At 36.0% G+C, this 71,106-nt stretch overlaps 8 protein-coding genes, 1 long non-coding RNA gene and 1 pseudogene across 11 annotated transcripts; 6 read left to right on the top strand and 4 right to left on the bottom strand.

Moving 5' to 3' along the window:
- Positions 1-67: 67 nt before the first annotated feature.
- LOC107938053 (protein MAIN-LIKE 1-like) lies at positions 68-1,543 on the bottom strand. Its single transcript, XM_016871088.1, has 4 exons — positions 1,490-1,543; positions 661-1,265; positions 488-569; positions 68-286 (listed from the first exon to the last, which is right to left on the bottom strand). Exons 1-4 carry the CDS (start codon positions 1,541-1,543, stop codon positions 68-70), a joined length of 960 nt encoding a protein of 319 aa, XP_016726577.1.
- Positions 1,544-21,722: 20,179 nt separating this feature from the next.
- LOC107938048 (universal stress protein PHOS32) lies at positions 21,723-23,140 on the top strand. 2 transcript variants are annotated; one of them, XM_016871081.2, is made up of 2 exons: positions 21,723-22,590; positions 22,697-23,140. In XM_016871081.2, exons 1-2 carry the CDS (start codon positions 21,855-21,857, stop codon positions 22,705-22,707), a joined length of 747 nt encoding a protein of 248 aa, XP_016726570.1. In that variant the 5' UTR covers positions 21,723-21,854; the 3' UTR covers positions 22,708-23,140. The 2 variants fall into 2 exon arrangements, with proteins under 2 accessions (XP_016726570.1, XP_016726571.1); XM_016871082.2 differs by having other exon boundaries at positions 21,734-22,590; positions 22,700-23,140.
- Positions 23,141-25,820: 2,680 nt separating this feature from the next.
- On the bottom strand, positions 25,821-27,112 carry LOC107938058 (B-box domain protein 30). The gene has a single exon (XM_016871090.2). It carries the CDS (start codon positions 26,920-26,922, stop codon positions 26,536-26,538), a length of 387 nt encoding a protein of 128 aa, XP_016726579.1. The 5' UTR covers positions 26,923-27,112; the 3' UTR covers positions 25,821-26,535.
- Positions 27,113-29,409: 2,297 nt separating this feature from the next.
- On the top strand, positions 29,410-30,270 carry LOC121210938 (uncharacterized). The gene is made up of 2 exons (XR_005906225.1): positions 29,410-29,642; positions 29,730-30,270. It is a non-coding gene; the product is annotated as an uncharacterized lncRNA (long non-coding RNA).
- Positions 30,271-33,355: 3,085 nt separating this feature from the next.
- On the top strand, positions 33,356-34,187 carry LOC107938060 (calcium-binding protein KRP1). Its single transcript, XM_016871093.2, has one exon. The coding sequence runs from the start codon at positions 33,665-33,667 to the stop codon at positions 34,028-34,030; it is 366 nt and encodes a 121-aa protein (XP_016726582.2). The 5' UTR covers positions 33,356-33,664; the 3' UTR covers positions 34,031-34,187.
- A 308-nt stretch (positions 34,188-34,495) lies between these two features.
- Positions 34,496-39,892, top strand: LOC107938059 (uncharacterized). The gene is made up of 2 exons (XM_016871091.2): positions 34,496-36,617; positions 37,225-39,892. Exon 1 carries the CDS (start codon positions 35,618-35,620, stop codon positions 36,419-36,421), a length of 804 nt encoding a protein of 267 aa, XP_016726580.1. The 5' UTR covers positions 34,496-35,617; the 3' UTR covers positions 36,422-36,617; positions 37,225-39,892.
- Positions 39,893-42,471: 2,579 nt separating this feature from the next.
- LOC107938045 (17.3 kDa class I heat shock protein) lies at positions 42,472-43,787 on the top strand. Its single transcript, XM_016871080.2, has one exon. The coding sequence runs from the start codon at positions 43,161-43,163 to the stop codon at positions 43,632-43,634; it is 474 nt and encodes a 157-aa protein (XP_016726569.1). The 5' UTR covers positions 42,472-43,160; the 3' UTR covers positions 43,635-43,787.
- Positions 43,788-43,951: 164 nt separating this feature from the next.
- On the bottom strand, positions 43,952-45,899 carry LOC121203236 (BTB/POZ domain-containing protein At3g22104). 2 transcript variants are annotated; one of them, XM_041082973.1, is made up of 3 exons: positions 45,745-45,899; positions 44,697-45,343; positions 43,952-44,572 (listed from the first exon to the last, which is right to left on the bottom strand). In XM_041082973.1, the coding sequence occupies exons 2-3, from the start codon at positions 45,003-45,005 to the stop codon at positions 44,234-44,236; spliced, it is 648 nt and encodes a 215-aa protein (XP_040938907.1). In that variant the 5' UTR covers positions 45,006-45,343; positions 45,745-45,899; the 3' UTR covers positions 43,952-44,233. The 2 variants fall into 2 exon arrangements, with proteins under 2 accessions (XP_040938907.1, XP_040938906.1); XM_041082972.1 differs by lacking the exon at positions 45,745-45,899 and having other exon boundaries at positions 44,697-45,687.
- Positions 45,900-58,592: 12,693 nt separating this feature from the next.
- Positions 58,593-60,798, bottom strand: LOC107938046 (BTB/POZ domain-containing protein At3g22104). Its single transcript, XM_041082970.1, has 2 exons — positions 60,139-60,798; positions 58,593-59,405 (listed from the first exon to the last, which is right to left on the bottom strand). Exons 1-2 carry the CDS (start codon positions 60,199-60,201, stop codon positions 58,596-58,598), a joined length of 873 nt encoding a protein of 290 aa, XP_040938904.1. The 5' UTR covers positions 60,202-60,798; the 3' UTR covers positions 58,593-58,595.
- A 4,354-nt stretch (positions 60,799-65,152) lies between these two features.
- Positions 65,153-66,169, top strand: LOC107938057 (uncharacterized; annotated as a pseudogene).
- The last annotated feature ends 4,937 nt before the right edge of the window (positions 66,170-71,106 follow it).

Raw genomic sequence — 71,106 nt, 5'->3', positions numbered from 1 at the left:
GGGACTACAGTCGACAGCCCACCAAGTAAATATGGCTTTCCCATACTAGAATATCATTGTATGTACTCTAACGATGGTTGCAAATCGGAAGACATATCCATCTGAGGTCTTCGAGCCATCTGATTATCCCACACCGTAATATATTTTCTGTGCACAACCCCTTAATGGCTTCCATGTTTTCCTCTCTTGTTGATGCCGTGAACCTTTCCCACATGCATCGGCGGATCCGGTATATACTGGATGCAACCAAACTGTCGTAGTACTCAATCCCCGTGGTACCACTCGACTACATTGAAATTGATAATTGGTGCGTTAGTGTACCACAATTGAGAATTAACGTAGGTAGACAAGGGTATAATAGCTACAATTTCTGGTCTACGATATGGCATCCATATAAACTGCATGATTAATACCATGGTTAAAATTTAACACAGTTCGAGTAAGATATACAAAGTAATTACATGTCACGAATATTGGAATAGCTTACCCCTTCCCCAGCATGTTGTTCAGTCATCAGACGATATATCAGGATAGTGTACAACCTCCAGATACCTGGATAAATACTCCATCTATGAAAACAATTTTCAAGTAAATATAGTATCGTTAGAATAGTATCATTATAAAGAAATTGTCAATTAATAACAAGTTAAATTTTATCACCTGTTAACTAGTGGAAATACGTATGGTTGGTGACTAACCGATGCCAAGAATGGCATCCGATAAAGAGCCCATGACTGCAACAATACAAGGCATCTGCCTATGTCTACGACATCAGGCTTTGTCGTCCGACAAAGCTCACGATACAATATAGCCAGAACTGCGGAACCCCAACTATACAAGTGAACATTACACAAATCAGCTAATAAAGGTAAATACTGGAGATGAACCCTGTTGTTGTTCGCATTGGGCATCAGTACACCCCCTATAATATGCATAATGTACGCTCGAGCTGCACACATCAACTCTTCTTCGGTGGCATTAACTGATAAATGCTCAAAATTGGCTTTCAGCCATGTAAATTTCAAATCCGAAAAATTGGACTCATTATTGTCGGGTGAGGCTCCTAGTAGGCTATAACAAAGTGCAGCTGGCTCAACTATCGCACTTACGCCCGTTACGGCACTCCCGTCGATTGGGAGCCCAAAGTGCAATGCAACATCCTCTAGAGTGATCGTGCACTCCCCACATGGCAAATGAAAAGTGTGGGTCTCCGGGTGCCAACGCTCGACCAATGCGGATATTAAATCGTACCGCAAATCGAACGTCTAGGTCAATGCTGTTGACCCAAATCCAACTAGCTCCAAGTAGGGCATCAGTCGTGTATCCGGGGAATATCCTAAACCATTCACCTGGCCCCTTAATGCGCAGTACGGGCCCTGCCCTGACAGCGTTAAATTACGGAAAATAGTTATAATAACATAATTTATTTCCTTCAATTACGTAGATCTTTTTTTAATGGACCCGTGATTAACAAATAACAATATATTACCATATTATTAACTGTGTCAGATATGTGAGGATCTTTCCTAATCAATGAAGCCATTGCAATGCCTGCAATTTCAAAATTAATTTCAATTATTAATTTTAATGTTTGATGGATTTTAAATATTTATCAAAATAACTAAATTTTATATATTACTTTTAATTACAAAAAAATACCAAACAGTTTTTTCGACAACATATTTTTTGCTATCATACATTAAAAAATAAATATATCAAACTCAAATACAAATATTATTATTATTTTAAAATGATAATAAGTAAAATATTTTGTTTTAAAATATAATATATATACCTGGCATGTAGTTCAATATATTTTAAATTAATTTTTATTTAATAATAATGTAAGTGATGCAATAATAATTAAAAAACATGATAAGTAACATTGCTCAATATTATTTTAAAATATATTATAATATGTAATTAAATTCCTTGAGAAATAAAAAAGATGGGAAAATAAGTAGGGGTTATGTTGCAATATTCTTTTTTTTAGGTGATTTTGACCCTTTGTTGATATTTTTTTTTATTTTCGAATTTTATTTTTTAAAATATACTATTTTCGTATTTTATTTTTATATTATTTTAGTCCATAATGTTTTAAATGTATTATTTAAGTATTTTTTATATTAATTTAATAAATATCCCTGATTTTGGCCCTTTATTGGTATTTTTTTATTTTCAGATTTTATTTTTTAAAATATACTATTTTTGTATTTTATTTTTATATTATTTTAGTACATAATGTTCCAAATGCATTATTTAAGTGTTTTTTTATATTAATTTAATAAATAACCCTAATTTTGGCACTTTGTTGGTATTTTTTATTTTATTTTTTAAAATATACTATTTTTGTATTTTATTTTTTATATTAATTTAGTAAATAACCCTGATTTTGGTCTTTTGTTTGTATTTTTTAAATTTTCAGATTTTATTTTTTAAAATATATTATTTTCGTATTTTATTTTTATATTATTTTAGTAAAAAATCCGCCAGCACCACTCTCCTCCAAAAAGTTATTTTTTCGTATTTAATTTGTTTTCATATTTTATTCTTTCATTAAGATATTTTTTTAGCATTTTATTTTTTATACTATTTTTGTAAAAGGTTTAAAACCCCATCATATAAAAAATAAAAAAATTAAAATAATCAGAATATAAATGCCAAATAAATTTTATAAAAAATATATCTAATCAACCTAAAACACACTTAATAAATAAATTACATAAAATAATAATAAAACATTCTTTGCACATAACATACATAGGCTTTTTTACTTCAATAAAAATTAAAAATAAATTAGGAATGAATGAAAATATAAAATAAATACAATATACCTTAATATCTCTTTTTAACCAAATTATTTACTTAAATTACCCTTAAATACTCAATTTATAAAATAACCTTTTTTTTTTTACTTCTTTTTCTTTCTTTTTCCTTTCCTCCCTCTTCTTCTCCTTTTCTTTTTCTTTTTCGTTTTTCTTCCCTCACCAATGTCGCATCCTTCTTCTTCTCTTCTTCTCTTCTTTTCTTCTTCTCTTCTTCTCTTCTTTTCTTCTTCTCCTTCTTTCTTCCCGAAATGAACTTTGGGGACCATATATTATGGTCCCCAAACAAAGAAAAAACAAAACCCCTGCATGAGGAGTCTAATCACCCGGTGTCACCTCTGCCACCGACACCATAGGTGCCGCCTGTGGCAGGCCCACCACCTGTGCCGCCTATCAACTTTTTCTGTTTTGTGTTTCTATTTTGTGTTACAATTTTTTTCAGCTTTTATATTTTTTTACTGTTTCTGTTTTTTTTACTGTTGGTGGCAGAAAAACCAGGGTGGTCACGCCACTGCCAAAGGCGGCACCACCCTAAATGTACCATTTTGGTACATAATTTTTGTTGGGTACCATTTAGGTTGTTGACACCATTTTTTGATTGAAAAACGGGGTCGACTTGGGTTTTGAAAAGTGAAACGGGAGTCGCCACCAATCCTTTTTTATGAGGTGTGATTGGATCACCTTGAAAAGTGGTTGTTTTTTTTTATAAACGGTTTGATTTTCTTAAAACAACAGGTTTGGTCCACGCAATTCAGAAAAACGGGTTCGGGAGTCGGTTACGCACGAGGAAGGATTAGCACCCTCGATACGCCCAAAATTGGTACCTTAGTTGATTACTTAATGTCTTAATGTCGAAAATTGAGAATTTAAAAGAATTTTAAAAATACGATCCTTTTATTAAAATGTTAAAAATTTTCAAGAAAAGGAGGATATTTCACGTTATTCGAGAAAAAGAATCATATTCAGTAAGTTAGAATACAATATCTCAAATTCTCGATACGCGAATGAAAAAGTTTATTTAAGAAATTTTAGCCGTCTTGAATTTAAAAATGAGATCATAACCAGTAAGTTAGGATGCGATCCCTTTTTTAAATTTCGAGATCATTTAAAACTTGATTTTGAAAAGATTCGTGTATTTTAGATTCATCGAGAAAATCGAAACCCAGTAAGTTAGGGCACGATTTTCTCGAATCCAAACACAAAATGCCATTTTAAAAAATTGTTACATCAAGTGAGATAAAACACAAAATCATGGTGAAAGCAAATTACATTTTTATGCATGGTAAATAATAAAAAGTCAACAAAGTAAAAAATAAACAAACAAGAATAAAGACATTTAAGCAAATAATAACGAACATGTAGATAAATAAATAAATCAACATGAAATGATAATTATAATAATGAATAAAATGGTGATATATATATGTATGTATGTTAGAAACAAATTATACGGGGTAAAAACATAAAGTTAAATACAAAAAGAAGTATATATAATTATAAAATACATGTATATACATAAATAAGGAAATAGAAATGCTCATAAAATAAAAATAAAATATTCGTATGCACGTGTATTATATTGTATATGCGTAGGTATAATATTATGTAGTATATGTATATAAATATAGATATTAAATAAATAAAAAGCAGGATAGATATAAAAAATATTGAATATATATAATATAATATTATTATTAGATAAATATTAAAGTTTATAAATATAGATTCGTAATAATTTTAGACATATATATTATAGTATATAAGCACATATATATAAATAATAATAATATAATAATAAAAATAAATAAATGAGCAAAAAGAAAAAAAACATGATTAAAAGGGACTTAAATCGAAATAAGACAAAGTTTCTGGGCCGATTTAAAAATAAAAATAAAAAAGGCGGAGGGACCTAATTGCAAGCGCGCGTAAAAAAGGGGGACCGAAAGGGTAATTAAACCCTCAATGTCAAAACGACGCCGTTCCAGGGAGGAGGGCGCAGATGGTCGAAGGACCAAATCGAAAAACAAACTAAAATAGTGGGCCAATTTGCAAAAATTAAAAAAGATTAAATTAAAAATAATTAAAACTACGGAGGGGCTAAACGAGCAATTAGCCCCTTCGCAAAGAAAACACGCGGATCCTCCTGGTAATGGGTCGGGTCGATCCGATCCAAAGCAAAACGACGCCGTTTTGGGCGTTATGGAGCTGGGCCAAAACGGCGTCGTTTCACACGCCTATATATTCAAAAATTTTCCCAAAAAATTTCATTTCTTCTTTCTTTTTTCAAAAAAAAACCCCAAAACCTCTCAATCCTCCCCTTTTCTCTCTGAGCGCCGGCCAAGGGTCCGGCCGAGGGCCACCGCACCGGCCGCCGCCCTCCGGCGCCGGCGCCACCGTGTACGGCGGCGGGGAGACCAAAAGTCTCCCTTTTTCTCTCCGATGATTCTCCTCGGCCTCCTGAGCGCTCCGGTGACGTAAAGAAAAGGGTAATAAGCTTCTTTTTTAATCTTTTCTTTATATTTTTGTGTAAAAAATGAAAGAAATAAAATTGTAAAAAAAAATGGCAACAGTAGAGAGGAAAAAAAGGAAAACCGGTCAAAGATTAGTGTTCAACCTTTTTATTTCTCTTCTTTTTGGAAAAACAAGGGCCGAACCCCTTTTACAGTCAATAAACTTGGCTTTTTATATCCAACATTACATGCTTTTCTTTTCATTTTATGGTTGCTGTTCTTTGCGTGTTTTGCAGGTGCTTTGGTGGGAGTGGTTAGTGGTGGTTACTAGAGGAGTGGCGGTAGGTCTGGGCAGGTGGCCGATGGGACAAAGCGATGGCAGAGGGATAGGCACGCGCTAGGCTTGGCTAGGGTTTCCGCCCTAGTCTGACTGGGTTTGGGGCCGGTTGGGCTTATTGGGCGTTTGGGCTCTGCCAATTGGGCTGATTGGGTTAGGCTAGTTGGGCCTGGGTAGTTTTTAGGTTAAAATTTGTTATTGGGCCCTGGGTCAAAAATTGGGCTTGTACAGCTGCCCCTCTTTGCTCGTTGTCGTGTAACGATAACAGAGCAAAGACTAAGAAAGACCAATTTTGTCCAGTCTTTGCCGAGTATTGACTTCTCTTGACGCTTCTTTTCAAGTAACTTTATTCTAGTCCACTGTGTCTTGTTGCGTCGACTCACTCCACTGTAACTTCCAAAAGACAAAACTTGTAGCTTCAATCCACTCTATTGTAGCTTCAGGGAGTAAGGTCCATCATTTTGACCCGCTCCACTGCAACTTCAGGGGGATAAGATTCGTGACTTCAACCTGCTTTACTGCAACTTCAGAGAGACAAGGTTTGTGACTTCGCTTCCATCTATTCTACTACAACTTTAGGGGAATAAGATTAGACATGATAAGAATCACTATCTTCTGTCCGCTCCGCTACAACTTTAGGGAGACACGCCTTATTGTTTTCAGTCTGTTCCACTGCATCTTCAGGGAAATAAGACTTGATGTGATCTACTCTGCTGTAACCTCAGAGAGATAAGATCCTTTAATCCGCTCCACTGTAACTTCGGGGAGATAGGATAGTGTCTTCGATCTGCTCCGCTGTAATCTCAGGGAGATAAGATCTCTTATTTTAATCCGCTCCACTGTAACTTCAGGGAGATAGGATAGTGTCTTCGATCTGCTCCGCTGTAATCTCAGGGAGATAAGATCTCTTGCTTCAATCTGCTCCACTGTAACCTCAAGGAGATAAGATCTGAAATTCTTTGGTCTGTTCCACTGTAATCTCAGGGAGATAAGATCTCTGGCTTCAATCTGCTCCACTGTAACCTCAGGGAGATAAGATCTGAAATTCTTTGGTCTGTTCCACTGTAATCTCAAGGAGATAAGACCTGATGCGATCTTCTCTACTGTAACTTCAGAGAGATAAGATCCTTAATCCGCTCCATTGTAATCTCAAGGAGATAGGATTACTATCCTTGATCTGCTCCGCTGTAATCTTAGGGAGATAAGATCTGAAATTCTTTGGTCTGTTCCACTGTAATCTCAGGGAGATAAGACCTGTATAATAAACCTAATTATGCCTGATGATTAGGATGACATGATCAAAATGAAACAAATGCTCCTAACTTGACATATGTGAATGGTGTTTGCATGAATGCAGAATTTTATTTTTCCGAGAATGATCTCGCTTAGGTTATCACTACTCGAAGTTTATCAAGGTTTTGTGACTGATGTGCTACAACGCCTTCTCGCTTGACTGATTTTCTGAAGAAATATTTAGCCAGACTGTCCCCATTGTAAACCTCAAAGTTATATCCACTGGGACGCCAAAATTTGTACCATCATTCTCTCACAGTAATCTAAGGGTAGAAATGTGTAGCTTTTCCTCTGTCCTCTTTTATCACAATTCGGGGATATAGGATCTGAACCGTTCTGGTTTCCTACACCATTCTCAAGGTGTCGTACCCAAGTCTTATGCGCAAGTGAAGGCTCTCTTCTCCGAGGTAACCTCTTCCTATTGCCTGATGAACATTGCTTGCTTGTTCATTTAAGCTTTGTAATTAACACGACAGCTTGTCATTTTGTTCAATCAATGTTTAGACAACAAAATCTGAAAGAATAGTCTTTAACTTAGACTCTTCCTTCTTAGATTTCCAACCTTTAAAACTTGGTATTTCTAAACAATAGTCATGTTTCAGGTCCCTATATTATTTAGAAATTTTCAGAGTAATATGCAAAACTTCTTTCCTGAAAGTTTATTAGTTCGTTAATCATTATTCCTATGCAACATGTTTGCAAAAAGACCATAACAATGGATAAGAATAAGGCTCGTTCTGATCATACTCAAATAAAACATCGAAGATAGCGAAAGAAAGGTAACAAAGAAGTGGCTTGAGAATGTGCGTTTTCACAAAAGGAAAGGAAGAAAGAAAGAAAATAAAGAAATGTATTTTCAAGAATACACATAAGAACTAGGTGCCCCAGTTATCGCCGCTTGAGTTTCTCTGTACAAACTTTCCGAAGACCCTTCTAAGTTTGACATGTGTTCAGGAGATCTGCAATACTCTGTCAATGTTCCAAGATGTTGCATATCCTTTCTTATTGGTTCAAGTAAAGGAAGATCATCATATCCCCCCGATCAAAATTTGATCCGCTCAAGTCCTGATGTTCCAATCCTGCCCAATACTTGAGTCGCCCTTTTCGGGTTTTCGACTCAAGCCCTCTTTGGTCTCAAAGTGCCCTTTACGGGTTTTCACCTTAGCCTCTCCAAAGTCTCCTTTTTTTTTTTTTAAAGGAAGCAAAGCGCCCTTACGGGTTTTCACTTTGTTCCCTTTCTTTCAAGTGAATATTTCTTGACGGAGTCTGCGTTTACAGGATTTGGTAAACTTTTGCCATCCATCTCGCATAGGATCAAAGCTCCACCGGAAAAGGCCTTCTTTACAACATAAGGGCCTTCCCAATTTGGCATCCATTTTCCTCTAAAATCTTTTTGCATAGGAAGGATCTTTTTTAGTACCAAGTCCCCTTCACGAAATTCTCGGGGGCGAACCTTTTTATTGTAGGCTCGCATCATTCGTTTCTGGTACATTTGCCCATGGTGAATAGCTCTTAGCCTCTTTTTTCTATTAGGTTCAACTGATCGTACCGAGATTGGATCCAATCGGCTTCATCCAACTGTAGCTCAGATAACACCCGTAGAGAAGGGATTTCAATTTCAATGGGTAATACTGCCTCCATTCCATAAACCAGAGAAAAAGGCGTTGCCCCAGTAGAAGTTCTAACAGATGTTGATAGGCAAGGAGAGCAAATGATAACTTCTCATGCCAATCCTTGTAGGTTTCAGTCATTTTCCCCACAATCCTTTTAATGTTTTTATTGGCCGCCTCCACTGCACCATTCATTTTGGGACTATACGGCGATGAGTTATGATGCTTAATTTTAAATTTGCTACAAACTTCAGCTATTGTGCTATTATTCAAGTTCATCGCATTGTCGGATATGATCCTCTCAGGCATCCATATCGACAAATGATCTCCTTCTTCAAGAATTTGCTGACTACTGCTTTTGTGACATTTGCATATGAAGCAGCCTCCACCCACTTGGTAAAGTAATCAATTACTACGAAGATGAAGCGATGCCCATTAGAAGCCTTTGGTGATATTGGCCCAATAACGTCCATACCCCACATGGAAAACGGCCAAGGAGAGGTCATGACGTGAAGAGGTGAAGGAGGCGCGTGTATTTTGTCTCCGTAAATTTGGCATTTGTGGCACTTCCTGGCATGATCAATACAATCTCCTTCCATGGTGGGCCAATAGTACCCAAATCTCATGATCTGTCTGGCCATCGTGAAACCATTGGCGTGCGTCCCACAAATACCCTCATGGACTTCTTCCAAAATTTTCTTGGCTTCCACAGCATCCACACATCTTAACAGTACTTGATCCTTCCTTCTTTTATATAACACTTCTCCATATAAGACATATTCAATGGCTATCTTTCTCAGAGTTCTTTTGTCATTCTCTGTCGCTTGATCAGGGTATTCCTGATTCTTCACATATTGTAAGATACTCCGATACCAAGGACAATCATCTTTTCCCTCCTCCTCAATATTGCAGCAATTGGCCGGGGTCTCAGAGATACTCATCTGAACAGGCCTCATTGCCTCAAGTCTATTCACCTGAATCATCGAAGCTAGAGTAGCTAATGCATCGGCCATTTGGTTTTCCTCCCGTGGGAGGTAATAGAAGGTGATATCGTCAAACTCCTCAGCCAATTCAAGAACTAGTTTTCTATAACCGATTAGCTTAGGATCTCTAGTCTCCCACTCCCCTTTGAGTTGGTATATCACCAACGCTGAATCCCCGTATACTCTCAGTACTTTGATGTTCCGTTCAATGGCTGCACGAATGCCCATAATACATGCTTCATATTCTGCCATGTTATTTGTACAATCGAAGTCCAACTTGCTAGCAACAGGATAATGATCTCCACTTGGGGATACCAAGACTGCCCCAACTCCATTACCCGTAGCATTTGAAGCTCCATCAAAATTTAACTTCCATACGTGATCCATTTGAGGATTTTCTTCAGTATTCGCCACATACATCAAGTCCTCGTTTGTAAAATCGAAATTCAAAGATTCATAGTCCTCCAAGGCTCTACTAGCTAGGAAATCGGCTATTGCACTTCCCTTTATGACCTTTGACTGACATATACTATATCAAATTCTGAGAGCAAGATCTGCCATCTAGCCATTCTCCCGTTCAAAGCAGTCGATTCCATCATATATTTTAAATGATCTAACTTTGAAATCAACCAAGTCGTGTGATACAACATATACTGCCTCAGTCTTCGGGTTGCCCAGATTAGAGCACAACACAACTTCTCAATTGATGAGTACCTCATTTCGCAATCGGTAAATTTCTTACTGAGATAGTATATTGCCCTTTCTTTCTTTCCCGTCTCGTCATGTTGGCCCAATACGCATCCCATGGAATTCTCCAACACTGTCAGATACAATATCAATGGCCTATCTAGACTTGGAGGTGATAAGACTGGAGTATTAGCCAAGTACTGCTTTATCTTATCGAAAGCCCTCTAACACTCTTCATCCCATTCGCCCGGATTATGTTTCTTTAAGAGCCGGAATACTGGATCACATTTCTCTGTCAGTTGTGAGATGAACCGAGCAATGTAATTCAGCCTCCCTAGGAAACCTCGAACCTCCTTCTGAGTGCGTGGGGGAGGTAAATCTCGTATTGCCTTTACTTTGTCTGGGTCAACCTCGATCCCCTTTTTGCTAACTATGAAGCCTAATAACTTCCCTGATCTGGCTCCAAACGTGCATTTGGCTGGGTTAAGCTTGAGCTGAAATTTCTTTAACCTCAAAAATAACCTTTTCAAGACCTGAACATGCTCTTCTTCCGTTCTAGACTTCGCGATCATATCGTCAACATAGACTTCGATCTCCTTGTGCATCATATCGTGAAATAAAGTCACCATAGCTCTTTGATACGTTGCTCCCGCATTCTTCAATCCGAAGGGCATTACCTTGTAACAGAATGTTCCCCATAAGGTAATGAATGTGGTTTTCCTCATGTCTCCAGGTGCATCTTTATTTGATTGTATCCAGAGAAACCGTCCATGAAAGAAAACAATGAATAGCCCGCCGTGTTATCTACCAAAGTATCAATGTGAGGCAGTGGAAAGTTGTCCTTTGGACTAGCCTTGTTTAAATCCCTATAATCCACACACATTCGTACCTTTCCATCTTTTTTGGGAACAGGGACGATGTTGGCTACCCAATCCGAATACTTGACCTCTTGTAAGAACCAGCGTCGAATTGTCTTTTGACTTCTTCTCTTATTTTCAACACAATGTCAGGTCTCATTCTCCTAAGCTTCTGTTGAACGGGTTTACAATCCTCTTTATGGGCAGACGATGCACCACAATGTTAGTACTTAGCCCAGGCATATCTTGGTACGCCACGCGAAAACATCCTTGAACTCTCGAAGCAAATCAATGAGGTCTTGCCTTGTCTTGCGGTGATTTCAGTTCCAATTTTCACCTCCTTTCCATCCTCTAGGCTCACTATTTCTAACGATTCCCTATGAGGTAGGATATGCTTATCCTCTTATTCCATCATTCTTAACAAGTCTGGAGATGCATCATAATCTTCGTCATTTTCAAAGTCGTGGGATCCTCTGAACACCTCTTGCTCAAAAATAGGCTCCGTGTTTGAGGCAGCGTCACTCATGTCATTGATATCTGAAGACCTATGAAGGCATATCAAAGAATATACCAAGAATATAAATTTATGAATATGTTTGTGCAAAAGAATTACAAATGAAAGAATTATTTGTAAGACAATCAACCAAATGAAAAATATAAAAAGAAAAAAATGACTGATCAAGATGAACGTTGACACGTATTTCATTAAAATAATGATATTTAGGCCCAATGCCTATTTCACAAAAAATTTCATATTGTTTCTAGGCCAACAAACAACAGGAATGTTTTGAGCATTACTCTGAATAAGCCCTAAAGACTACAGGGATTTCTTCAGCAGTCCAATTGTTTAGCTCGCTTCCAGGCTCATAAGGGCAGATCTCCAACAAAGCCCTCCTTTCCGTTGCTTCTATGGCGTTGGTATAAACATTTTCCAACATTCCTCCATGCCGCTACCGGACACTCCACATTCAGAATGAATAAATCCTCCCGACACAAAAGATGTAGATATGTGGCGAAAGTTAAAGGCTCACACTTAGCTTCATGTCCATTCAAACGCGCCCTTCTTCTCTCTTGTCTCTTCTCTACTTCTTTCTTCTTCTGCTTCATGTCTGGCTTGTACCCTAAACCAAATTATCAAACTTTTCCTTCGGTATTGGTGCCTCATCCTTCCCTAAGATATTTTCCCAATCCTTTCCCGGGTAAGGCTCCTCTTCCTACCATCAATCGCAATCCCATCTCAGTGGTCCTGGATATTTTCGGTACTGGAATTCTATTTCCCTCGCAATAAACATCGCGTTCACAAATTCTAATGACCGAAAAGAACATTCTAGTGCCTCATCGTTGATGTCCACATAAGGTGCATCGCTAGTCATCATTGCGATAATATCCTCCTCTGCATCTATTGTTACCAATCGATCCTCCGATACCAACTTCACCTTCTGATGTAATGATGAAGGTACTGCCCCTGCTGAGTGTATCCACGGTCTCCCCAATAGACAGTTGTAGGAGGGTTTAATATCCATTACCAAGAAATCCACCTCATAAGTGACTGAGCCAATCCTTAATGGTACCTCAATTCTCCCCATAACCTCTTTTTTGTTCCATCAAATGCCCTTACTATGCTCTGGCATGCTTTCATGTGCGAACTGTCTATTGGTAATCGACTAAGAGTGGACAAAGGCAATACATTTAGTGCAGATCCATTATCAACCAAGGCCCCCGGGAGTGTGTACCTTTGCATCAGACAGTAACATGCAGGGCTTTAGTAGAACCTCTTCCTCCGGATGGTATTTCATCATCACTGAAGAAGATAAAATTGTCAGCACCAATATTGTTGATCAGTCGATCCAGCTTGTTTACCGAAATATCGTCAGCCACATATGTTTCGTTTAGCACCCTTAATAGTGCATTCCGATGTACTCTGAGTTTAAGAGTAAAGCTAATACAGAAATGCGGGCTGGCTGTTTGTGCAGTTGCTCCACAACACTGTATTCACTGTGTTTCAAAAACTTCAAAAACTCCTTTGCCTCCTCTTCTTTTATTGGTTCATTTACCAATGGTTCAACTTCTACTGCTTTCCCTTTCCTCTGTTCTTTCTTCCAATTCTCTTCCCTGGACGACTCTGCTTGAGCGTCATATCTTTTTCCATTGCGCGTGTAAGAACCTATTTCCTGATTTCTTTCTGCTTCTTTTCCCAAAATGGTCACATTACACCCGTAATTCCACGGCACCATTTTGTTATCCCTATAAGAGAAATTTGATGGTTTCTGGATTACAATTTTCGGTGTTACCTGAGCCCTAACCTCATTACCCTTAGGGCGTGAGATAATGACCACAGGATGATTTGGAGCCTTTGTTCCCAACTCTGTCGCGCATATGCTCCTCATTTCTTTCGCATCTTCGTAAAACCTCATCTCCTTGTTATCCATCATGCTTTGAACCAAAGCCTTAAATCTTCACATTCTTGGATTTCGTGCCCTGTTTTATGGTGAAATTCACAATAATTTCCCATCTCATGCCCTTCCTCAGAATCTGAAATAACCAAACCTCTTTTCGCCATTTCTTTCCAGACCCGTTTCAATGGAGTTTTTACTTCAGCAATGTCAGTCTTGACTTCTTCTCCCGTACCTTCGCTAACCATATTCACCCCTTTATCTGCGTGATTAGGTAACGGATTCTTTGCGTTAGGTGAGTCGTCAAGTTTGACAACACCTAAATTGATAAGTCCTTCTACTACCTTCTTGAAGGCAGTACAATTTTCTATCGAGTGCCCAGAAATTCCCGCATGATAATCACATTGCGCGTTCGTATCATACCATTTTGGATACGGGGGTTGTAGAGGACTCAAGTAACGAGGAGCAACAACATGTGCATCGAATAAAGTTGATACAACTCCTTGTATGACATCGGGATTGGCGTGAATTGGGGCTTTTCAGTAGTTTGCCTAGCTCCTGACTCTTGTCTTGATGATCTCTGTTGATTAGCAACCACTTTCTTTGGTTGATTCACGGTAATTGACCTACCATAAGCATTCACATTATTCACTTCATTTTCTCTTTTCCTCGGGGGTGCCCTCCTATTATTTTCTCCTCCATCTATTTTTCCACTTTTAATGGCATGCTCAATCATTTCACCGTTCATGATTATATCCGAGAAATTTTTTGAAGCGCTTCCCAACATGTGAGTGATGAACGGGGCTTTCAAAGTATTAATAAAAAGCGTCGTCATCTCTTTTTCCAAAAGCGGTGGTTGCACCTAAACCGCCACCTCTGCGCATATTGTCTGAAGCTTTCGTTCGATTTCTTCTCTAAATTTTGCAGAGTTATCCTGTCAGGCATCATTTCTGAGACATGATTGTATTGTCTCAGGAAAGCCTGTGCTAAATCCCTCCAAGTAGCAATTTTAGCTCGGCTCAGCTGATTGTACCACTTTGACGCCGCTCCCGTAAGACTTTCCTGAAAGCAATGTATTAATAATTGATCATTATTAATATGCCCCGTCATTCTTCTACAAAACATAGTAATATGGGATCCTAGGCAACTAGTCCCGTTGTATTTCTCAAATTCCGGCATCTTAAATTTGTAAGGGAGCACCAAGTCCGGAACCAAGCTCAGATCCTTTGCATCTATTCCATAGCTTTCGATGCTTTCTATTGCCCTAAACTTCTCTTCTATCCATTTCCATTTCTCCTCAAATTGTTTTGGAAATTCCTCCTTCGCCTTGTCCTTTTCAACCATCTCGTCAAGATCTGGGACAGCAATATTATTCGGGCTATGACCGGGATTAAGGCCCGCTCCGGGTTGAAAATTCATTGGGATTGAAGCATCGCCTTGGAACTGCTGGGGCCTAACCGACACAGAGGGTCTCCGCGGATGCAGCTCAGTCTGTACTTGCGCATGCGGAGGCGTGAAACCTGGAGGATAAAGTGGTTCACCATTGTTTTCTTCTTCACTAACAATCACAGGACCTTTACCCTTATCTACTCCCTTCAATAATTGCGTCATCTTAGCCACCAGATCATTTTGGGACTCCTCCATCTTTTGCACCATGTCACGCTGAATCTTTTCTATTTGCTCTTTATTTGCGCCTGCAACTGGTCTTGCATTTCTCTTTGAAGTCGCTCTAGCTTCTCCAACCTTTGGTCCATAATTTTTGTCTTAGCTCGGGTGCCGTAACTTTGTTGGTTTTCCAGGTTAACTGAAATGATTTTATTCGATTAGGTTTTTAATGGTCATTAATGCATGTGATGTGATGCAATGCATGAAAAGAATGCAAAGAAAAAGAGGCACTGATTCTAATTCAACTTCATTAGAAAACTTTACTAGATAAAGAGTTTCTTTACATAAAATAGACTACATATATGGCTTTGCCCTTACACTCAAAGCCTTAACCTTTCTAAGAAGCCAAGCTAACTCTCGGCCCCTGTCCGACTCTAACTCATACTTCAAACTTAATAGATCAGCCTGAACCGCTAGAGTTTGCAGATGATCAGCTACTTCGCGCACTTGAGTCACCGCCTCTCCCATAATATAATCTCTTTCTCCAATCTGCTCTTGAGACCGACGGAATTGTCTTTGCCACTGCTCATTACTTTCTTCCAGAAGCTCTATCCGGATTTCACTATTTTGCAATGCATTCTCTAGCCCTCTATTTGTCCTTTTAATTCTTCAATTTTGTCTAAGCTCGCCCTTAATTCCACCGTAGCATTACGATTACAGTACTGGTGAAGCGATCTTTCTAGTTCAGCTATCCGGACCTTCAACTCCGTCTTCTCGTCTTGGCAAACTAGTAGACTCTTTCCCAAGGCGACTTCTCGAGCCCGAGTATCCTGAAATTTCTTTTCCCATTGATTAGCTTTCGTCTTTTCCTCCTGAATTTCTTGTCGCCATTGTTCTGGCGTTTTACCCAAGCCAGCAGCTCTTACCGACCTACGCAACTTCTTGTAATCTGTCTTCAGGCTGTCCAAATCTTCTTCTGCTTTGTTCTTTCCTTTTCTCAATTTGTTGGCCTCTAATCTTTGAATGTCCACATCCAGTCCTAACTGCATTTTTTCTTCCTCTAGTTGTTCTATCTTCTTCCCCAATTCTAAACTCCTTTTTTCAATTCTTGTTTGATGATTTCTATCTCAGAAGGCAAAACTTGTAAGTGTTCCTCTAAAGATCGAGCAGTTTCTGAATTTGACGCCGGGATGTTGTCGTTGATCCTTTGATCACGCCACTGACCATACTCGGGGGTAATTGTCGGCCCACGGCTAAGATCTTCATTCGACGAGTCTGGTTCCAGGCACTAGATATTTCTCGAACCTTCTTCTTGTAATTGTCCTCCCTATAGGAAAAATCACTATAAGCCAACCCCTAGGTTGCTGGTATGAATTGTCGTGATCTATACTGTCTTGATACGAGTAGAGGAGCATATCCGATAGCTCCCCATATCCCGAGTAGCGGAACCCAGTCAAAATCTCCACATCGGTACAATATCTCATCAGGAATTAACCAAGGAGCCCTCCATTCAATATCTTCCTCCTGGAGATTCTGGAGTATCTCTATCCATTTTTCTTCTGAAATATCATCCCGTCTTGGCGTGGCCACCAATTCTCCTAGAGGGGAGTAGCTATCGGAGAATACCCGATAAGAGACCTTTTCGACTTTCCAGAAGTGGCTATGGAACCATGCCAATAAGAGCTGCGCGCATCCAATAAACCTTCCCTCCCTGCTTTTCGACACGCATTTAAGGATCTAAAAGTTTCAGCGAGTATTGCCGGAACCGGTGTAACCCCTTTACTAAGCCGATCAAACAAATCAGATACAGCCTCGTCTATGTGTCCTAAAGCTTTGGGGAAAACCACTAGTCCATAGATACCTAAAGCGAAGACATCGACCCTTTTCTTTAAGTCAGGATGTACAAGCACCAAATCTCGCAAACTTTTCCAAGGAACACATTTACTGTCACCCTTCTGTTGGATCCGGGCAGCGACCCACTGCTCGCTCATCCCAGTGATGTTCATTAATTTCTTTAACAACGGAGGGACACAAGCAGCTCTGGAATAAGCCTTGTCGACTTGAATCTTTGGGCACCGAAGCAAGGTCGTATACTCCTCCACAGTAGGCGTCAAATCTACCTTCCCAAAAGTGAAACAACTGTAGGCAGGATTCCAAAACTGAGCAAGGGCTCGGAATAAATACTTGTCCACTTTGACACTAAACAGATAAGGTAGGTCACCGTAGTTACAATAGAACAGCTGCTTGGCCTCGACATCCCATTGATCCCAGACTTCTTTCATTTCTCGAAGGTCATTCTGGATTACACTGATACGGGTAAAATCCCACAATTCTGACACGTACCCTTCGGTAAGACTATCGCCTTTCTCCCGTTGTGTCGTTTCAGCCCATATTCGCACAGCCGCATTATCCTCTACTTTATCAACAAACCCCTTTTCCATGATAAGCTTTCTACCAAGAAACTGAACGCAAATCGACACCTCTTTTAGAATGAAGATGCCATGCAATCACAAACAAAGTAAATTAGCATTAAACACAGAATAAGATTTAAAATAAGCGACAATAAATACAACATTCATTTAGGTAAGCACTAAAATTTGGAGTAGCTCTACTTAGGTCAGTTCCTATGGCTCATTACATGTGGTTTGGCTCTAAAGTAGGGTACCTGAACCAGCAGATTCCTCGATCCTCACCCATTATAGGCTCATACGGACCAAGTTCGATTCAGGGGGATACATTTCCCTATGGCCATGCGGAGATGAAAATCTCACGAAGACATAGGTACGGATGTATCCCGGAAGCGATTCACTATCCCATGCGGAGGTGAAAACCTCACGAAGGCGTAGTTTCTCACTCCCACTTAAAAAGGTGTGACCAACGGTCATGCAATGCAATGCAGAAAGATATAAAAATTTAAAATACAAAACCTGATGAAAACTATAACTCAAAACAAATGAAATGCAATGAGAGGATCGTAAATTTAAACCAAAATTTTAACTTTCGACAAAAAGACAAAAAAATAATCAACTCGTGGCTTGACTCTCTTATTTTAAGTCCCCAGTGGAGTCGCCAAGCTGTTGACACCATTTTTTGATTGAAAAACGGGGTCGACTTGGGTTTTGAAAAGTGAAACGGGAGTCGCCACCAATCCTTTTTTATGAGGTGTGATTGGATCACCTTGAAAAGTGGTTGTTTTTTTTATAAACGGTTTGATTTTCTTAAAACAACAGGTTTGGTCCACGCAATTCAGAAAAACGGGTTCGGGAGTCGGTTACGCACGAGGAAGGATTAGCACCCTCGATACGCCCAAAATTGGTACCTTAGTTGATTACTTAATGTCTTAATGTCGAAAATTGAGAATTTAAAAGAATTTTAAAAATACGATCCTTTTATTAAAATGTTAAAAATTTTCAAGAAAAGGAGGATATTTCACGTTATTCGAGAAAAAGAATCATATTCAGTAAGTTAGAATACAATATCTCAAATTCTCGATACGCGAATGAAAAAGTTTATTTAAGAAATTTTAGCCGTCTTGAATTTAAAAATGAGATCATAACCAGTAAGTTAGGATGCGATCCCTTTTTTAAATTTCGAGATCATTTAAAACTTGATTTTGAAAAGATTCGTGTATTTTAGATTCATCGAGAAAATCGAAACCCAGTAAGTTAGGGCACGATTTTCTCGAATCCAAACACAAAATGCCATTTTAAAAAATTGTTACATCAAGTGAGATAAAACACAAAATCATGGTGAAAGCAAATTACATTTTTATGCATGGTAAATAATAAAAAGTCAACAAAGTAAAAAATAAACAAACAAGAATAAAGACATTTAAGCAAATAATAACGAACATGTAGATAAATAAATAAATCAACATGAAATGATAATTATAATAATGAATAAAATGGTGATATATATATGTATGTATGTTAGAAACAAATTATACGGGGTAAAAACATAAAGTTAAATACAAAAAAGAAGTATATATAATTATAAAATACATGTATATACATAAATAAGGAAATAGAAATGCTCATAAAATAAAAATAAAATATTCGTATGCACGTGTATTATATTGTATATGCGTAGGTATAATATTATGTAGTATATGTATATAAATATAGATATTAAATAAATAAAAAGCAGGATAGATATAAAAAATATTGAATATATATAATATAATATTATTATTAGATAAATATTAAAGTTTATAAATATAGATTCGTAATAATTTTAGACATATATATTATAGTATATAAGCACATATATATATAAATAATAATAATATAATAATAATAAATAAATAAATGAGCAAAAAGAAAAAAAAACATGATTAAAAGGGACTTAAATCGAAATAAGACAAAGTTTCTGGGCCGATTTAAAAATAAAAATAAAAAAAGGCGGAGGGACCTAATTGCAAGCGCGCGTAAAAAAGGGGACCGAAAGGGTAATTAAACCCTCAATGTCAAAACGACGCCGTTCCAGGGAGGAGGGCGCAGATGGTCGAAGGACCAAATCGAAAAACAAACTAAAATAGTGGGCCAATTTGCAAAAATTAAAAAAAGATTAAATTAAAAATAATTAAAACTACGGAGGGGCTAAACGAGCAATTAGCCCCTTCGCAAAGAAAACACGCGGATCCTCCTGGTAATGGGTCGGGTCGATCCGATCCAAAGCAAAACGACGCCGTTTTGGGCGTTATGGAGCTGGGCCAAAACGGCGTCGTTTCACACGCCTATATATTCAAAAATTTTCCCAAAAAATTTCATTTCTTCTTTCTTTTTCAAAAAAAAACCCCAAAACCTCTCAATCCTCCCCTTTTCTCTCTGAGCGCCGGCCAAGGGTCCGGCCGAGGGCCACCGCACCGGCCGCCGCCCTCCGGCGCCGGCGCCACCGTGTACGGCGGCGGGGAGACCAAAAGTCTCCCTTTTTCTCTCCGATGATTCTCCTCGGCCTCCTGAGCGCTCCGGTGACGTAAAGAAAAGGGTAATAAGCTTCTTTTTTAATCTTTTCTTTATATTTTTGTGTAAAAAATGAAAGAAATAAAATTGTAAAAAAAAATGGCAACAGTAGAGAGGAAAAAAAGGAAAACCGGTCAAAGATTAGTGTTCAACCTTTTTATTTCTCTTCTTTTTTGGAAAAACAAGGGCCGAACCCCTTTTACAGTCAATAAACTTGGCTTTTTATATCCAACATTACATGCTTTTCTTTTCATTTTATGGTTGCTGTTCTTTGCGTGTTTTGCAGGTGCTTTGGTGGGAGTGGTTAGTGGTGGTTACCAGAGGAGTGGCGGTAGGTCTGGGGCAGGTGGCCGATGGGACAAAGCGATGGCAGAGGGATGGGCACGGCGCTAGGCTTGGCTAGGGTTTCCGCCCTAGTCTGACTGGGTTTGGGGCCGGTTGGGCTTATTGGGCCGTTTGGGCTCTGCCAATTGGGCTGATTGGGTTAGGCTAGTTGGGCCTGGGTAGTTTTTAGGTTAAAATTTGTTATTGGGCCCTGGGTCAAAAATTGGGCTTGTACATAGGTGTTTTTTTATATATATATATTATATCAGTAAAAAATCCAAGAATGGTGCAATGACATGCCATGATAAATAAGATACAAAGAAATAGAATTAAGGGTGTGAAAGCTTATAAATTAAGATATGAATAAGAATGGTAATTGAAAATGTGTGATATATTACAAAATAGTATTATATAGTGATCTTAGGGAACTTTGTCATAAGTTTAAAATGAGTGATTATAAGCTGTCATGGTATTTGGGGTTATGGTTGGATTTATAATGTTAAATCAAGATTAATAAGGTAAAAGAAAAGTGTATGAGATAATTACAGGTATTTTTAGATATTAAATGTGACAAAGTTAATTATAAATACTCTTTTATATCCAAAAGTTATTAGGTTTAGATAAGGGAAGAAAAATCACCTTTGAATCAAGAATTAACTGTCTTTTTGAATTAGATCTGGTTAACACAATTTGTTTCGGCTAGGAAAATAGATATTTTTCTCTTTAAATTTTTCGTTCCACCGTAAATCTTGAATGATCTTTATCTATTCTAGCACATATCTTCTTAATAAGAGTAAGTTTGACCACCCTTGGATAGCAACTTTGAATGTGACAATATTTTTTTGATTTTTTCCGCAACAATCTAAAAGAAATTTAGATGTGGATTGCAAGTGATTAATTTTGAATCCAAAATACTTTCCAGGTTGATATGGAAATCTTCTGAAACATCTTCTTGAACTTCATCAGACTAGAGATATTGTAATTAGTTTAAGGATTGCCAAATAACAGAAGCTTCCAACACTTAATTGAAAACATGAGGAGAAGCACAAACAAGATATTAAAAAGGAAAGAGTAGTAGTATTTGGGTACTACAAATTGATTGTAGAAGTAAGAGTAGAAGTAGAAAGATGTGATTGCTAAGTCGTGGGATTCATGACCATACCGTTTGCGTCCAAAGTTGATATTCGTCGTGTCCCAAACCCAACCATCGTATTTATTGTATTTATAAATGTAATATAAGTTATTGTATTCAATTTGAATATTGTTGGTTTAAAATTATATATTAATATTACGATATGAATCATCAAAGTTATTTCTATCCTAATAAAAATTTTAGTCTTTAAAATACAGACAAATAGCTGCTTTTGCTAAAGAATGGGAAAGCAACGGTTGATAATAATTAAGAAATGCTAAGGAAAAAAAATCTGCTACGAAAGAATGCTAACAACGGGTCCTTATCCAACATTTAATTGTAACGTATCCTCGTTTAAATCCATGCTCAAAGGAGACCCTGTCTGAGCAGCTTTTGTATGGGCAAGGCAATAGCTGATTCGCCAAACTCCTCTCCTCTCATGAATCCCTCCGTTCTTCCGCCTCCACCCTTGCCTTCTCTCCCAATCCAACCTACTTTCCCCGCCGCTGCCCACCGTCGCCTCGCCATAGCCATCGACTTAAGCGACGAGAGCGCTTACGCCGTTAGATGGGCTGTTCAGAACTACCTTCGTGCTGGGGACGCCGTCGTACTCCTCCACGTTCGTCCAACCTCCGTCCTTTATGGAGCTGACTGGGGCTCTATCACCCCTAACTCCAAAAATAAGTGCGAAAACGACTCCAACAACGGGTCGCAGCAGGAAATCGACAAGGAGTTGAGCATTTTGACGACAAGGAAAGCAAACACGCTGGCTCAGCCACTAGTGGATGCAAAGATTCCGTTCAAAATCCACGTAGTGAAAGATCGTGACATGAAAGAGAGGTTGTGTTTGGAAGTGGAGAGGTTAGGGCTGAGTGCAGTGATCATGGGGAGCAGAGGGTTTGGAGGCACAAGGGGAAGGCTAGGCCTAGGATTAGGAAGCGTTAGTTATTATTGCGTCAACCACTGCATTTGTCCAGTAGTAGTGGTCCGCTACCCGGACGAGGATGAGAGCGGAATAGGCAGAGCCGAGAGGGTTACCAAAAAGAAGATCGTTGATGAAGATATTCAGCTCCTGCTGCCAGTACCAGAAGAAGAAGTTGAGTATCAGGATGCAGAGGAGGAGGAGCACAATGGTTAGGATTTTCGAATTTATTTATATTTTCATTTAGTAAAAATTAATTGAAATTAGGTTCATAAAGCATTAACATTAAAAATGTTGCGGTTCATATTTCTTGTTAGCAGATGCATAATATGGGGTGAACGCAAAGCAATGAGAGGTATAGGAGTTAGAGCTTGTGGAAACGTCCCTCGCCGCGGCTACATCTACATCCCAAGACAATAGCAAATAATAGATTCAAAGCGTGACAAGGATTGTGTGTAGTGTTGCTCAGCTGTTCTTATAATATCAGCATCGTGTTTGTAGTTTTCTTTGATAACGTGGATGTCATTTGTTTGGCAGTATGTCGCCAAACAGAGTTCCCTTAGCAAACTCTAACTAGTACCACAACAGAACAAAAAACAAAGCCAAGGAAAATACGTAATATAATATGTTAGACTGGATGACGGCATCTTGGCTCAACACACCAACAATTGGACACAATAGTTGCACTCTATATAAGTTATCTGTCCCTCCCTCTGGGGTCCAACTCTTATCAAATTTCAACCAATATCACGTTTTATCTACCCATGTCATATGTAGTAGAATTGTTTTAATTTAGCGGGTCATTCAATTTTGTCACGGGCTCAAGCTATCACCACAGTCAAGTTTGTGGATGCTAATGGCCTAAATGGTAAGGTTAAACTTTTTTTTAAATGGTAATATGTTGATCAATTTTTTACGAAACTGTTTAAGTAAATGTTAAAATTTTAAAATAGTCAAATCAGTTTGAAATTGCTCAAATAAAGCTTTTCAAGTATCATATATCAAGTTTCAAATCATGTTTTTTTTTTTCTGTTTTGAGCTACATTTTACTGAAATACTATATGTTTAATTCTAAGCATGTCAACATTCATTAAATTTTTACAACAAAAGTGAGCTCAAATGTGTGAAAAACCTTACTTAGGCATTTTTGTGAAGATTTAATCATTTTAAAAAATTTAACTCCTAAATAAGTAACCCGTAAAAAATAGACCGTAATTATGTTAATGCCTAACTCAAGTAATTAGTATCCATACACAACTTCTAACATATTTTATTATTTTTAAAATAGCATAAGAAAATATTAATTTTGAACCTAAGATTGAGTTTACTAGCAATTGATCTAGTTTGAAATCAAGAATGAACTTAATAATGGTCTGTACTGATTTATATCTATCAATATAGACAAATAACCAATATTAGTTGATATATAATTTTGATTATTTGATTGTTTTTTATCATCAGGTGAAAAAATTTAATAGGGTTTGAGCCCATTTCATTTCGATGTTAGATGAGACTTTTAACAATTGCTTCAAGTAAATTTTAATTATTTAATGTTTAAAAATTCTAAAACTTGAATATTTATAACTTTAAATTTTATTTTTCCTTGTAAAGATATAAAGATGTACTGTCTAACCCTTTCTATAAAATTAACCTCTATTATAACAGCCAAGTTCTTAGTAAAATCGATTTTTTTGTTTTATTTTAACTCTTTATAATAACTTTCCACTTCTAAAGTACATTTTTTATCAATTTAGTTTTCTGTAACATCATGTTGTCTAAAATTTTAAGTAAAATTATAGCTATTTCATATAAGCAAGCCCATTAATTATAATTTATTAAATTAAAATGATCATACTTAAAATATTATTTCAATAAAATATTTAAATTTCACATGAAAAATCTATCAATCATAATAATCTTCAACGAGCAGAATTAAATATATCAATTAACAAACTATTAGGTTTTCTGATTAGATATTCTACTATTAATTTGGAATATCATAAACTTATAAATTAATTACTTGAATTTGACAATTCATGATAAATTAATTAATCTAATTTGATAACTCATTCTGATTTAATTGAATTTGTTAGATTTCTATACTTCATAATTAATCATATAAAACAAAACATGCATAAAAGTAATAAATTTTGAAAAATATAAAAGGAGTGTTTTATTTCAAATCAAAGCATTGCAAGATTTGGAAAATTGATTGCCCAAACACCATTGTTTTCATTTATATGAATCATTTTGGCTAACATGTGTTGCTTTGTTACTTTGCTGTTCTGAATGCGGCATGCTATAGGTGGAGAAATCATGTATGTTATATATATATATATATATACCTTAGTTAATCTCAATTAAATTATATCAATTTAAGAAGCTTTAATACAATCAATTAAGACTTAGTTTGATTGACATGTACATTGTTGCTAATGTAGAAAACATGGGCTCAAATGCACATATCATTCTCCTATTTATGGGTTGGAAATGGACTATGAATAATTTTAAGCCATTGTCTTAAAAGAAAAATAGATATCATCAAAACCTGTAATGAGATCATTCAAAAAAGACCAAGAAGGCTTAATTCATTTAGTCTTTGAAGTATACTATTTTTCTCACTTTGTAAATCATATTTAGAAACATGATATTATTATCTCTTAGATTCTACAATAATTATTTTATAATTCAATCAATTGAAATTTATAATTAGTATACTTTTTAGATGATAAATTTAAATAAATACGGAGTTGTTATGCTTCATTAGTTTCTTAGTTCCCTTGTTCAGAATGACAGTGCAACCGCTAAAAAGCAAGGGAGGACTCACTATTTAGTAGGTAGCAAGATGGAGGACAAGACATGTAGCTGATCAATTGACTTCCAACAGGTTGGTGTAAGTCGGAAGACCACTTGTGGGTGTTTCTCATGTTATTTTATGTGATGCCACGTGTCCAAATCGGGTTGGGTATAACACATCTTAGTCAACAATTTGATTGAAAAACAGGCCTAAGTTAACAGAATCTTTTAAGGAGACCATTTTACTCTTATTTGAAATGTAGAAAGATCAGTTAGTTCATTTTTGCAGTAAAAGATCAAATGCAATCAGAGCTATATATACTATAGAATGTTATGTATGTTACTTTTACCAAAAACTCCAACTGCTAGACTAGAAAATACTACTCTTCTTGTTGCAGCCACCATCCTATTTATGCATAAATTAAAATGACCCCACGTAGCCCAAGTTGCAAAGAAAAGCACTCTTAAAGATAAAAACGTGTGGGGCTTATTTATGGTCAGATAGAAAGTCTCCAAGTAAATGACTCCAAGTAAAAGTGTTTTTGCTTTGCTTTGGTTGCTTGTTCTGGGGAGATGTGTAATTGAATATTATTGAGTATATAGACTTATTTATGGTCAGATAGAAAGTCTTGACACGCAGAATGCAGGTAGCTCAATTTCAATTCCAGTGTGGATGGGCAGTCAGAGTAACCAATCACATACTCTTACACGGCCATCCCACTATACGTGCTTGACACTGAGATTGTATTTGTCCATGGCATTTCCCTCACATTAGAGGTGGGTGGGTAGCCTTCTCTACCGCCTTTCCTTCAAAGGTACACATGTACTTTCTTTGCTTTTATAGATTAGCGCTCTTCCTCCAAAATACAAAACTATTGACACAAATCAAAGTACAAGTAAACTAAAAAGCTATAGATTGGTACAAATTACAGGCCAGCTATTAACATTACAACATTCCTGTCAAATCTTATACTATTGGTAGAACAGGTTAGATCATGAACCTACTCAAAACGAACTGCTAAGGCCATTACAATTTCTAGCTGATTTAGGATTTCACTTTTATTGGATTTTATCTGCCTTTGTTTGTTCTGACTCCGTCTTCACCGCGCTTCTCTAATTCGACTGAAGCCGGTTTGGTCTTCAGATAGCATTGTAGAATCAACAGAAGCCGCCAAATGACTACCTCACCTTACCTCTTTTTACTTGATAAACCCTCCACTTCGCCTTGCTGCTAACATATCCGCAAGAAATCTTAGCCCTCAATTTCAAGAAAATAGATAATACAATCTAAAGAACAAAGAATTATGAAACAAAAAACCTACGTGAATTCGAAAATCTGAAACATTTGCTCTCAACCTTTTCAATGGAAACAAGGTTTTCGATTTAGAATTTTAGACACCTCTCGCTCACCACCAGAAGAAGTGGAAACCGGCGAAAGTGTATTGGATATTGAGCACCATGGCACCACCTGATTATGGGCATCATCATCATTAGAATCTGCATCTTCTTCGTCTTTGTGGTCGTCATTTTGGGCTCGATCACCGCCATTGACGCACATGTCGCAAACGAAGACGTTGTAACCAACCTTGGAACCAGAAGTTGTCCATGGAGTGGGAGACTGGCAGGCGTGACAGAGAAGACACCTCACGTGTCTCGCCATGAGGAAGTTGGCTCTGTGAACTTTAGCGTCGCAATCCCAGCACAAACTGGCTTTGTCCGATTCACAATACGTTGTTGCCGCCAACATGCAGAGGTGTTAGAAAGTTAGGCAACAATGCAGCGACAAGCAAATATCCAATGTGTAATTTGGTTGTTAAAACTTTTTGTAACATGTGACTTATGTTTAGTTTGATTGTAATTTTTATTTTGCTAAGGTTAATCATGTACTTAGCTGATTTAGTAGACTCTTAAGTTATCATTAAGCTGATTTTACAGCTTGGATACTAGCAGAAGCAATGTTTTGTTTTCTTCCAATGTAATAAAGCTACTTATGTATATTGTAATGTTGCTTATTGTAGTAATGAGAAGTCTTTCAATTTTTCCTCTCAACATATTTGTTTTGCTTCTGTTTTTCATCTTTCAAACACAAATTTTTATTGTTTTTTATTTTTGGATGTTGATATAACTCAACAAGAGGTCACAACTAGGGGTAAGCGTTCGACTAAATCGAATCAAATCGAATAAAAAAATTTTGAGTTGACGAATCATATTTTATCATCCTAATTTGACTTGAAATTTTCTCGAATCGAGTCGAGTGAGATGGAATTTGAATCAAATCGAATTGAATATATTTGTTCGAGTTAAATTTTAAAAAATAATTTTGGGTCCTTGTAACCACTGTCGCCTATCATAATAAAATTTGTCCACCTTAATCAAAATTTTTATTAACTTTCATCACCTCATAATTTATTTATTAATCTTTTATATACGGGTTAACTTCTTTGCTTGATTAGTTATTTCAATTATCTTCAAATTCTTGTCACTATGTATTTTAAAATTAAAAAATATATTAAATGTAAAAATGTGATTTTTTAATAAAAGTTATTTTAAAGATAAAATGTGAAATTGAAACCAATATAAATTTTAGCACGAATATTTTATAGCATAATTAATAATTCAATTTTAATATAAATATTCAATATGACTAAACAATTCAATAATATAAATAATATAAAATGTGAAATTTAATTTAATAATATAAATAGTATTTATAAATAAAATTATTACTATTTATGTTTAGTAATTTTTTATTTGAGAGTAAATGGTGAGAAGTAAAAGTTTAGGAGAAAAATAAAAAGTTTTAGGGAATAAAAGTTTGAGGGAAAATAAATGGGAGAGTAAAATTTTGGAGGGAAAATATTAAAAAAAATTTTGGGGGGATGGGTTTGGGGTAAATAGGAGGTGAGATGGGAAGGAAGTAAAAGTTTTAGGGGGAAAGTGGGAGGGAGTAAAAATTTTGAGGAAAAATAAAAAGTTTTGAGAGTTTTGGGAGTAAAATTTTGAGAAAAAATAAATGGGAGAGTAAAATTTTGGTGAGAAATGAATTTTGGGTAGATTGGGGGTTAGGATGGGAGGGGAGTAAAAGTTTTGGGAGGAAAGTGGGAAAGAGTAAAAGTTTTGAGAGAAAAGTAAAAAGGTTTAGGAATTTAGGATAAAAATATAAAATATTATAGTTTGATATTCGAATTATTCGAATTCGAAAACTCAACTCGAACTCGAAATTCGAAAAAAATCGAATTGACTCGAATAACTTAATTAACTCAATTCATTTAACTTAAAATTTGAATTTTTTTAATTTTTTCGAGTTGAATCGAATTTTACTTACCCTAATCACGACTCGTCATCTCCTTCCTCTTTCAACCAAAACAGAGAGTGATGTTTGGGTTTCTGCTATTTTGTGTGAGATGGAAGAGAAATGAAAAGAGCAACTTGTCGTGGCTTAATTAAACAACCTTCGTTTTGCTTTCACTGTAATTAGTATTGGGTTTTTGTCCTATTCTCCAACGTCCATCCATTGTCAGCGGCTAGTATTTAAAGACTGCGTCACTTAGAAAGTATGGACAATTTCCACAGTTTTTATAAAAAAATATAAATTTTAATCATTTTCACGACTCTTGTTTCTATTCTTTTTCCTTTCTAAAAGTGTAAACTATAAGAACAGCTTAATTATTTAATTTATTTATTTTAATCACTCAAATATTAATTTTTTTCCTACATATTCTATTGCAAATGCCAAATATTATTATTGAACGAATGCAGTCAATGTCGATTATCCAACTAGTATAATGGACCATAATAATTTGTTTGAAGATAGAATGAATAGGAGAAGCAGCTTGCGGTTAAGAGTTATTGGAAAAACTCGAGTTTTGTGTCGGGCTGAGGTTAGCTATTGGGATTGCAGTGCCCTTAGAGCTTGGGAGCAGGCTGCCTTTCCCAGGTTCTCGGCCGAAAACAACAAATATCAACACTAGTGCTAAAATGTTTACATTGAGCCACTAGAAACAAAATTTCATGATATAAGGATTGTGCATCATGCATGCTCAACTGCAATCTGTACTTTACTTACATGAGGGAACGGAGCTAATGAAAAGGTCGACTTGCCCAGGCTTCTATGTCCTTGACACACTGGTATCATGCTTTTCTTGTTGCTGCTTAATTAATTAATATCTTGCCTACAAAAGCATTACATGGAATTCGTCCTTTTGAAATCTTTTGTGGAAACCTTTTTAGATCATCCACCTACTGTTCATTCTCTTACTCATTCTTGTGCATCCCCATCTTCTGTTGCATCACACGCTTTAGATCTATCTTTGTCTCACACTAATTTAGCTCATGCTCAACATGATGACAACATATTTTCTATAGCAGGAAGTCCAGATCCAGTTTCAGATGATCATATTACTTCTTCTCCTCAGTTACTTGTCCATATTACATATGCACATTCCATGATTACAAGAGGCAAAATAGGTACAGTAAAGCCAAAAATTCATCTCTATCATGTGACTAACATTTTGTACATTCTACATTTATTACTAACACTCTTCTTAAATAAAGATGTTGAAGAGGTGTATATGAAGCAACCACTAGACTTTGAACAAATTGGTGATAATGGTGAACTTTTAGTTGTTTCACACAACACCAAAAAAGAAGACAGCAGATCATGAAAGAAATTGTTGAAGTTGGCCTCCATGCAGATAAAGCAACCAAGGAGCAGACTTATGCGGATGAAGTATGAAGAAGCAGATCAAGCCGTACTTACAGCACATGAAGTATGCATGCAGCTGCTGAAGCACATTACTGCTATTGTATTTTATTTTTTGTTTTGTTACCTTAAATATTGTTTTGTAATTTAGTCAGATTTGAACTAAGTAGGTGACATATTTTGATGTAATTAGATACTGATGGTTTGATAAATCAGTATACCTATGTGTGCAAGCAATGTTTTCATAAGTTCCAATGTTACTTAGTGGTAGTAGGTAGTTGTTTAGCTGAAATTTGATTATGTTAACCAGCAGTAACACTAGTAAATGTAATGGCATTATGCCAAAGTTCATACTGAATGAAAATCTATAAGATTTAATCCATTTTTACTCCACCATTTTCTTTGCTTTCAATTCTATTCTTTTTTTCAAGTTCAAAATCTCTTGACTTGAATTTCAAGTTTTCTTTTCATTCTTTATCTGAATTTATTATATTGTTGCTTAAGTTTCAGACTAAGCTTCATACTTCCTCCGGATAAATTGTTCAAAAACCTAACAGAAATCTTTAACATGTCATTAGATTAGGCCTACAAATTCATTTTTACTAGGATACTTTCAACAAATAAGACCAACTTTATTTGCACCTCCATTTGATTGTTATATCTCTCACTAAAAATAATATATAACCATTTTCAGAAAAATTTCAATCGCTTTTGTGTGCTTCCAATTTCGGCATCATTGGAGATATTTTTTCTTTGCTTTATTATTTTATGCTTCAATAGTGCCAACTGCCAAGCAAGAATGACGTATTCAATTAAATTATAGCCTTTTGGGTTCGGATCATGGACCGACAACTTGGCCTTCAGCCCAACAATCAAGTGGATATCCTAGCCTGCTGGTCCAACTCCGCTCGACTGCAGCCTGCTGTTAATCAGCTCCCATTGGTTTTCAAAGATAAAAGACAAAATTGTATCACGCTAGTATCTATTTTTTTAATTGGCCTACAAAATGTAGAAGATTAGTTACTGAGTTTGTTTTAGTAGATATTTGGAGAAATCAAAAAAATTATATTACTCATTCTTTTTGGCATTTTTAAAATTAAATTTAACTGATTTTTAACGTAAATGCTAACTAAAACATTATTTTTTTAATTGTATTAGTGTTGCAACTCACGTGACAATCTTTTTAAAAGATTTGCGATTAAATTTGACTTCATTTAAAAAATTAAGTACTAAATTTAGTATGATTAAAAAATAAAATAATATTTATTGATATACAAAAGACTTCAAAAGAAAAAGGGGCTAGTCAAATTTGTGCAGCTTACGCCCTAAGACCCACAACCCCCCTACATGTATAAGTTGTAAATGAGAAGTTTCTTGTTAATTTGTAGTTAGTTTTGAAAAGATCATCGAAATTACAAATGAAAGTGTAAGGTATATCTATAATTAGAAACTTGTTTATTTAACTAAGGTCGTCTATATTAATTTTGGGTTTGAAATGTTAGGCTAACCAGCTGGTATTAATTATGGTCATCATGTAATGTTGATTAAAATTGTCAAAATACCGACTACGAAGAGCAGAGCAGGGCAGCATCATATGTGTCGCCATTCGTGCGTTCACTTTGTTTATTAGGAAAACAAGGTGTTGAAAATTGAGCCATGGTGAGGGTGGTAGCATTAATTTAATTTTAGCTGCCTCCACCCAGAATATCAACATCAGTTTTAGTTATATTTTTATTTTATACGCGTCGTATACACGTATAAGTTCGTGGGGGAATTTCATACCACTTTCCTAGCTTTTCAAGTCATTTTTTCCTTCTCATTCACCTTCCCTCTAAGGAAATCAATCACAAATACCATTTTTTTAATTTGTTGACTAAGTTTGAAGATTAATTATTCACACATCACCACATTAATTACGTCTTGTTATCGAGAAAAAAAATAGCAGGACCTGTAAATGGTGTATTTTTATAATAATAAAAGTATAATTTCATCATTTTAATAGTTATAGTTTTATAATTCTTAAATAAAATTCTTATCATTTTTAAATATTAAAATAAAATTTTATCATTATTAATTTAAAATTTTATAAATTATAAAAATTTTAAACTGAAAATGTACCATTTTAGAAAGGGCCATGGCTCCCCTGAATCTCTTAATGGTTTCGTTACTGATTTTGGAGTTTATGAATAAACTTGAAAATGATTATAGGGGCGCCGGAGTTAATACTCCAGGACACCAGTGAGAAAAGTTTGTAGCAAGATGTAAAATGAAATTGAAAATAGTGTGAAGAGTTGAATGAATACTGTGACTTTTGATATTTAGAGAGCAGTTGAGGGGTTGGCCTCATTTCACTAAGCTGGAGACGCTGGGTAGAAACTTTCCATTGTATAGAGGGAAGCTAGAATGATTAGGGTTGAGCTGCTCTTGATATGTTAAACTTTGAAAGTGTAAATTCATCGTAGCCACCTATGCACCGGTAACTCTGATAATATTGAAAAGAAACAATGGAAGGAAAATAGTAATATGTGTGGGATTTTGACAATTGTAAACAGCGTTTACAGTTTATGAATCATAAGAAAGGTTTGGAGTTTAATTTGTTTAATAATTTGCGTGTTATGAGAAATTGATGTTTTGATGTAAGTTGGTATGAAAATTCCATAACCGACCAAATCAGGAAATTAAGATACTTTGCTTTGGAAGAGCCAATGGAGTGGAGTTTTCTTCTCAAAACGAAGGTTCCTCCAACCCAAAGTTGTGTCTCTGTGCATTACCCCCAAGCAAGCTTTTCATTTTATATTTCACCTCCATTATTGTTTTTGTTAAATGTAGTTATTGGAAACTCCAATGGATATTAGAAATGGTCAGTATTTTGTGTAATGACAACTTGAATTGGTAGGTTTATGATCTCTGAATCCCTTCTAATCCAAAATACGTTTATTTTTTCCCTTTTAATTGTATTAGTAGATTCCTTCTGTATCCGCCTAAACTTATCAACGAAGCCTCTGCCCACAACTCATCAAAGTCAAACCAAAGTGCTATGAGAGTTTCCTGAAAGAAGTATCCATATCAATACAACCTTTGACCTAAATTACAATAATTTCCCCTTCATACAAATTAATTGGTTCAAATTTGCACTAAGTCCCTCTACTCTTCTTACATTTCTAATTTAGTCTACTTACTTTTTATTTCAAGAAATTTAGTCCTCTACTTTTTGAATTTAAAAATGAAATCTAATTGTTATTTTTTGTTGTATTTCAAAATATCGCACTAATAAATATAACAAAAAAAATTTTACAAGGTTAACAAAACTTGAATTCTGACTTTGAAAAATAGAAGGACTAAAATCTTGAAAATAAAAGTATAAGACTAAATTACAAATTTATAAAAAAGTTTAGGGACTTTAGCATATTTTATCCAAATTAATTCCCCTGTTGGATTCTATCTCAATTCTCAGGTCAAAAGCAGACCCAAAAGCATTAAAAAAATCCAAAAATCATAAGACAACTTCTCCGAAACAGAGGCTGTTTCAGCTCTGCTTGTGCGAGAATCAAAGCCGACCGCAATAAAGTCGTGTCCCTTTGCTGTCATACATTGGTAAAACATATCCCATCCTCTTTCCGGGAAAAACCTTCTCCTCCTTTTTCTATTTTTCAGATTCGTAATCGTGTGTGTATATATATATATTGCTTTCTTAAAACAACCCAATGCGACTCAAAATAAGAGAGTTATCTTTCACGAAATCATAGTGTGAATAACCAGAAAGATAGAAAATCCATCCAAGGATCTAATGGCAGGGATTGGTAAAACAGCTCCTGAATTCGAGGATTTATTGCCGGTGATGGCGGAGAAGCTGGGCGGAGAAGGGCTGATGAGGGAGCTGAGTAATGGGTTCAAGATGTTAATGGACAAGGACAAAGGGGTGATCACGGTGGAGAGCTTGAAGAGGAATGCCGCAATGCTGGGGTTGCAAGATTTGAGACATGACGAGCTTGTGAGCATGGTGAAAGAGGGTGATACCGACGGTGATGGAGCTCTGAATGAGATGGAATTTTGCGTATTGATGTTCAGATTAAGCCCTGGTTTGATGGAAGAGTCCCAGTTATTGCTGGAGGAAATTCTTCAAGACGACCTCAATTCTTCCGCTTTCTATTAGCATTTTTTTTTTTTTTTGCTTCTTCTCCTAGATGACCCATGGACTTGTTTACTATTCCCATTCATTGTCAAATAATACATTGCCTTGCCATATACATAATAGTACCACCTATTTATTTTCTCGTTCGGATTATTTAATCAGACAGTAGCTTATTTCATACAATCCCAATCAAACAGAGAGCAAATCATTTGGAACCAACTGTTATCATATCTGTTTCCAGGGCCAGGGCGTGATGATCTTATCTTGTTTTAGTTTCTTAAGAAACAAATGTTTTCCTACCCAATTTTAATATACAGCTCTCACTTTGTTTCAAATGCCAACACAAATGAGTCAATGTACAACTACAATTCAACCCTCAAGACCATGGGATGGCAAAACATCTATATTTGATTTTCTTGAGAAATACTTAAGAGCTTTCTGGAACTTTAAACCTATAAATATATATTTCGTATATGTATTTGTTGTATATTAAAAATGATATATTATGGTGTTGATGAACAAATTATAGAATCCTTATTATAATACTAAATTAAAATAAAATTAGATGATTTGGAGTGTAACACTATGAATCTTTTACGAATATAAAAACTCGGTAGGAGTTGAAATTTAAAAAAAAAAATGGGGGCGGATCGGCATCCCTTTCCGTTATCGTCGGTAGCAGGGACATTTCAGATTATTTATAACTCCAACCTTATTATGTTATCTTGGTCTCAGTTCTTAGATTGGTTGAGTTGAGGTGGCGTTACAGTATGTAAATAATACACACGTTTCAATAATTAGTAAGGTGGTTAGGCAGTTGATAAAATTAGCTTTATTGTTAAGGGTTGTTAACAGTAATTAGGTCTCTCTCTTTTGTGTATATAAACTGTGACTATGTACTGGATAAAGCAGTTAAGAAATACAGAATATTACCTTCAGATATTTCTCTTTTTAGAATTTTTTTAGTTTCTATCATGATATCAGTCGCTCGGTGATCCTTGGGCATGGCTATCACGCATTCTCCTGATTCTGACTCTGTTGAGCCAAGTGGCTCGGTGTTCACCGGTGGTCGGATCATCACCTCCTTTCCTCGACATGATGTTGTCAAGCTTGACGAGGTTACGTTTATTTAGTGGCAACAGCAGGTACGCTTTATCCTTGCTAGCTATGTTGGCTGCTCCAGCGAGGTTTGTTCAAGCCTCCGATGGCACTCTTGTTGCCAATCCGACTGCATCGATCTTCACTCAACAAGATAATCTTCTCACCTCGTGGTTGTTGTCTACGATTAGTTCGTCGTTTTTATCCTCCTTTACGGACGTCCGATTTGCATGTGATGTATGAATGATGGCAAGTAGTTTGTTTGCGGCCGACACTAGCGCAAAGCAGTCTCAACTTCACCATGAACTCCATTCTCTCAAGAAAGGTAGTCTCTCCATCCGTGCTTATGTTGATAAAATCAAAGGCCTGTATGCTCTTCTTGCAGCATCTGGTTCTCAAATCTCGGAAGACGAGAGGACGGCGGTTTTGCTTGTGGGCTTGTCGTCTGAGTTTGATGCCATCGTGTCTTCTGCCTCTCTCTCCTCCTGTCTGAGTTCCAACGCCTAGTGGATGCGCTTCTTGAATGTGAGGCTCGTCAGATGCGATCTATTTCAGACGTGCTGGTTGCTGCGAATTTTGTGGACGGATCTCAGTCGCAAGCGGTGGACGGTTGTTCTCGTAGTGGTCGACCTCCTGTTCGTGGTCGTGGCCGTGGCTTTCACACTCAGATCCAGTGTCAAATCTGTGGTCGATATAGTCACATTGCCCAACGTTGCTACTACCGGTACCATCGTGACGAGCAGTAACCAAGTGTCGCTCTGGTGGCGCATCAAGGAGGGTTTACTTTTGGGACGAATGAAGAGGTATGGCCTGGTGTGCTTGGGGACGAATGGGGGCATAGTCAAAATTGGATACCCAATGGTCAAAATTGGATGGGGGCCTCCAAAAGAAGTTGCTGTGCATCAGTATACTCGGCCAAATGTGGGGGCTGTTCCAACACGTGGGCTGTATGCTGCTAATATGCCAGCTAGGCTAAATCCGTTTGTATCACCTGGTAGTCGGTCTACCAATCATGGGCTAAATTCGGCTTATGGGCGTGCAGTTGGAAATAATATTGGGCAGTATTCTAATCACTCTGTGGGCCAGTATTTGGGTAACGATGAATTGGGAAATTCATATGGTGCTAAGACGCGTGGCCCATTAGGTGACGATCAGTCTTGTAGGCGTAGTGGACCTGTCCGGCCTCGTCTTAGTGATGGACCAAATTTTTCTAGACCAAATGCTAATTGTGTTCATATTTCTGATGTTCCATGGCGCACAAAATCACGAGCCCGTGTTTTTTATGTTGACTCGTCCCAGTATGACTCGTATTAATTTGTTGGAATACCTACGCTTCCTAAGTTTCATGCCTCTGATTTTTCTGATGCCATGGCATATGACTCCAATTTTAATAGTACCGATTCCTATGTTCCGTTGCCGATAGGGAGCACATCCTAGTGCCCAGATTCAGGGGCTACTCATCATGTGTGTCAGAATGCTTCTGATATACATGCCTCATCTCCTTATACAGGTGATTCCTCTCTCTTAATTGGTAATGGGGTTTCTACTAAGATTTTATCTATTGAGAATACTATTTTACCTATACAGAGGAAATTACTACATCTGCCCAATGTCTTGTGTGTACTAAGCATCCAGAAAAATCTACTATTTGTGTCTAAATTTGCTACTGACAACAATGTATTTTTTGAATTTCACCATTCTTATTGTGTGATTAAGGACATTCAGACACATGAAATCTTAATGCGGGGCCAAGTTCGTGATGGGCTCTATTATTTTTCTGTTAACTCGGTCTGCTCACAACATTGACATCCAATATCGGTCTACGGGAGATGATATTTTTACTTTCTGGCATAAAAGGCTTGGTCATCCTTCTTCTGCTATTGTCAAAACTGTTCTTGAAAATTGTCAGATTGTTGCAAATAAAAGATCTCTTGATAATGTTTGCATAGCTTGTCAGAAAAAAAAAATCACATAAATTGCCATTTTCTCTATCTAATACTGAATATGTTGAATTTTTTGAGTTAGTTGTGTTTGATTTGTGAGGACCGACTTCTGTTACCTGTGAAGGGAATTTGTATTATGTCTCGTTCATTGACATGTGTAGTCGATTTACCTAGGTGTATTTGATCAAACGCAAGTCTCAAGCAGTGGACTAGTTTCTACAGTTTCAGCAGTTGGTTCATACACAGTTTGGGAAGCGTATTAAGAAATTCCAGAGTGATTGAGGTGGAGAGTTTCGTGTCTTTGATTCAGTTTTAGCTAGTCATGGGATTCTTCATCGTATTTCTTGGCCTCACACTTCTGAACAAAATGATGTTGTTGAGCGTAAACATAGACATATTGTGGAGACCGGTCTCACTCTCTTGGCTCAAGCGAATCTACCTATGGCTTATTGGGGTTATGCCTTTTGTAGTGTGGTACATCTTATTAATGGCCTACCCACTTCAGTGTTGAAAGGTAAGACACTGTATCAAAGTTTATTTGGTCATGTACTGACATATAATCACCTCTGGGTTTTTGGGTGCTGTTGTTTTCTGTATTTACGTCCGTTTGTTAAACATAAGCTTGAGTTTCGATCTCAACCTTCTACATTTCTAGGATATAGCTCGCAAGATAAGGGTTATAACTGTTTAACACCAAGTGGCAAGATAATTGTCTCTCGGCATGTTGTTTTTGATGAAAAATAATTTTTGTTTCCTATGTATGCTACTACTACTGTTCAGTTACCGACATGTACTCCTTCGTATGTTCCTGTTGTTCGGTCCATTTCCACTGCAGGACCTAGACAGATCTTTGATCCTGTATCTTTGCCTGCTAATACTTGTGAATCGACTCACCTTGATTCATCAGCTACATGTAGTCCATTACAACTTGTTTCTGTTGACTCAATGATTGAATTGGGGACTGGTATACGAGAGACGCTTCCTTCTACTACTAATCATACTACTACTCCTACTATTGTTACTGTTCCTACTGCATATACTACTAATACTCATGCTATGGTCACCCGATCTAAGGCTGGAGTTTTTAAACCCAAAGCCTTGTCTGTGAATACGGTTGATTTTGAGCCAACATCTGTTGAGGAGGCTCTTGCTCATCCAGACTAGCGACTTACTATTCAAGCTGAATACGATGCCTTAATTGCTAATTCTACATGGGAACTTAGACTTCTTCCTCTTGGCCGAAAGGTGATTGGGTGCAAATGGCTTTTCAAGGTGAAGAAAAATCCTGATGGGGCAATTGAATGACGAAATGCACGATTGGTCGCCAAGGGCTGTTCACAGGTGCCCGGTTGTGACTTCAAAGAGACCTTCAGTCCAGTGGTCAAACCTACCACTATTCGAACCATTATGTTTGTTGCTGTGTCACGTAGGTGGCATCTCCGGCAAGTTGATGTCAATAATGTCTTTTTAAATGGAGATTTGACTGATGAAGTCTTTATGCAGCAACTTCCTGGCTATGTTCAAACTGGTCCAAATGGTGAAAAGCTGGTGTGTCGTCTGACAAAAGCATTATATGGTTTACAGCAAGTTCCTCGTGCCTGGTTTGACAAATTAAAGTAATTTCTAGTGTCTACTGATTTTGTTCTGTCTAAATCAGATGCATCGTTGTTTGTCAAAGTTTTCACTGAATTTACTCTCTACATTCTTGTCTATGTGAATGACATTGTTATTACTGGCAGTTCAGCTAATGAGATTAATTGTTTTGTTCAGCAGTTACACGACAAGTTTACTTTAAAGGATATGGGTAATCTTCATTATTTTTTGGGTATTGAAGTCAATCGATCTCCCTCTGGCAGTCTTCATTTATTTCAACAAAAATACATTCAAGAGCTTATTGATCGGAGTTCTAAGACTAATGATAAAAGTGTGCATATGCCAATGCTCAGTTCGTCTATGTTGTCTAAAGATGAGGGTGAATGACTTACTAACCCGAATGAAAATCGCAGTCTTGTTGGAGCACCTCAGTATGTTGTTTTAACGCGACCAGATATTGTTTATGCTGTTAATTGGGTGTGTCAGTTTATGCATGCTCCCACTACAATTCATATGGTGGCATTGAAATTTATTTTGCGATATCTACGTGGCACACTCTCTCATGGATTGGTGTTTCACCGTTCTAATCTTCTATCGTTGGTAGGGTCTGTTGATGCAAATTGGGGTCGTGATTTTGATGACCGCCGGTTAACAACGGGATACTGTGTGTACTTTAGTCATACACCCATATCATGGTGTTCTAAGAAACAACAAGTTGTTTCTCGGTCTACAGCAAAAGCTGAATACCGAAGTTTAGCTGCAGCCATAAATGATATTGCCTGGCTTGTATCTCTGTTGACAGAACTCAAAATCTATTCTGTTGATCCTCTGACAGTATGGTGTGATAATTCTAGTGCAGTAGCTAGTGCGGCTAATCCGGTATTGCACTCCAAGTACAAACATGTTGAACTTGATTTATTTTTTGTTAGTGAAAAGGTGGCTAACGGAGACTTGATTGTTGGTGAAGTACCAGCCTGTGATCAAGTGACGGATATTCTCACTAAACCATTGTCCGTTTCTATCTTTACTCGGTTTCGCCATCTTCTTCGGGTCGTGTCACTCGAGGAAGCTGGGTGAATGTTACAGTATGTAAATAATACACATGTTTCAATAATTAGTAAGATGGTTGGCAGTTGACAAATTAGCTTTATTGTTAAGGGTTGTTAACAACAGTTAGGTCTCTTTCTTTTGTGTATATAACTGTGGCTATGTACTGGATAAAGCAACTAAGAAATACAGAATATTACCTTCAGATATTTCTTCTTTAGAATTTTTTTAGTTTCTATTACCTTTATTTTAAAAATACAAAAAATCTAGTATATATATAATTTTATTAAATTTAAACAGATATTGTTATTTTTTTAAGACCATATGGATAGGAAATCAAATCACCCTATTCAGGCAATAGTATGTCAAAGTATGCTATAGGTTGTTGTATATATATGAAATTTTTAGTTTTTATATTTTTATATTTAGTTATTTAGTTTATCTGCTTTCAAATTTTAAAATTTAGTTTCAATTATTAACATTATTTTTTTGTTAAATTTGTTGGTGTGACATTTTAAAATTATTATATCATTCCACCATAAAAACACGTGTCAATCCCAAGAGGTATTGTTGATCCCACATTGACTTCCTAAGCATGACCATGTCCTACTTCAAATGAATCCTACCATTTGGGCTTAAAGGAAAATGATATGCTAATATGAACACACTTTCAAGACAACAAGGAGTCTATTTTGGCTTGGCTATCTCATATTTATAGAATCCCACGGTACATTCCTATAATTATCCATTATGCATTTAACGAGATCGAATGCTTAGTTAGTCATGTTATACCAATGGATAAAGGGATCCCTCTTATAAATTTCTTAAAAAATTATGAATAGGGGGTCGACCTTTTAACACCCTAAAGTTATTTTGCATTTGACCCCAATCAGCCACTCCTATTATCCTTGTTCCAACTCTCAACTTCTATTGGTGAACCAACCTCCATTACCACAACCTAATCTCCTCCTTAACTTCCTCCCTTATTATACTCGGTATCAACAATTTGTGCAGTGAGTATCAAGAAATAATGTTTCAAAATCAGAATGAGCTACTTAGAACCCTGTCAACAAAAACAATCCCGCCAATTCCTCAATTCTATGAATGGCAATGACACCACCAACACTGAACTTCTACCAACCCAAACTAAAATGTCAACTCGCCTAGTCATGACCCCCAATGGAAGCTCTTACTCAACTCTTGAATGTCCTTAACACTCCCTCAGTTAACTTTGCCACTGTAGCATTGCCTTCAGCTCCCAACACACCATCTTCCCCTGCTACTCGACAACACATCATCTTTTCTTAAGCCTCCCCCATGCGTCTAGGAGCAAGGCTAAAAAATGCGCACGTACGCGCGCGCGCACGCTACAAGTCAAAGAAAAAGAGAGAAAAGTGGGAGAGCAAAATAACATTTATTACACAAACCAACTTTTGTATTTTCTTTGATCGGAGGTCAATTCAATGTTCGATGGAGCTGATATTTTTAAGATAGCTAGTAGACCTGAAGACCTTTAAAGTGTACAATCCAATTTTCATTTCGGGTACTGTAGCTTCAGGTTTTCGACTTTCAAAATCATTCTATTATTGGTAGGTTTTCGACTTTCAAAGTCATCCTATTATTGGTGATATTTTCAACTTTTCTCTTAAAGTATGTTTGGGATTATTTTTTGGTAGCATTGTTTGAGTTATATACTCTTTATTGCTGCTTGGTTGTGATTTTATAGAAAGACTTTGATTATAGTGAAAATTTTGGTGGACTTAAAATGTCCCATGGTTTTTACCCTTTTGCTTTAAAAGGGTTTTCCACATTAAAATTGTGTCTCGATTTATTATTTTTCTTTGTGATATTGTGGTTGATTTACATTTATTGTTGATATATTGTGTTATTGGGTTTGCCATAATTACCAATTTGATTTATTGGGAGTGAAAGAACGCCAATTGTGCTTCCGCGTTGTTTTGTCGAGTTTGGTTTCATCCCAACAATTAGCACTTTGATGAATCCACTAAAAGGAAAGATGTTGAAAGTGCGACAAAAGCCAACAACAATCATTAAATGACAGACAAATCTCATAACTAAGCGATGCATGTGTTATTATTAATTAGTTTCAAACCATATGTTTCATTAATTGTTGTATATTATTTTAAAACACATTTCTGTATTTTAAATATGTAATGTCTATGCGATAGAATTTCTAGAAATTCTAGTCTTTAATTTAAACTTTTCTATACCATATGAGATTGAATATTGCAAATTATATTTTTGTATAATCAACATTAGTCATTAGAAATGGAAAAGAAAATAGAGAATCAGTAGGTGGTTGTTGGGTTTTGGGGGTTAAGATATAAGAGCAAAAATCAAATCGAATGGAACCCTTTTATCTTTATTGTTGCTGGTGATGCATTTCTAGGCCCATGACTTGAACAACTTGGTTCGTGTATATGGGTCAGGTAGGCTCGTGATCTTTGGGAGTGTCATTGTCTTCTTGTCCTATAAACACACCTCTCTCCATCTAGGTGGCCCGTAACTTTCATTCGGTTGGGTGGATTTGAGCAGAGAAATTAATTCTTTATCTTAAGTCAATTTGATTCAAAATATTATATATCTAAGTTTAATTAAAATGTTTTAGTATTTAAAAACTATATAAAAGTATGAAAAGACAAAAAGACCATCAAAATAATAATAATAATAATAATAATAACAATCATTTAATAAAATAGTATATTAGTTATTTCTTAATTAAGATGATATCTAATTAACCCGTCACATCAATATGTTTTATTAATGGTATACATTAAAAAAAGAAGAAGGAAATATGGCCTAAAAATGTATAACATTCAGGCCCAATTTGAACAGTAATATTTGGAAAAAGAAACCCAAAATGCAGGCCCAATGTGAAAATTTTGGGCCTTGTTCCCAATATAGGATGTGAAAAAAAGTCTAGACCATTCTCAAGCCTTCTTGAATTATCAGGAAAACACCAGTTTGTTTGTTTAGGCTCAATCCAAACGCAGAGATGAGAACGTGCTAGATTCTTGTCTGCTTCTTATAAATACTGGGCAAGCCTACGCCTCCTACCTCAACAAAAAAGAAGTTGATTCCAAGCGATTTCATCAGCATTCAGCTACTCTTTATCAAGAAATAAAGATATGGCGATGATCCCAAGTTTGTTTGGCAGTCGTAGGGGCAGCAGCATCTTGGATCCCTTCTCTCTGGACCTTTGGGATCCTTTCAAGGACTTCCCATTCCCTTCTTCACTCACAACTCGTAACGCGGAAAGCTCGGCTTTTGTGAGCGCCCGGATGGACTGGAAAGAAACCCCTGAAGCCCATGTGTTCAAGGCTGACCTCCCTGGCCTTAAGAAAGAGGAAGTGAAAGTGGCAAGCCTACGCCTCCTACCTCAACAAAAAAGAAGTTGATTCCAAGCAATTTCATCAGCATTCAGCTACTCTTTATCAAGAAATAAAGATATGGCGATGATCCCAAGTTTGTTTGGCAATCGTAGGGGCTGCAGCATCTTGGATCCCTTCTCTCTGGACTTTTGGGATCCTTTCAAGGACTTCCCATTCCCTTCTTCACTCACAACTCGTAACGCGGAAAGCTCGGCTTTTGTGAGCGCCCGAATGGACTGGAAAGAAACCCCTGAAGCCCATGTGTTCAAGGCTGACCTCCCTGGCCTCAAGAAAGAGGAAGTGAAAGTGGAGATTGAAGACGATAGGGTGCTTCAAATCAGTGGTGAGAGGAATGTGGAGAAGGAAGACAAGAACGACACCTGGCACAGGCTTGAACGTAGCAGTGGGAAGTTCATGAGGAGGTTCAGGCTGCCTGAGAACGTGAAGATGGATCAGGTGAAAGCTTCCATGGATAATGGGGTTCTTACAATAACTGTTCCTAAGCAGGAAGTGAAGAAACCTGATGTCAAAGCCATCGAGATTTCTGGTTGAAAGCTTCGAAAATTATTCTATAATGATATCTCGACTTGTGCTAAAAAAGAACAGAGACCTGATTTTTATTCAAGTGTGATGCTGTTGGGAAGATATCTGTCTGTTGGAAAAATTTTAATGTCTAGCCTGCTAATAAAGTAAAAAGCTTTTAAACTCGTACAACTTTCTTCTTCTTCCTACGTAGCGTTTTATCTAATCTCATTTCCTTCAGCATTCATAATTAGTCTAGAATTGTATTGGTTCCAACGACCAATGCACGTGATTGCGTGAACAATAACATTTCGCAAGTAGCTAGATATGGATAGGGAGGCCTTAAATAATAAAATTCTTACTCTTGAATCACCCAAATATGGGCAGAAAATGAAAAAAGAAATGTAACCAACAAAATCTGAAAGGATCAGCGAGGGCATGAAGTCGTACCTCAATGCCATACATAAGCAAAGAAATAATTAAGAGATACAGAGATTGTACATATTTCCTTTCATGAACAGAGTTTAGGCAATGATCTTGCATTGCTCCCGTGGGCTGCTGCTTTTGATTTAATGATTTTGGCCATCTCGCTCTGCATTTTCTTGCACACTTTCTCCAATTCCATCACCCTACATTGTATCCCTTTGTAAATGTTTTCTAAGCTTTTCATTGTCAACTGATATGTCAAGTCTTTCAGGGTAAGGAGTTAGTTCACATGCTTCATCTTTCTTTGCCTTTCCTTTGGTTTCAATGAAATTGCAAGGGGAATTTGTGTAAAGCTTAGTATTGTTAGTGCCCTGTAGTAAGTTCTTAAGCTTCAATTGCTGGGAAATGAGGGCCTGCACCGCATTTTTCGATGGAAATTTTGCATTCTGAGAAAGGTGTATGCCAGCTTCTATAGAGAGTTTCTCATAGTTGAGGGCACAACATATCTTCATTTTTTCTTCATCACTGAGCCCTGCATGCACCTATTAAAACCATATTTAATCCACATGCACATGAATATTATAATGGAGTTATCTTTAGGCGGTTAATAATTCCACTATGTTGCATGTTTATAGGGAAATTGTATAAAGGAGATCAAAGTGCTACCTCCAAATAAATGTCAATGGCATGGTATAGTTCGTTCAAGGAGCCCCTTGCAGAATCCGGCAGGGCCATAACCAAAGCTAGAAACTTGGATGATTTTAGACAAGGATCCGGAGCTACTTCTGCTATATACATATCCACCAAGCTGCCAACCTTCTTTATCCGCATCGGAGATATTTGCTGGTCTTCTCTACAAAGAAATGCTTTCAGAAACCTAAGAACTAGATTCACATCATACAAATAGCTTGCCCTATAAGGAGATGGAATTAGCATATTATCTAATGTTGCTTGATCCAATTGAGAACCTATCATACACTCCAACTTGTTTCTGCCATTTTTGCTTATACTCCTTGTACGAGCCCATTTTGCCCAGGCCCATACCAACAAAATAACTCAAATAATAAACCCAAAAGTAACAGCCCATTTACAAACCCAAAATCTGACCCAAAATTTAAACACAAACAAATCAAAACCCTAAAGCCCAAAAGGCCCAAAATCTAAAATATTTTTCAGCAAAATTTCAACAGCAAACCCCAGCTCTCCATGCCACCATGTCGGCCACCATGCCCCTCAGCCTTGGCCACCACGCCCCACGCGTCTGACACTCCCACCAACTCCTCCATGTGCGCCCACTTGTTGATTTCCGTCACCTGCAGAATAAGACAAAAAGAAAGCAAACACTAAGACAGAGGCAGACGGCAGGAAGCAATGGCAAGAAATTTAAAATATTGTATTGAAATGGCTATAAATGCCAGATCTGAATGTAATAGGGGGGATTTTTATGTTTTTTTTGGAGATTTCAAAGGGAAGAATCGGTTGTATTTTAGGGGGGTTTCTCTTTGTTTTTTTTTCGGCATTTTAATACAAAAAGCAGAGAAAAATACAAAAAAGGGGAAACAAGGAACGAAAACATAAATCGGAAGGTGATTTTGTTTTTTTATTTTTCTCTATTATCTTCTTAAATCCATTTTTTTCTTTTCTTCCTCATTTCTAGCATATATATACACATATAATCGAAAAATAAAAAAAAACAAAAAAATAAATTTTTTACCTTTTCCGGCCACCGCGTACGGTGGCCGACGCCGGCGCCGGCGAGCCTCCGGTGGCCGTCCGGTGACCGGCCCCCTGGCCGGATTCCCCTTCCCCCTCCCTTCTCTCTCCCTTCTCTCTTCCCTCTCTCTTTTTTTTCTTTCCCTCTCCCCAAATGATTTTTTTGGTTAGTTTAGGCCTTATATAGCCCTCCAAAACGACGTCGTTTTGGGGGCTACACTTAAGCCCCAAAACGACGTCGTTTTGGCCATGCCCGACCCATCCGACCCGACCCGCTAGAGGATCCGCGTGTTTTCATTTGAATGGGATATTTATGCGAGCAGTCCTTCCGCTTTTCTGATGCTTCACAATTAAGTTTTTTATGGTTTTCAATTTGGCCCTATAATTTCTCGCGCTTTTCGATTTAGTCCCCGCCAATGTGCTGCGTTTTAATGGAAAGGAATAATTGTTGTTTCGGTCCCCCAACGTTTCACGCGCGTACAATTAAGTCCCTTTTCTTTGTTTTCATTTCAAATTGGCCCCACAACTTTGTTTTTAATTCAATTTTAGTCCTTTTTTTGTTGATTTTTATATCTTTATTAAATATCCTTGTTATTTTTATATTATTAGTATTATTAGTATTACCATTATTATTATTATGTATTAGTATATATTTTTATTATGTACGTGTATACCTATATATATTCTCATATTTAATATTTTTATTTCACTTTATTTTAATATTTTATTAATGTTATGTTTGTTTCTTTTATATTCCAATGTTATCATTATTATTATTCTTATTATTTTTATTAGTTTATGCTTTGTTCTATATTTATATATTTATAATACGTATATATACTTGATATATTTGTATATACATCGATAATATTATTACTAGTTTTCAATATATGGATATATTACCTAAATATTTAGTATTATGTAAATATTTAACATTATATTATATATGTATTTATATATTACGTATGTACATATACCTTTTAATATTAGATTTTGTATTACGTAAATATTATTTTAAATACTGTATTGTATATATATATCCTTAGTACCACGTTACATATATATTGTGTATATACTTGTTTTCTTACCCCTATTATATTCATTGTTAATACATTTATTTTTTATACATGTATACGTACCCTTTTTATAATATTATTTTTTACACATATATGTATATATTTATCTATGTTTTCATATTCTATAATTTATATGCATTTCTTATTTTATGGCTTAAAATTATACATGCATATACATTTTTACATAATTGTATTTATTGTCATCATTGTTATTTGGCGTTTGTTTATTTATTCATGTACACTTGTGCTTTTTCTAAAAGGTTAGTTCTATTTATTTATTTGTATGCTTTGTTTATGTAATCGCCTCGTCATTTCATTTTGCCTATTGTATTGTTGTTACTCACTTTACTTTGCTCACCTTGTCGTATTCGTTGTTGTTTTGTCAAGCATTGACACTAAACATCAAAAGGAAAATTTTTCTAAATGAGGCAATATTTCGCGTTTGGAAAATCGAGAAAACGTGCCCTAACGTGCTGGGCTTCGATTCCTCGTTCGACTAAATAGCCAAATATCCTCTTAAAGCTTCAAAGTATGGTTTCATTAAACTATAAGGTGATCTTGGTTTCGATGGTTTAGAGTGTCGTGTCCTAATGTGCTGGATGTGATATTCCTTCGGAACAAGAGAATCTTATATTTCAATTCACGTTATCAGAGTTTCTTTTAAGGATCGTATTTTTAAAACTCTTCAAATTTTCAATTTTCGACACTAAGACACTGATTAATCAACTAGGTACCAATTTTGGGCGTATCGAGGGTGCTAATCCTTCCTCGTGCGTAACCGACTCCCGAACCCGTTTTTCTTTTTTTTGAATTTCATAGACCAAAATCTTTGTTTTAATAAAAATTAAGTCGTTTATTAAAAACAACCACTTTTCGAGGTGACCTGATCACACCTTATCAAAAAAGATTGGTGGCGACTTCCGTTTTCATCCTATTTTCAAAATCCAAGTCGACCCTGTTTTCATCCAAAAAATGGTGTCAACAGCTTGGCGACTCCGCTGGGGACTTTAAATAAGAGAGTCAAGCCACGAGTTGATTACTTTTTGTCTTTGTGTCAAAAATTGAAAACTTGATTTAAAGATACGGTCCTTTTATTACATTTCATTTGCCTTTATTTTGGCTTTTATTATTTGTTTATAATTACTGCTTTGTTTAGAGTTTAGGTGTATATTTCTGCACATTCCATTGCATGACCGTTGGTCACACCTTTTAAGTGGGAGTGAGAAACTACGCCTTCGTGAGGTTTTCACCTCCGCATGGGATAGTGAATCGCTTCCGGGATACATCCGTACCTATGTCTTCGTGAGATTTTCATCTCCGCATGGCCATAGAGAAATGTATCCCCCTGAACCGAACTCGGTCCGCATGAGCCTATAATGGGTGAGGATCGAGGAATCTGCTGGTTCGGGTACCCTTACTTTAGAACCAAACCTCATGTAGTGAACCTTAGGAGCCCACCCTAGGTAGAACCACTTCGAACCCCTAGTATTCACCCAAATAGGTGTTCTATTTATTATTGCTTGCTTTTGCTTTGTACTAACCTGTTTTCTTTTTGTTATGATTGCATTGCATTTTCATCATAAAAAGAGGTGTTGATTCACGATCAGTTGTTAAATAGAGAGCTTGTCATAAGGAAATGGGTTTCTTGATAAAGTGGATAATAATACGGTTGTTCGAATATGGTCCAAGAAAACGTGATAAGAGAAGGATGATAGTTTAATGGAGGACCACACAACCATTGATCCGTGGCCCGAGAATTTAATGTGACAAGGATTATTTGAGAGCCGCTGAACTTTCTTAAAAGAGAAGCCAACGAGCACCATGAGGTTTAGTGAGCAACGAGTCACGGCTCGGATTGAGTAAAAAGGAGATATAAGATACGTCTCTTTTGAAGAGTTCGTGAGACTTATCTTAACGCTCGAACGAAGAAAATGATCGAATGTCTCCGCATATGAGGGCAAAGCCGTATATGTATCCGCTTTATGTAAAGAGATTTGTTTTCTAGTAAAGTTGTTCTAATAGAATTGAATCAAGAATCAACGTCTCTTTTTGCATTCATTGCAAGCATCTTTTTATTCATTAACATTACATTTCATTGCATACAATAAATTTCCTAAAATCCAAAAGTGTATTGAGTTCAGAACTTTAGTATAGAGCCAGATAGATGAAAAAGAATTAGAATTCTTTGAATATATCGATGGATTGGAAAGTAAAGATGTTTGTGCCTTTGAAGAAAGAACTAAAAAACCTATCAGGGACTTGTTTCTACATCCCTAGAGGCGTTCTAAACAACTGGACTGCAGAAGAGATCCCTATAACATTTAGAACTAATTCAGAGTAATATTCAGAACACTTGTTGCCCTGAACCAGGGGTGATAAGAATCTTTTGTAAAAGGCACATGTCCAAAATCTAATTTCAGTGAAAACTTATCATTCAATTTCATCTTGAGCAAATATTCTTTCATTCTTTTCATTCCCTTTATAATCATACTATGCATATAAGTATTCTTAGATTCTTTTATTTGGGCCTCCATTTGTTCCAATAACAGGTCTTCAAATATCAACGAGATGAGCGACGCTGTTACTAATTTAGAGTCTCTATTTGAACAAGACATGAGTATAGATGATCCTCAAGATTTTGAAGGTGACCAAGACAACGTTTTATCTCTGGATTTGTTAAGAATGATTGAAGAAGAAGGAAAACAAATTCTACCCTATAAGGAATCAGTAGAAGTTGTGATCTTAGAAGAGGGCAGAGAGGTAAAAATTGGCGCTTGCATTGCCAAGGAAACAAGGCAAGACCTTGTTGAGTTGCTTCAAGAGTTTAAAGATGTCTTCGCGTGGTCCTACCAAGATATGCCAGGGTTAAGTACTGATATCGTGGTACACCGATTGCCTATAAAGGAAGAATGCAAACCAGTCCAACAAAAGCTCCGAAGGATGAGGCCTGATGTCTTGCTAAAAATAAATGAAGAAGTTAAAAAGCAATTTGATGCTGGTTTCTTACAGGTTGTCAAGTACTCAGAATGGGTAGCCAATATAGTCCCTGTTCCTAAGAAAGATGGGAATGTGCGAATGTGTGTGGACTACAGAGACTTGAACAAAGCCAGCCCAAAAGATAATTTCCCACTGCCTCATATCGATACCTTGGTAGACAACATGGCCGGATACTCACTGTTCTCTTTCATGGATGGTTTCTTCGGGTACAACCAAATTAAGATGCTTTCTGAAGACAGGGAGAAGACCACATTCATAACGATGTGGGGGACGTTTTGTTATAAAGTGATGCCTTTTGGATTGAAAAATGCGAGAGCAACGTATCAGAGAGCCATGGTAGCATTATTCCATGATATGATGCATAAAGAGATAGAAGTTTATGTTGATGACATGATCGCAAAATCCAGAACAGAAGGGGAACACGTGCAAGTTCTGAGAAAACTGTTTCTAAGGTTAAGGAAGTTCCAGCTAAAACTTAACCCAGCCAAGTGTACTTTCGGGGCTAGATCAGGAAAATTGCTAGGATTCTTAGTCAGCGAAAAAGGAATTGAAATTGACCCAGACAAAGTTAAGGCCATACAAGAATTACATCCACCAAGTACTCAAAAAAAAGTTTGGGGTTTTCTAGGAAGACTAAATTACATCGCTCGATTCATTTCACAATTAACTAAGAAATGTGACCCCATATTTTGTCTTCTTAAGAAACACAATCCAGGTGTATGGGATAAGGAGTGCCAGAAAACTTTCGAAAAAGTTAAACATTACTTGTCCAACGCCCCAGTACTGATGCCACCTTGCCCTGACAAGCCACTAATACTATACTTGGCAGTATTTGAGAATTCCATGGGGGGTGTGCTCGGCCAACATGATGAGTCAGGACGAAAAGAAAGAGCGATCTATTATCTCAGTAAGAAGTTCACTGAATGCGAAACGAGATATTCGCCAATTGAAAAATTATGTTACGCATTAGTTTGGACTACTCGGAGATTGAGACAATACATGTTGTACCATACGACTTGGTTAATCTCAAAGTTAGACCCTCTGAAATACATGATGGAGTCAACTGCTCTAAACGGAAGGATGGCCCGATGGCAAATTCTACTATCTGAATTTAACATAACCTATGTGAATCAAAAGGCTGTAAAAGGGAGCGCGATAGCAGATTTTCTAGCAAGTAGAGCCCTGGACGATTATGAGCCTTTGAACTTTGATTTCCCAAATGAGGATCTGATGTATGTGGCAACTACTGAAGCAAGCACACAAGAAGGCAATACTTGGAAATTAAATTTCGACGGAGCCTCAAATGCCATGGGCAACGAGATTGGGGCAGTCTTGGTATCTCCAAACGGTGATCATTATCCTTTCACCAGTAAACTAGATTTGATTGCACAAATAACATGGCGGAATATGAAGCATGTATCATGGGAATCTGCGCGGCTATGGAACGCAAAATCAAGGTACTTGAGGTATATGAGGATTCGGCATTGGTAATTTATCAGCTCAAAGGCGAATGGGAAACAAGAGACCCTAAGTTGATTAGTTACCGAAGGATAGTCCTAGAATCGATTGAGGAGTTTGACGACATCACTTTTTGTTTCCTCCTACGAGACGAGAATCAGATGGCCGACGCTTTAGCTACATTAGCTTCCATGATCAAAGTAAATAGACCAGAGGATGTGAAACCTATCCAAATGAGCATTTATGATGCTCCAGCCCACTGTTGTAACATTGACGAGGAAGAAGAAAAGGACGACAACCCTTGGTATCAGGACATATTGCGATACGTGAAAAATCGTGAATACCCAAACCAAGCAACTGAGAATGACAAAAGAATGTTGAGGAGGCTGGCCAGTGATTATGTCTTAGATGGAGAGATCCTGTACAAAAGAGGAAAAGATCAGGTGCTGTTAAGATGTGTGGACGCTGTGGAGGCCAAACAGATCTTGGAAGAAGTCCATGATGGTATTTGTGGAACACACGCTAACGGTTTCACAATGGCCAGACAAATCATGAGATTTAGATATTATTGGTCTACCATGGAAGGAGACTGCATCAAGTATGCTAAGAAGTGCCATAAATGCCAGATTTACGGAGACAAAATCCATGTGCCTCCATCACCTCTTCATGTCATGACTTCCCCATGGCCTTTCTCCATGTGGGGCATGGACGTCATTGGGCCGATATCGCCAAAGGCTTCAAACAGACATCGTTTCATTTTTGTAGTGATTGACTACTTTACTAAGTGGGTAGAGGCTACTTCTTACACCAACGTCACAAAGGCAGCTGTCAGCAAGTTTTTAAAGAAGGAAATCATATGTCGGTATGGAATGCCCGAAAGGATTATATCTGACAACACATTAAATTTGAATAATAGCACGATAGCAGAAGTTTGTAGTCAATTCAAGATCAAGCACCACAACTCATCGCCATATCGTCCGAAGATGAATGGTGCGGTGGAGGCAGCCAATAAAAATATCAAAAAGATTGTGGGAAAAATGACCGAGACTTATAGAGATTGGCACGAGAAGTTGCCATTCGCCCTCTATGCTTATCGAACGTCCGTCAGGACTTCTACCGGGGCAACACCATTCTCTTTGGTTTATGGAATGGAGGCAGTGCTACCAATTGAGGTTGAAATTCCCTCCCTCCGAGTTTTTTCAGAACTAAAGTTAGACGAAGCAGAATGGGTCCAATCTCGATATGATCAGCTGAACTTGATTGAAGAAAGGAGGTTAAGAGCTATCCGTCATGGTCAAATGTACCAGAAACGAATGATGCAAGCTTACAATAAGAAAGTTCGTCCTAGAAACTTCCATGAAGGGGACTTGGTACTGAAGAAGGTCCTTCCCATACAAAAAGACTTCAGAGGAAAGTGGATGCCAAACTGGGAGGGACCTTATGTAGTAAAAAAGGCCTTTTCAGGAGGGGCATTAATTTTAACTGGGATGGATGGCAAAAGCTTGCCCAATCCTGTGAATTCGGATTCAGGGAAGAGGTACTTTGCCTAAAAAAAAAAGGAGAGGCCAAGGCGAAAACCCGCAAAGGGCACCTTGAGACCAAAGGGGTTTTGAATTGAAAACCCAGGAATGGGCAATTCAAATTTTCGATCAAAGATGAGGCATAGAGTAGTTTTGTCTTCTCCGAATTAACAAGAAAGAAAGATGCTACATCTTGGGGCATCAACAAAGCCTTCTAGGACTTCTAAACACATATCAAGTTCAAAAGGGTCCTTAAGAAGTTTGGGGCAGAGAAGCTCATGCTACGATATCTGGGGCACCTATTTCCATTTTATTCATTTTTTGTATTTTTGACAAAATACATCATCTTGATTAATTTATTCTCGTTTTGTATTCTAGCAACATTTGCTATCTTGATTAATTTGTTCATTTAGAGCTTTGCTCTCAGCAAATTTTCATCTTATCCGTTGTGATAATCTTTTTCATCTTATTCATCTCGTATCTCAGCAAAATTTGCTATCTTGATTTGTTTGTTTAGAGCTTTGCTATCAACAAAATTTCATTTTGTCCATTTTGATAATCTTTTTCAAGCATTTTTCATTGAAATAACGATTAATGGACTAACAATACACATGCCGAAGGAGTTCTGCATATTACTCTGAAAGTTTCTAAATAATACGAGGACCTGAAACAGGACTATTGTTTAGAACTAACCAAACCTAAGGGTTGGAAACATTTGAGAAAAGAATAGTCTAAATTGCAACTATTTCCTTGGGTTTTTCTGTCAAAGATACCAGCTGAACGAGAAGGGGCGGTGATAGAACCTTTAATAAATTTTGAGTAATGACAACCTAAGCATTTAAAAGGGGATCATTCTCATGACATTCTGCAAATATCATTCATACACATCTAGTTAGGAGCATTTGATCCACTCTGATCATATCATCCTAAACACTAGGCGTAAATAGGTCCATAAAATTGATTTTATAGGTCAAAGGAACAGATCCTATACCCTTGAAGTTGCAATGGGATGGATTGAAGTCATGAAAACAGATCTTGTCTTCATGTATTGGCGTGAAGTAGATCGAAGATAGCAGGTCCTATCTTCCTACATTGATAGGAAGTGGATCCAAGATGCAGATCTTGTCTTCCCATATTGGTGGCGAAGTAGATCGCAGAAAGCAGATCTTGTCTTCATGTATTGGCGTGAAGTAGATCGAAGATAGCAGGTCCTATCTTCCTACATTGATAGGAAGTGGATCCAAGATACAGATCTTGTCTTCCCATATTGGTGGCGAAGTAGATCGCAGAAAGCAGATCTTGTCTTCATGTATTGGCGTAAAGTAGATCGAAGATAGCAGGTCCTATCTTCCTACATTGATAGGAAGTGGATCCAAGATGCAGATCTTGTCTTCCCATATTGGTGGCGAAGTAGATCGCAGAAAGCAGATCTTGTCTTCATGTATTGGCGTGAAGTAGATCGAAGATAGCAGGTCCTATCTTCCTACATTGATAGGAAGTGGATCCAAGATGCAGATCTTGTCTTCCCATATTAGTGGTGAAGTAGATCGCAGAAAGCAGATCTTGTCTTCATGTGTTGGCGTGAAGTAGATCGAAGGTAGCAGATCCTACCTTCCTATATTGGTAGGAAGTGGATCGAAGATGCAGATCTTGTCTTCCCATATTGGTGGTGAAGTAGATCGAAGAAAGCAGATCTTGTCTTCATGTATTGGCGTGAAGTAGATCGAAGGTAGCAGATCCTATCTTCCTATATTGGTAGGAAGTGGATCGAAGATGCAGATCTTGTCTTCCCATATTGGTGGCGAAGTAGATCGCAGAAAGCAGATCTTGTCTTCATGTATTGGCGTGAAGTAGATCGAAGGTAGCAGATCCTATCTTCCTATATTGGTAGGAAGTGGATCGAAGATGCAGATCTTGTCTTCCCATATTGGTGGCGAAGTAGATCGCAGAAAGCAGATCTTGTCTTCATGTATTAGCGTGAAGTAGATCGAAGATAGCAGGTCCTATCTTCCTATATTGGTAGGAAGTGGATCCAAGATGCAGATCTTGTCTTCCCATATTGGTGGCGAAGTAGATCGCAGAAAGCAGATCTTGTCTTCATGTATTGGCGTGAAGTAGATCGAGGATAGCAGGTCCTATCTTCCTATATTGATAGGAAGTGGATCCAAGATGCAGATCTTGTCTTCATGTATTGGCGTGAAGTAGATCGAAGATAACAGGTCCTGTCTCCCTATATTGGTAGGGAGTGGATCGAAGAAAGCAAATCTTGTCTTCATGTATTGGCGTGAAGTAGATCGAAGGTAGCAGATCCTATCTTCCTATATTGGTAGGAAGTGGATCGAAGATGCAGATCTTGTCTTCCCATATTGGTGGCGAAGTAGATCGAAGAAAGCAGATCTTGTCTTCATGTATTGGCGTGAAGTAGATCGAAGGTAGCAGATCCTATCTTCCTATATTGGTAGGAAGTGGATCGAAGATGCAGATCTTGTCTTCCCATATTGGTGGCGAAGTAGATCGCAGAAAGCAGATCTTGTCATCATGTATTAGCGTGAAGTAGATCGAAGATAGCAGGTCCTATCTTCCTATATTGATAGTAAGTGGATCCAAGATACAGATCTTGTCTTCCCATACTGGTGGTGAAGTAGATCGAAGAAAGCAGATCTTGTCCCTGTATTTGACAGTGGAATAGATTGAGGATTGCAGATCTTGCCTTCTTGTATTTGGTAGCGAAGCAGATCGACGATGGCAGATTTTACCTCCCTAACTACAGTGGAGTATATTGAAGCCGATAACTCTATCTCCCTGCATTCAACAGTGGAATAGAGTGAAGATTACAGATCTTATTCCCCTAAGCAGTAGTGGAGCAGACTAAAAACACAAATCTCATCCCCATGGAGTCATAACAAAGTAGATTGAAGCTACAAGGCGTATCTGAAGTTGCCGTGAAGTGGATCAAAGCAAGAAGACGCAGTGGACTGAAATGAGGTTACTTAAAGAAGATAAGCACCATAAAATCAAGACTCGGTGAGACCGGGCAAAATTGGCCTTCTTAGTCTTTGCTCTGTTCTCGTTACACGACAACAAGCAAAGAGGGGCAGCTGTACGAGCCCATTTTGCCCGGGCCCATACCAACAAAATAACTCAAATAATAAACCCAAAAGTAACAGCCCATTTACAAACCCAAAATCTGACCCAAAATTTAAACCCAAACAAATCAAAACCCTAAAGCCCAAAAGGCCCAAAATCTAATATATTTTTCAGCAAAATTTCAGCAGCAAACCCCAACTCTCCATGCCACCATGTCGGCCACCATGCCCCTCAGCCTTGGCCACCACGCCCCACGCGTCTGACACTCCCACCAACTCCTCCATGTGCGCCCACTTGTTGATTTCCGTCACCTGCAGAATAAGACAAAAAGAAAGCAAACACTAAGACAGAGGCAGACGGTAGGAAGCAATGGCAAGAAATTTAAAATATTGTATTGAAATGGCTATAAATGCCAGATCTGAATGTAATAGGGGGGATTTTTATGTTTTTTTTTGGAGATTTCAAAGGGAAGAATTGGTTGTATTTTGGGGGGGTTTCTCTTTGTTTTTTTTTCCGGCATTTTAATACAAAAAGCAGAGAAAAATACAAAAAAAGGGGAAACAAGGAACGAAAACATAAATCAGAAGGTGATTTTGTTTTTTTATTTTTCTCTATTATCTTCTTAAATCCATTTTTTTCTTTTCTTCCTCATTTCTAGCATATATATACACATATAATCGAAAAATAAAAAAAAAACAAAAAAATAAATTTTTTACCTTTTCCAGCCACCGCGTGCGGTGGCCGGCGCCGGCGCCGGCGAGCCTCCGGTGACCGGCCCCCTGGCCGGATTCCCCTTCCCCCTCCCTTCTCTCTCCCTTCTCTCTTCCCTCTCTCTCTTTTTTTTTTTCTTTCCCTCTCCCCAAATGATTTTTTTGGTTAGTTTAGGCCTTATATAGCCCTCCAAAACGACGTCGTTTTGGGGGCTACACTTAAGCCCCAAAACGACGTCGTTTTGGCCATGCCCGACCCATCCGACCCGACCCGCTAGAGGATCTGCGTGTTTTCATTTGAATGGGATATTTATGCGCGCAGTCTTTCCGCTTTTCTGATGCTTCACAATTAAGTTTTTTATGGTTTTCAATTTGGCCCTATAATTTCTCGCGCTTTTCGATTTAGTCCCCGCCAATGTGCTGCGTTTTAATGGAAAGGAATAATTGTTGTTTCGGTCCCCCAACGTTTCACGCGCGTACAATTAAGTCCCTTTTCTTTGTTTTCATTTCAAATTGGCCCCACAACTTTGTTTTTAATTCAATTTTAGTCCTTTTTTTGTTGATTTTTATATCTTTATTAAATATCCTTGTTATTTTTATATTATTAGTATTATTAGTATTACCATTATTATTATTATGTATTAGTATATATTTTTATTATGTACGTGTATACCTATATATATTCTCATATTTAATATTTTTATTTCACTTTATTTTAATATTTTATTAATGTTATGTTTGTTTCTTTTATATTCCAATGTTATCATTATTATTATTCTTATTATTTTTATTAGTTTATGCTTTGTTATATATTTATATATTTATAATACGTATATATACTTGATATATTTGTATATACCTCGATAATATTATTACTAGTTTTCAATATATGGATATATTACCTAAATATTTTAGTATTATGTAAATATTTTAACATTATATTATATATGTATTTATATATTACGTATGTACATATACCTTTTAATATTAGATTTTGTATTACGTAAATATTATTTTAAATACTGTATTGTATATATATATATCCTTAGTACCACGTTACATATATATTGTGTATATACTGGTTTTCTTACCCCTATTATATTCATTGTTAATACATTTATTTTTTTATACATGTATATGTACCCTTTTATAATATTATTTTTTACACATATATGTATATATTTATCTATGTTTTCATATTCTATAATTTATATGCATTTCTTATTTTATGGCTTAAAATTATACATGCATATACATTTTTACATAATTGTATTTATTGTCATCATTGTTATTTGGCGTTTGTTTATTTATTCATGTAACTTGTGCTTTTTCTAAAAGGTTAGTTCTATTTATTTATTTGTATGCTTTGTTTATGTAATCGCCTCGTCATTTCATTTTGCCTATTGTATTGTTGTTACTCACTTTACTTTGCTCACCTTGTCGTATTCGTTGTTGTTTTGTCAAGCATTGACACTAAACATCAAAAGGAAAATTTTTCTAAATGAGGCAATATTTCGCGTTTGGAAAATCGAGAAAACGTGCCCTAACGTGCTGGGCTTCGATTCCTCGTTCGACTAAATAGCCAAATATCCTCTTAAAGCTTCAAAGTATGGTTTCATTAAACTATAAGGTGATCTTGGTTTCGATGGTTTAGAGTGTCGTGTCCTAACGTGCTGGATGTGATATTCTTTCGGAACAAGAGAATCTTATATTTCAATTCACGTTATCAGAGTTTCTTTTAAGGATCGTATTTTTAAAACTCTTCAAATTTTCAATTTTCGACACTAAGACACTGATTAATCAACTAGGTACCAATTTTGGGCGTATCGAGGGTGCTAATCCTTCCTCGTGCGTAACCGACTCCCGAACCCGTTTTTCTTTTTTTTGAATTTCATAGACCAAAATCTTTGTTTTAATAAAAATTAAGTCGTTTATTAAAAACAACCACTTTTCGAGGTGACCCGATCACACCTTATCAAAAAAGATTGGTGGCGATTTCCTTTTTCATCCTATTTTCAAAATCCAAGTCGACCCTGTTTTCATCCAAAAAATGGTGTCAACACTCCTATTTAGCACCAATCGATAAATTCTGAACAAACTCTTGCATGAAATAGAATTCGTATCAAAAGTGTAGAGCATATCAATCACGGTTTCTAAAACTAGGTGTTTCTCATCTGGTGAGGCAGTATAAAACTTTGACTCCTGGTAATGGAAGAGGAACCGACCGATAATTACATGATTGTACTTCCGAGAAACCATAGATTTTATCAGCATTTCGATCATATCGGGACTCAAAACTGAAAGGTCTTCGAACCACCAAGTTTCTTGAGAGAAGCCGTGTTTCAAACTCTCGGTACTTCTGGTATTGCACGCAAGCCAAAACCCAGGACTATCTAGAGAAGAGGTAGATGCACAAGGACTTGCTTCACTAGGAATGGCCAGCCTCCCAACAAGTGAATCCAAGCATCTTTCAACTATACCCGAAGATTGTAAATCTTGGCAATGCTTCAAAGTGGCCAAAAGATCAGACCATGTCCAGTAGCTGATCTCTTCAATGGATTTCATTATTTTTTCTATTAGATTACGGTTTCCTGATATGGAAATTTTCATCTTCAAGAATTGAGCAGCAAAATATAACAAGGAAACATTTGAAGGATTTATGTCAATTTTCCTATTGTTGTAACAAAACCTAGCTATAAGCTCAAAATTCTCTACCCCTCCAGGAAAGTCACGGAATATCACTTTATTTCTCTTGGCATTTGTGGATTTATCAAATAATTTGCTTAACCTGCCCGAGAATGAACAAATAATTTTCTGCCAATGCCAGCCAAAAACAGAATTAGATATTTTATTGTACAACAATGTAAAAAACAAATTTCGTAACACCCTAGCAATGAACAGCCAAAGGTGACAAACAAACAGACAAACAATGGAGAATTATTGTAAAGACAGTCCTCAATCACTTTCTCATAAGAATCTTCATGGGCATAGCGAAAACCCCGTTTAATGCATTTATCAAGCCAAAATAGCAAAAATGTCAAGTAATAAACCCAGGAATGCAGGGAAATGAAGAGTAATCAATGCCATGAAAGCAACCCTCGGCCTTTCTTAAAAGATGGCTGAATAAAAACAAACCAGGACTCGAAGAATGAAAGTACCCCCAAGCAGCAATAATAAATGCCTAGACGAAAACAAGAAACACTACAACACTCCTGTAAAATCCGTGAACAGTGTGACTCTCAGGAAAGATGGAAAAGTGGTAAGAACGTATGACCCACAATAGGAGGGGCATTAAATGTTGGAGGTGCAATTGAAAATTACACCACATTTCTTACACTGTAGAAACAAGACAAGAGTTTTCAGAAGAGCTCATCCAAAAATTTCATTTTGTTTGTTTGGTGTAGCGCATCAAATTGAGCACAACATGATTGAATGAAATGCTGCCATTCTAAAGAGAAAGCAAGAAAAAAAAGAATCCTTTTTCCCCTTGAAAAATGCAACTTTATAAGCAAAGTTTGAGAAAAAATGAAGAACAGAATTAAGATACCTTGTCTAGCAGGAAAGTCTCCTCTCCATTAACATCCACTTCAAGATCACAGCAAACTGCCATGACCCAAAATAACCACAAATCAAGAATTTTTTTCTTTCTTCTTGGAACTTGTATCAGATATGAAGAAAAGATGACATAGTTAACCACCCGACGAACTCAGAGAAGTGATGAGGAAGTGAAAAGGGAAGAAAGGAGAAGTACCCAAAGTCAGAAAGCCATATACCATTATTCTTTAGAAAACAAAAAGACAAACAGAAACAAATATTATATAGTCACGGAACTGAGTTTGGTGATGTGAAAAAAATTAGGGAATTGTAATCAAATAGGTGCAGCATCAAAGTGGTGATTTCTCAACTAGTATAAACAAAGAGAAGACTCTAAAAATTGTGCTAAAAGAAAGAGTGCAAGGAAGCAACAAGCAATAAGCAACAAGGTGTACAAGACAGAGATGACATATATAATATTAAATCAGCAGTAGTTTAACAGTAGTTTGTGTGACCTCTAGGCCCTAACCTCCACATGACATTCTTGTTTCTTCTATATGAGCTATAAACACTTACAAATCAAGTGAGAACAATGGTATGTTTTACTGAAAAACGTTGTGTTTTTTCTAGGGAGGGGACCCCATTACAAAGCTTAGAAGTTTAGAAGTGGAGCTCTTTTGCTGGCTTTCCTTCTCTCTCGTAGTAATGTTCTTATGGTTCCCCACTAAAACATTCATCTTTTTAGTTGGGATGATGGTTGATGCTTATTATTGTTTGATGTTTGTTTCCCCCAATACACTATTGTTAATCGTGTTTGGATTCTCCTTAAAGATTTTTCTTTTTGCTAATTGATACAACTGGATTTGCTGAGTGGCTGACTAATCAAATTCAGATCCATTCTTCATGTCAATAAGATAATTTAGAGGACACTGCAATACTAGTATTTCTTATTTCAGATATCAACTAGAGATAGACTTCTGATGATTTCATTTGCTTTTCTTTTAACTATTTATTCAATTTAATGTTATTGGTAAGATTGAATATCTCATTCTTATGAAATATTAAGTTCAATTTTTTTAAATGATTATGTTAGGTTGATTTAGGCTTCTTCACGGACTAGGCTACTCGTTTAAGCTTAAGAGTTCATCCTAAATTTGGAGGTTTTGTGCAAAAATATTATGCTCGAAAATAGGCTTGGGTAAAAAATTAGTCCTTTTAAAAAATGGGTTAAGCTTAGACTTAAAAAATATTATGTTATTTTTATATATGATGTAATTTATCTATAATATATATAAAAACACGAGTTTAGAAAAAAAATTGAACTGACAAGAATACCATTTTTTTCATAATATTACTAAATTAACCATTTTTTTCATAATATTACTAAATTAACATTTAAAAATAATTATAATCAATTTAAAAAATTGAAAAAAAATTATCATGGTAGTTATATTAAAATAAAAGTTTTGATAATCATAATAAATTTGAATTTATTATTGAAAAAAAAGAAATATATTATAATAAAAAAGTTGTGATATTGTGAGTTTATTTGAATTTTTAATTTAATTCCAATATTAAATTGAACTTTGATTTGATATTAGGGGTTAATTTAAAATTTCATATTTAAGTGAGGGATTGATTCATTGATTGTGTAGTTAACATTTTCATTTTAAAGTTTAGTTAAATAAACATATTTATTTATTATTATTTAGACTAGGATTTTATATTATTAATTTTTCTTAGGATAATTATTAGAATAGGATGATTATTATTAGATTTATAGTAGGATATTTGTGGATTTTATTAATATTGTTATTAATTAATTAGGAGTCAGATGAATTAGTATTATTTTATAAATAGTTTTTATTTATTTAGATTAATTAGTATTATCTTGTAGATTGATTAAATCATTAAGTTAGATTAATCTAGAATTTTAAGTTTTCTTTTTACTATAAAAAGGGAGTTAATTTGTATGATAAAGGGATATTAGGGGTCAGCATTTAGTTGAGTTAAGTAAAAAAATTTCGAGTTAGTTGAATTGACGAATCATATTTCAGTAACCGAATTCAATTTGAATTTCTTTTTGAATCGAGTAAAAAAATTTTGAGTTGAGTTAATGAATCCAATTATTTATATTCAATGTTGCATTTACACGGACTGATTATTTAACTAGTAGACAAAGTACAAGATTATTTAACTGTACAATTAAGGTTGATGGATAAACATTTATCAAAACGACGTAGTTTTGCCTTTTCTTATTTAAAATTTCAAATAATTCAAAATGTGTAATTCATAATCAAGTTAAATTAAAAATTTTGATTGTTTTTGTTCGATTTATTCGAATAACTCAAACTATTTAATTCAAATTTTAAACATTTTATAAATTTTTTTGAATCAAATCGAATTTTACTCACACTAAAAATAAAAACACAAAATCTTACTCGAAACGGAAAATCCTTAGCCCACAATTTTCCTTTTTTCATATTTCTTTTACCCGGTTCAGTCATTGCAACCAATGTTCCTAAAGCATCGCTACTCATCTCGGTTGATTCGCATGCTGTCGTCTCAGTCTCTCGCCTGCCCCAGCCGTTCAATTTAATTCAACTTTGAAAAATCGTCTTTTTTGTTTTTTTAAACTCAGGACTTTCATTTTATTTCTTCTTTCACCTTTTAAAATATCAATATTAATCTTTCAAATTTGTTATGAACTCGTGAAATCTTGGAATTGTGAAATTGTTCATCAAATTACCCTTTTCCCCATTTGTCATTAATTATAAAATTTCATATTTTATGTCGATTGATAAAAATCAATTTTATTTCTTCTTTTGTTTACGTATGTATATGTTGTATATCTCTTTTTATGCATGCATGATTGACATGATTAATATGTATATTATAAGTGTGATTTATTTATAATTGTTGATTTACAAAATAAATTTGATGTATTGAATTTATATACAACATCTAACTCTTATTTATATAATGCATGATATACATATAGGATAATGATTTATGATGGTAAATTCAGGATATAATAACCATAATAATTTTATGTGTATTTGTATAAATATATTGAGGTTAATATTATTGTATGTATATCTTAATGTATTTTTTGTATACATTTATGTATAACCCTTATATATTACTATGTATTATTTTCTAACATTGTTTGTATATTGTCATATGTATTTTTATGTACATTTTGATGTATATAATTATGTATGTTTTTCACTCAAAAACCAATTCACTTATTTAAGTTGACTTAAAAAATCAAACAATTCAACTTGAATGACTAGAATTTTTGATAATTAAAAAATGTAGAAAATAATTTTGATAATATGATAAAAAATTAAAAAATAAAATAAAATGATGTGTCTCTTCTTGGAGTGGAATAGCGGGAGTTTGTGGCAACTCATCCTTGATGAATTTTTGTAAAAGCCTTTGGTGTTGGTCTTAATTAAATGTTCAAACAATGATTGAAACTAGGCAAGTTAATTAACAAATGATAAAGAGATATATAATAAATGGTACACACAATTTATTATAGTAATTCAGATACTACTTTTACTCTTGTCAGAATAGTTCAAAGATGACTAAATTACAATAAATAATTATAACCCAACACAATTACTCACCCCAAAAACATCACTTACAAACAAAGTTTACTATCTGCACAATACTTGGATACAAGAAATTAATAGATTTGAAAATGACAAAAACAAGCTATAATTTGAAGTTTGAATGCTAGCTTTCAGCTCCAAACAAATTCGAAATAGCTGTATCACCAAGTAAAGCCAAGTGAAACAAGATAAAGATAAAGCCTGGTATCAATAAAATACTCCTCTTCCTTCTCCCATGCAAAACTAAATTCTCTACTAAACATAAAAATAATTTTACATCATTCGCTAATAAAAAACTAACCAATATAAAATCGAGTTAGAATTGTCAATAAAACGCACTACACTTTCAACTTTTTAAACTTATTGCCTCAACTGATGTTGGAACAAATCATGCAATAGCTGAACCAAAGGCATTTCAAGTCCCAACAGTTTTGGTTTTTTTTTTTTTTTTAACTTATTGTCTCAACTTATTGCCTCGACTGTTTTGTGTGTTGAATGAACATATCTCTGTCAAGTTTGTCCTCCGCGAAGCAAATTGCTTAGTGAATCTAATTCCTGAATGCTTCCTTTGTTTTATGAATATATTTCTTCTCGACCCAAAAAAAAAAAAGGGCTAGCAATGGTACTTTGTTTAGGCAAATTGTAGGAATAGAGAAAGTAGTTGATAACTTCCTTTGGGCTTCAAAAATGTGCTACCAAACTGTGAAGAAACCCAACCAAGTCAAACGAATATGTTTGAAATTTGGGTATCCCAATAACCCAACCCAGTGATCTCCATCGCGCTTCCTTGCTTTCATGATTATATCAACTATCGACTCCTTCTTTATCACTCTTTCTTTTGTCTTTTCCTTTGTCACATGCCATTAGCAGTAGGATTCAAGTCATGGCTAGCTCACGTTCCATTATTCTAACCTTCTCAGGGTTTCCCTCTTAAACGTGCCACCACCACCGTTAATCATTTATACCATACATTTGGGAATTTTCTCCACTTTTGATGTGATTTGACTCACATCAACTGCCATATATATAATGATGCATGAGTCTAATGAAGTTATATTTCAACAAACTGCAACTCCATTTCATTTTCTTAAGAATCGAAATAACAATTCATATGTACTTTTCATTTTACCATAATCCACTACCCATACCTATTTACTGACCCTATCAACAATAAATGGGTGATTTTTGCTAATCTGTGAAAAAGTCAAAAAAATTCCAACATCATTTACGGGTCATTGATTTATACCCTACTTTTCTTCTTCCCCATGAAAGGAATCCAGAATATCAGAAGACAAGAAAACATAAAAAAGCAACATTAAAGTATTTATAAAAGAAGCTTTCTCTTTTTTTTTATAGTTTCTTATAAATACCACCTAAGCTAATCCCACTGTTGAACAAAAAAATAAGAAGAATTGCCATTTGTTTCTCTTAGTTTCTTGGAACCCATCTTCAAGTCCTCTATCATAATCAACAATCATAAAATATGCTTAAACTCAGAGGCCTTCTGATTTGTTTTCTGATTGTAGCCATGGATGTTGCAGCAGGGATTCTTGGCATCCAAGCCGAAGTTGCACAAAACAAGGTGTCTTCATAATACTACTATTACCGATTCCGATTACACATGGGAAAGAGTTTACATCATTTTGTTAATCCTATGAATTTATTCACCAGGTTTTATCGCTTTAATATGATCAATGCTTTTGTTTTAACAGGTTAAGCACCTGAGACTGTGGATATTTGAGTGAAGACCCAAGCCATGAGGCTTTCAAGCTAGCTTTGGGTGCAGCAGTTCTGTTAAGCCTAGCCCACGTTCTCATTAACCTGCTGGGTGGGTGCATGTGTGTTTGTTCCCAAGAAGAGTTCCAAAGAGCCTCCCCAAACAGGCAACTCTCAATGGCATGTCTCATTTTCACATGGTAAGTAAGCACATATAATATTCTTTCCTTGCCCGCCTTGCACAAAATCAAGCACTGCCAAATTGGAATTAGGATTTAATCAAAAGTGGATCCTTATGTCATACGTAAATTCTGGGTTGATCAGGATCATATTAGCGGTAGGATTGTCGACGCTGGTGATAGGGATGATATCAAACGACAAAGCCAGGGCGTCATGTGGTTTCATGCACCATCATTTGTTGTCCATTGGGGGGATTGTGTGTTTCGTTCATGGGCTGTTTGCTGTTGCATATTACGTTTCCGCCACTGCAGCTACTGACGAAGAAAAGTAAGGGATGTCATCATTTTGTTTCAACCCCCTCAACTTTACTGATCATTGATAAAACAAAAATGTAAACATCTTTGGGTGACATTATCAGTCTTGCGGGACAGCTGATATTGTTATTTGCTACAGTTTGGTTTTAAGTTATTTTATTAGTTGGGTCATTGGAAGTTTGACACATTTTTTAACATTATCAGTCTCCATAGCATTGCTTTAATAAAAAAAGAGATTTGAAACGAATTGAGCCACAAAGTTTAGTTCTTTACTGTCCCAAATTATTAATGTACAATGCAAAGCCACCTTTGCCGATAGCTCAGTAATTTATAACTGGTGGGGGGGGGGACAGGATTTGGGGTTTTACTTCATTATTATAAGGCCAATGATAGGCACATTGTCGCCATTGGCGAAGCAGAAAACTAGGAAGAGGATCATACAATCCGAAAAATGGGATAATCACTCGGGGGATCAGGCCTTTCTTCAACTCCATGATCTTCAAAAGGCATGACCAATTCCTTCAAATATATATATAATATATTTTTTTTCTATTTTTCTTAAATTTTAATTATCCATTAATTAAATTAAAACAAGTTACATAAGTTAAATACTAAATTATATAATTTAGATTTGCTATAGTAATTTTAGATTTCCTATAATTATTTTTAATAAAATTTAAATCAATTATAACATAATTATGTTATAAATTACTTAAATATATTAAAATAATTTATAATCTAAAATATTTAGTTAATTAAATCCATTTTTATTAATTATTTATTACCCTACATATATTAATTGATATATCAATTTATCCGTTGATGATATTAATTAAAATTGGTGACAAATAATTATATTTGAATTACCATTTCTTATGTCCAATAATAATTAGATACTATAAAAGATTATATGTTTACATATACATAATTATGTAATTATTTATATTAATATGATTTTATCAAATAAATATTCAATTTAAACACGAATTTATAAGTAATCTTATTTAAATTATAACATAATTATATAATTTTTTATATTTTAATTTATAAAATTTATTCATATTTTTTATAACATAAATAAATTCTATGCTTGTAGCGACGTAAAAATTTTGGTTTTGGGATCGCTAACTGTGGCGATTTATTAGAAAATTAGAAATTGAAATTTGGTTTTAAGATAAACCGGGAGTCGCCACCGATCCTTTTTCTAGGTGTGATCGGACACCTATTAGATTTCTTTTTCTTTAAAACGAGAAAAAAAGGCCGAGTTAAGGTCTACGTTAAAATCCAGAGAAAAAAATAGGGTTCCGGAGTCGATTACGCGCGAGGAAGGTATTAGCACCCTCACGACGCCCAAAATTGGTATCTCATGAACACATGTTGTCTTAATTTTCAAAAATACGAATTCAATGTAAAGTTTAGTTGTGATCCGATTAAAAAGACGAGAAATTTTAGTTTATTCCGGTTTTTGAGAAGGGTATATCGCTTTAACACGAGTCAATTGACGTTCACCCAACATAGCGATGAACTCGATGACTTAATGTTAAATCGATATGTTGCCTTGATTATTGAAATTAATTAGCAAAACAAGAATACGATTTTCGAAATAATGCAAAGTAAAATAATATGAAATAAAATCAATAAATGAAAAAGCTAGGGATATATTGAAACAAATAATCGAGGTGACAATAATATTAGAAAAGATGAAGGTATAATGTAATAATAGAATTGAACACGAAATTAAAATAATGAATGTATACACATAATAATAATATTAAGAATGCGTGTGTAAGATGAAATATATATTTAGCGATATTAAAAATCCATACAACATACATAGAACATATATAGTATATGCATACCTTAGAAATGATAAGAATAATAATAAAACTATTTTGTACACTACACAAATACATACACACACATATATATATATAGATATATAAACAATAGTATTAGGAATATACAATATAATATTAGAAACATGTATATAATAGTGTAAAAGAAAAAATATGACAAATAAGATTAAAATATATATACTAATATATAAAATATAGTGTTAAAATCTTATATACATAACGTATGTGCAAAACACATATAAGATTAAAACATTTATATAATATATACATATACAACGAAAATACATATATAAAATAACATGAGAAATACACGTAGGAATTTCGTATACAAAACTAACAATTAAATAAAATCATATACATACACGAAATAATGCGTATAAAAAATATAACCAACAATACAAGAATATGTACATGAAATGGTATAAGTATATATTATTAACATTAAAATACCTACGAATATATAAAATATACGTAATATATATTAGAGACGATCATAATAATATAATATATAATAAAAAATTGTTCACATATTACATAAGTATGTACATAAATATATATATAATAATGGTACTAGAAATATAGCATAAAAGATAATATTAAAATATATATATGGGGCAATATGCAAATTATATACATAACATAATTATAAAATGCATGGCCTTAAACACACATACAACGTATGCATATATAATAACATAAACACAAACATTATAAAAATAAAATAAGATAACGATAATATTAAAATGAAGTAATCAAAAAACTATATAAAGGCTATATGTACATAAAAATATATATGTATATATAAGTAAAGATAAACCATAGTAATAAAAATAATATAATAATAATATAAAAAGTGGATAAAATATAATGATATAAAAATAAAATAAGAATAAAGTAATAGGTAATAATAAATACAATAACATTAAAAATGAGAAAAGGTAAGAAAAAGGACTAAAATTAAAATAAAATCGAAGTTATGGGGCCAATTTAAAATAAAAACAAAGAAAAGGGACTTAATTGTAACACGCGTGCAACTTGGAGGGTCAAAAGCGCAATAAACCCAGGTATTAAAACGCTGCGCAGCGTGGGGGACCAGAATGAATTCGGGGCAAAACCATGGGGCCAAATTAAAAATAAAAAAAACCTTGATTGTAAACTCCCAGAAAAGCGGAAGGGCTAGAAGTGCAATTAGCCCTTCCAAAGAAAAACACGCGGATCCTCCCTGGTGCGGGTCGGGTCGACCCGACCCTGGGCCTAAACGGCGCCGTTTTAAGGGTTAAGGGGGGACCAAAACGGTGCGTTTTGGTCCCCTATATAAGACAAAAAATTTTAAAAAAAAATCATTTGGGCATAGCAGAGAAGAAAAAAAAGAAAGAGAAGGGAGAAAAAAGAGAAGGGAGGAAGGAGAGGGGGAAAAGGGGAGAGCTTCGGCCATGGGTCCGGTCGCCGGACGGTCACCGGCGCCGGCGCCGGCCACCGCGGAAAAGGTGATTTTCTAATTTTTTGCTTTTTATATTTTTATTATATTTTTATGTATATATGCAGTAAAATGGATTTTATAGCGAAAATGAAATAATAATGGAGAAAGAAATAACCTTTAGTTTTTTCTTAGCTTCCGATTCTTTGATTTTGGTATTCGATTTACTTGTATGCTTCGAACGTGGTTATTGAATTCAAACGATTAATGGACTGCTATTTTGATTCTGGACTTTTTTGATGATCTTTCTTGTTTTTTGATTTTTTTAAACTGCCAACAAAAGTGAAAGAAATGCCAGCCCCCATTACATTGATTCTCATTCGGCTTTATAGCCGATTACATGTCACTTCCACTACTTTCTGCTTGTTTTGCTTTTGCTTTGCATGTTTCTCTGTTCCTTTCCTGTCTTCCTTTGTTTATTCGCAGGTGTGGAGGTGCAAGTGATGGGATTGTCAGACAGTATGGGCAGCGCTTGGTCTCGGGCAGAGGAGGAAGTGGTTTGGCAGCTCGCGTGGGGGCTGAGTGGGAGACTCGATCAGTGGCAGCTGCTGAGTCAGAGGCCAAGTGGGACTAGGGTTTCCCGATTCTGGTCTTGGGCTAGGGATTTGGTATTGGTTTGGGCTTGTTTTGTTTAGTGGGCTTATTGGGTTTGTAAAAGTGTGAATGGGTTTGGGTTTTAATTTGTAAATGAGATTGGGCCGAAATTGGCCTAGTACAGCTGCCCCTCTTTGCTCATTGTCGTGTAACGGGAATAGAGCAAAGACTAAGTGAAAAGCCAATTTTGCCCTGTCCTGCCGAGTCTTGACTCCATTGGTGCTCTTCTTGTTCAGATGGTCTCCTTCCAGTCCACCGTATCTTGTAGCTTAGGTTCAATCCACTGCATATTCTAATATGTGCCTTGTAACTTCCATCTACTCCTCTATCGCTTTAGTGAGACGAGGGTTGTGATCTTCTCTTCTGTAACTTTAGAAAGGCAAAATCTGCTATCCTCGATCAGCTCCACTGCAACTTCAGGGAGGCCACATTTGGTGTCTTTCATCAACTTCAATCTTTATTCTTTACTTGGCATGTAATCTTGAGCCCAACTCATTTCTCGCAACATGAATTGACTCTTTAAAAACAGAAATTAAAAACAAAAACTGAAAATATCTCAGCATGTGAACTGAGGCTCAACTCACTTTTCGCAATATGAGTTGATTTTTTTGACAACAGAAATTGAAATTACCTCAGCGTGTCCTGAGGCTCAACTCACCTCTCGTAATATGAGTTGATTTTAAAAAAGTAGAAATTAAAAGGTTCAACCCACCTCTCGCAATATGAGTTGGTTCTTGAACAACATAAATTGAAAATAGAAATTGAAAATACCTCAGCGTGACCTGAGGCTCAACTCACCTCTCGCAATATGGGCTGATTTTTTTTGAAAAGTAGGAATTGAAAAGCAGAAATTGAAAAGACCTCAGCGTGCCCCGAGGCTTGACTCACCTCTCGCAATATATAAACTAAAAATACCTCAGCGTGCCCCGAGACTCAACTCACCCCTCGCAATATGAGCTGATTTTTGAAACAGAAGGAATTAAAATACCTCAGCGTGACCTGAGGCTCAACTCACCTCTCGCAATATGGGCTGATTTTTTGAAAAATAGGAATTGAAAAGCAGAAATTGAAAAGACCTCAGCGTGCCCCGAGGCTTGACTCACCTCTCGCAATATGAGTTGGTTTTAGGAAAGTAAAAATTAAAAACAGAATTTGAAAATACCTCGACATGTGACCCGAGGCTCAACTCATCTCTTGCAATATGAGTTGATTTTGACGAACGGA

The sequence above is a fragment of the Gossypium hirsutum genome, chromosome A12 (genome assembly GCF_007990345.1).
Source record: "Gossypium hirsutum isolate 1008001.06 chromosome A12, Gossypium_hirsutum_v2.1, whole genome shotgun sequence".
Taxonomy (NCBI): Eukaryota; Viridiplantae; Streptophyta; class Magnoliopsida; order Malvales; family Malvaceae; genus Gossypium; species Gossypium hirsutum.
This window is presented reverse-complemented; position numbering and strand designations above follow the sequence as displayed.

Excerpts from the sequence above, each read along its gene's own strand:
- LOC107938053 (XM_016871088.1), bottom strand. The coding sequence starts at position 1,543 with ATGGCTTCATTGATTAGGAAAGATCCTCACATATCTGACACAGTTAAT. Across the intron at positions 570-660 it reads GTATTTCCACTAGTTAACAG|ATGGAGTATTTATCCAGGTA; the intron begins GTGATAAAATTT and ends TTGTTTTCATAG. Across the intron at positions 287-487 it reads AACAACATGCTGGGGAAGGG|TCGAGTGGTACCACGGGGAT; the intron begins GTAAGCTATTCC and ends ATTTCAATGTAG.
- LOC107938048 (XM_016871081.2), top strand. The coding sequence starts at position 21,855 with ATGGGCAAGGCAATAGCTGATTCGCCAAACTCCTCTCCTCTCATGAAT.
- LOC107938058 (XM_016871090.2), bottom strand. The coding sequence starts at position 26,922 with ATGTTGGCGGCAACAACGTATTGTGAATCGGACAAAGCCAGTTTGTGC.
- LOC107938060 (XM_016871093.2), top strand. The coding sequence starts at position 33,665 with ATGGCAGGGATTGGTAAAACAGCTCCTGAATTCGAGGATTTATTGCCG.
- LOC107938059 (XM_016871091.2), top strand. The coding sequence starts at position 35,618 with ATGCGCTTCTTGAATGTGAGGCTCGTCAGATGCGATCTATTTCAGACG.
- LOC107938045 (XM_016871080.2), top strand. The coding sequence starts at position 43,161 with ATGGCGATGATCCCAAGTTTGTTTGGCAATCGTAGGGGCTGCAGCATC.
- LOC121203236 (XM_041082973.1), bottom strand. The coding sequence starts at position 45,005 with ATGATAGGTTCTCAATTGGATCAAGCAACATTAGATAATATGCTAATT. Across the intron at positions 44,573-44,696 it reads CCATTGACATTTATTTGGAG|GTGCATGCAGGGCTCAGTGA; the intron begins GTAGCACTTTGA and ends TGGTTTTAATAG.
- LOC107938046 (XM_041082970.1), bottom strand. The coding sequence starts at position 60,201 with ATGGCAGTTTGCTGTGATCTTGAAGTGGATGTTAATGGAGAGGAGACT. Across the intron at positions 59,406-60,138 it reads AGACTTTCCTGCTAGACAAG|AAAATTATTTGTTCATTCTC; the intron begins GTATCTTAATTC and ends TGGCATTGGCAG.